This window comes from Leptonychotes weddellii, chromosome 7 (genome assembly GCF_054177405.1).
Source record: "Leptonychotes weddellii isolate Sample4059 chromosome 7, ASM5417740v2, whole genome shotgun sequence".
NCBI classification, from domain to species: Eukaryota; Metazoa; Chordata; class Mammalia; order Carnivora; family Phocidae; genus Leptonychotes; species Leptonychotes weddellii.
The window spans coordinates 31,270,969-31,330,069 of record NC_138375.1 but is presented as its reverse complement, the minus strand read 5'-3'; the positions used below and the strand labels follow the sequence as shown (position 1 = coordinate 31,330,069).

At 43.9% G+C, this 59,101-nt stretch overlaps 2 protein-coding genes and 1 long non-coding RNA gene across 9 annotated transcripts in view; 1 reads left to right on the top strand and 2 right to left on the bottom strand.

Annotated features, from left to right (window-relative positions):
- Positions 1-5,518: 5,518 nt before the first annotated feature.
- Positions 5,519-25,894, bottom strand: LOC145722575 (uncharacterized). 3 transcript variants are annotated; one of them, XR_014146918.1, is made up of 4 exons: positions 25,406-25,894; positions 16,223-16,340; positions 15,848-16,088; positions 5,519-7,081 (listed from the first exon to the last, which is right to left on the bottom strand). It is a non-coding gene; the product is annotated as an uncharacterized LOC145722575 (long non-coding RNA). The 3 variants fall into 3 exon arrangements; XR_014146920.1 differs by lacking the exon at positions 15,848-16,088 and adding an exon at positions 11,923-12,044; XR_014146919.1 differs by lacking the exon at positions 15,848-16,088 and having other exon boundaries at positions 25,406-25,874.
- Positions 25,895-25,927: 33 nt separating this feature from the next.
- On the top strand, positions 25,928-46,058 carry HMGCS1 (3-hydroxy-3-methylglutaryl-CoA synthase 1). Of its 2 annotated transcripts, XM_081826094.1 has the most exons (11): positions 25,928-26,077; positions 31,775-31,835; positions 36,924-37,381; positions 37,695-37,820; positions 38,355-38,519; positions 39,616-39,781; positions 40,587-40,757; positions 41,446-41,552; positions 42,606-42,731; positions 42,949-43,112; positions 44,272-46,058. In XM_081826094.1, exons 3-11 carry the CDS (start codon positions 36,934-36,936, stop codon positions 44,359-44,361), a joined length of 1,563 nt encoding a protein of 520 aa, XP_081682220.1. In that variant the 5' UTR covers positions 25,928-26,077; positions 31,775-31,835; positions 36,924-36,933; the 3' UTR covers positions 44,362-46,058. The 2 variants fall into 2 exon arrangements, with proteins under 2 accessions (XP_081682220.1, XP_081682221.1); XM_081826095.1 differs by lacking the exon at positions 31,775-31,835 and having other exon boundaries at positions 25,930-26,077.
- A 9,185-nt stretch (positions 46,059-55,243) lies between these two features.
- Positions 55,244-59,101, bottom strand: part of NIM1K (NIM1 serine/threonine protein kinase) — a 59,078-nt gene continuing 55,220 nt past the window's right edge. For all 4 annotated transcript variants that reach the window (XM_006729712.3, XM_081826096.1, XM_081826097.1 and 1 more), the window contains 2 exons: positions 58,260-58,528; positions 55,244-56,153 (listed from right to left, as the gene is read on the bottom strand). In XM_006729712.3, the coding sequence (XP_006729775.1) occupies positions 55,404-56,153; positions 58,260-58,528 (1,019 nt within the window). In that variant the 3' untranslated portion in view covers positions 55,244-55,403. The remainder of the gene's footprint in view (positions 56,154-58,259; positions 58,529-59,101) is intronic.

Genomic DNA, 59,101 nt, shown 5'->3' with positions numbered 1-59,101 from the left:
TTCAAGACAATTCCAGACTGTTCCTCCTTCAAGAAGCATCACACCCCAGAACAAGGAGAAGGTTTAAAACAAAAAGTCATACAAAAACAGCATACCTAATATATATTAGGTATATATATTAGGAATATATATATATTTAATTTTTAAATTAAATTAAATTTTAATTTAATTTTTCCCCAACTATTTCCAGAGTATAATTTTTGTATAGTTTTTTTAATCAATCAAGGTTCACATATTGCAATTAATTCTTATATTTCTTTAATAACTTTTACTCTAAGAAAGTCCCCCCTGCTTTTTTTCTTTTTGCTTTCTTTCCATGGCTCAAACTTTTTAAAAGAGAGTCTAGGGCAGAATCTGTTCCACATTCTGGGTTTCCCTGTTTCCTCATGACCACGTTCAGGTTTAACAGTTTCAGTAAGAATGCTTTCTGTGTGAATTTGTGTATTTCTTATTGCATTATTTAGAGTTTGTAAACATTGGAGTTCATTTTCTACATAGAAAAGTTTTAGCTGCATATCATTTTAATATCACATCTAGTTTGAGTAACTACCATTGTTGGATTGATAAACCCTGATGCTGAAAAAAAAAAAAGTCTGCTTTGCTCAGAGAGCCATCTGGCTCCCACAGTGAGTTCTTAGTGCACTAGGGAAGGATCCAGAGTTGGATGCCATGTGGGATTATCTTACACTCTCCTAACAAGGAGCCTACATCTCTTAACTCCTGGCCCATCTTTCCCACACCTTGTTGGTGGATCCTGTTGCATGGCTTGTCTTTTGGCCTCCTTGTGTGTCCACAGAAGCTTCCAGATGCAGAGTAAGACGTAGTTTTCACAAACAGCCGTCAGATGGCAGGAACACGGTGTCCATCTTGCCAGGTGTCAGGTGTCCTGTGGCCAGTTCCAAGCAGCGGTATTGCCAGGCTGACTTGGAGGTGGTCATGGGTCGCATGGAAGTGCTGAGCCCCATGTAGGTTAAAATGTCATCAAATGGGCTTTGTCCAATTCCCCTCATCGACACTAATTTAGCATGTGATTTGTTTATTCTCACCAACAATTCTGCGAGCTCTGTACTGATATTTCTACTTTATGGATGAGGAAATTTGAAGCTCATAGAGGTAAAATGACTTGTCCATGCTCCCACAGGAAGTGGCAGAGACAAGCTTTGTATCCAGATCCCCAGACCCTCCCCAGTCCAGCAGCCCCAGCAGTGGGCCCTAAAAGGTGTGCAGGCGGAGGTGGGGCAGAGGGAGACGAAATCAGATCAAAATCTGTGCACCTGGTGCTTCACAAAGGGCTAGGGGGAGCTGGCCGACAGTTCTACTGGGAAGTCTAGTACTGAAACCTGCAGCTCCGGGCATCGTGGGTGCTGAGAGTGGCAACAAGCACCTTCACAGAGTAAAAGAGCCCCAATCTGACTTTATGCAATTTCACACCCCTAGGCAGTGGAGGAAATTGCACAGTATTTGTAACCTTTGTTCTGCAAAATCTCCCTCACCACGTTTTTCTTTTCAATGGAAAGACAGATTTTGTAAAAAAAAAATAGGGCATTCTTCCACTTAAACCCATCATGCTTTTTAATATGATAATTCAGGCGAACCTAAGGAAAATGGTTCCTAAATGTCTTACCTGTTCAGGCTGCTAGAAGAACATGCCAGAGGCTGGGGAGCTAGTAAACAACAAACATTTTTTTCTCATGTTTCTGGAGGCATTGGCAGATTGGGTGTCTGGTGAAAGCCCTCTTGTGGGGTTGCAGACTTTTACTGACTTCTCCCTGTGTCCTTACAAGGTGGAAAGGACTCAGGGGGGGCTCTCTGGAACTTCTTTTATCAGACACGAATCCCATTCCTGAGGGTTCCAGCCTCACGACTTCCCAAAGGCCACACTTACTAATATCATCCACCTCGGGGGTTGAGATTTCAACACATGGGTTTTAGCGAGGCACAAACATTCAGACTAGAGCACTAAATAGTCCTTCTTAATCTTGTAGTAATATCATCCAGGGTCATCAAATGACAGGTTTCAAATGCTGGAGAAAGCAGCATTAAATAAAATAATAATAATAAAGTAATGGGAGAGTAACTTGAAAACAAATCACAAGTTTCTAAATGAATCCTAATAATCAACATTACTGAAAAGTTAAGATAAAATAAAAACATTGGTTAAGAGGTAAAATTTCCAGTTATAAAATAAAAAAGTTATGGAGTTGGAAGTACAGCATAGGAAACATAGTCAAGAAAAAATTTTTAAAAATTGGTCTCTAAGACTCTCAACTGAGAACTTAAATTATTTTAAATTTTGTCTCTTTTTCCAGGGCAGATCCATAATTCTACACAATTTGGGGGCAGCCATAATGACAGTAGGTTTCTATGCTATATTTTTAAAATGCGATTTTACTGCAGTGTAAGTGAAACTTTGTATGAGGATCTTGTGCCTGGGCAAGCAGCTTCTTAAAGAAATTCTATTTTATAGGCTGTCACATTTACTAAAACATTATTGTGTCATCAATACTGTTACTTTTCCTATACAAATAGATCATCTGGGTTAACCCCCTCAGTTTTTTTAAGGTTATATTTTTATAAAGTAACAAGTGAGTAGTAAAAAAAAAAATCAAAAGTACAGCAGAATTTATCATTTAAAAACATTTTCTCACTGTATCCTCCCTATTCCCAGACCTACTTCTTGGATACAACCTTTTAAAATCTCTTTAAAAGTTTTAGTTCTGGTGTTACAAGGGAAGAGAAGTTTTCCTTGATCCTCTTAGGGTCCCTAAATGGGTCTGAAAATTAAGCTGACAAAGGCATTAACAGAAGAAAAACATATACATTTATTTAATAAGTTTTCATCTCGTATCTGAGGGTGTTATGACCTGTTTCAAGGAGAAAGATGGGGAGAAGGTCAGAGTGACCTTCTTGCTTGTCCCGTTTTCTTGAAGTCCTTCAGCTTAAAATATTCAATATGTCAACATGCCATATTTGGGGGTAACCCATCAGTGGGTACTTCCATCATTTTAAATGAAATGCTGAAAGTATTTTTTATCAATTTTAGGCAATGTCTACTGTCTTCTTACTACTCCCAACTTCCCTTCCCTTCTCCCTCCCCATCTTGAGTTTTATTATTATTCTTTTTCTTTATCTTTGTAACTGAATAATATACCCACCATATACCATCCATTAACCTATGGATTCTAGAATTTAAGTTTCCTCTGTATGTAAGATGTAGATAATACTCCAGATCCTTTTCCTTCTGTCTTTTTTTATCTTCCGTCTGTGTCACATCTGCAGTACTTTTACATTTACGTGGCTGAGGGTGATAATGATAATTCTGTAAAGGAAGAGGAGGAGGTGTAGGGAGGGGAGTGGGAGGGGGAGGAGGAGGAGGAGGAGAATGTTCCTTCACGCTTTCTTTAAGGTGGGGTTTCTCAACCCTGACGCTACTGACATCTTGGGTTGGATATTTATTTTGGGGACTCTCTTATCCATTATAGGTGGATTAGCTGTTCTCCAGATGTTACCAAATGCTCCCTATGAGAGGAGAGCAAAATCACTACCTACCCCAGTTGAGAATCACTGGTCTAGAATCTAAGGTAGATTCAAAAATTGAAAACCAATGTAGCTGGAAAAATTCTAAAGCTGACCCCCTCCACACATGCACCACACCAATTTCCTGCCCTGGTATACACGTGCCTTCTCCCAAACACTAATCTAGGTGTTACAGGGAAGGTAATTTTCAGATGTAATTAAGGTCACAAATCTGTTGACCTTAAGATAGGGAGATTATCTGCATGGGTGTGACTTAATCACAGGAGTTCTCTAAGTCTGGGTCTAGAAGTCAAGAGACGGCGTAGTCAAGAGAAATTCAAAACATAAGGATTCAACATGCCATTGCTAACTTTGAAGATGAAAGGGGGCAAGTGAAAGGGTTCAGGACAGCCCCTCCCAGCCCCACTCCCCTTAACTATATAGAAGAATCTAAACTATATAGAAGAATCTCTACCTCTGCAATTCCCAGAATAAGTGTTATTAACAGAGATAAATTTTATCTGTGTGACCCATCTGTATGGTAGGGCAAATATCTTAATTCCCAAACCTTGCTCTTCTTATCACCCTGTGAAATGTATTCCTTTCTTCTGAAATCCCAGACACTTAACCCCTTCTCCTTGGTTCAGAATGACATATATACCCCATTTTGCCTGACTGTCTTTGGAATTTCCATGTCTATGTGGATTCCCCTTATGTACACTTATTAAATTTGATCTTCTCCTGCTAATCTGTCTCATGTCAATTTGATTCTTAGCCCAGCTAGAAGGACCTTTGAGGGGACAGGAATTCTTGCTCCCCAGTACAAGTCAGGTGAGAGCAGCCTCCAACTGGCAGTTACCAAGGAAACAAGGACCTCAGTCCTATACCCACAAGGAACTGAATTTAGCCAGGAACAAAAATGAGCTTGAAGCAGATTGTTTCATGGAGCCTCCAGAGGGAATGCAGCCCAGCTAATATCTTGATTTCAGCATTGTGAGACCCTAAGCAGAGAACCTAGTCATGCCATGTCTGGACTTCTGACTTACAGACTGTAAGCTAATAAGTAGGTGTTATTTTAGGTAGGTAGTATGTGGTACTTTGTTATGCAGCATTAGAAAATTAACACAATCAATAAACAGCATTTGAACCACCCTGACAATGTAAGTTTTGTTCTCTGCTGGGCCAAGTAGTGTGTTAGAGTGTAATACCCTTCTCTAATAATGAACTATGTATATAATTCACTATTCAGGCAACCGGAGTCTGATAAACTACAACTATTTTCTATATTATTCGTCTGGTATGGATATTTTACTTCTTTCCCAGGTATGGCCAGGCTTCCAGATTATTTATATCTGCTCATCTTGTTTTTGTCAGTCACTCACTGGAGATATCAGGGTTCCTCCTCCTAATTGCAGAGAATTCTGCATTTGTGTATTAGAAGCTGTTCAAAATTCTAAGTTTTTCAAATAATAGGATTCTTATCAATTCTTTTGCTGGAGAGAGCTATGCCCTTCAATAATGCAAAATGTCTGCACTACGTCTGTCTCCAAATACCTAAAATTTGGCAATGGCCTATCAGCATAGCCCCCAGCTTTCTCTTTCTGAGATAAAAGCCTGCCTCTGTGTTCTGGTCACCCTGAGGTGGTGGGTAAGTTTTTTATTTACCCCTTTTGATGGGAAGACTACTGTAGCTTTCAATCTAATCTAAGTTGAAAAGGATCTTCCATTTTGTAGAAACATGGACTCTGTGTAGCACCATCCAACATCCACTAAATATTCCAGTCCAAATTGGGTTGGCTAGAAGACAATTTAGGATGCTTCCACTCATCATATCAGGAAGCTTGACTAGCACATGTGGGAAGGTGGGTAAAGATGACCTGAGACTGGTATTAGTACACCTCCTTGTGAGATCTGGATTTTTATATATCACAGAACAAACAGTACTACGGCATATGTTTCACACTTTATATAATCAACTGGATGCTCTTTTGACAACCACAGCACTTTTTTAAAAGATTTTATTTTAAGTAATCTCTACACCCAACATGGGGCTCAAACTTACAACCCTGAGATCAAGAGTTGTGTGCTCTACAGACTAAGACAGCCAGGTGCCCCGATTACAGCATTTTTAAAATCACATGGTTTCCCTCTGGTAAACTTAAGAGAACTCCAAGTTCACCACAACCTATCCTAAATGCTGTGATTATACTCTTTCTCACAAATCATTGGCAGATAATTCGATTAATTGGTATATTGTAGCTTTTCCATCTTGTTGCCACTCTACCTCTGCATAAACCACTGAGCGAGTAAATATCTCCTTCCTTCATCCAGGATTTAGCACTTAGTAGGCACTCAGTAAATATTTACTGATAAAATTTATATAGGCAGGTGACCTCTCATTCGGCCAATTACAATGAAAACAAGACACCACAGAACAGTCATGCCCTCCTATAACCACCCTCCACTGAAGAGTGAGAAGGGTACTAAGGGTTAAATTCCACCAAGACCTGGCCTGAGAGAGTACATTAAATAAACCCAGTGGGACTGGGCTCCAGTGTTCTCGTTTTTTCTGTCTTTCTTTCTTTCTTAGATTTATTTATTTATTTGAGAGAGAGAGAGAGCACATGTGAGCAAGCAGGAGAGGGAAAGGGAGAGAATCTCAAGCAGACTCCCAGCTGAGTGCAGACCCTGATGCGGGGCTCGATCCACGATCCTGAGATCACGACTTGAGCCAAAACCAGGAGTTGGATGCTTAACTGACTGAGCCACCCAGGTGCCCCTCAAGTTTTCTTAATCTCAGAATTTTTATGTTCTTTAACTCTTCCTTATAGCTCTGACATCAGCCTATCCATAAAACGGACTTTATCTCCATTTTTGTTCATCTTTCTCCCAGGGCATAACGATCTATATCAGTGAGTTAAAGAACATTCTTTGTAGAGGAGGAAGGGCAGAAGAAATAGTTTCTGATGGACTGATTTGGCTAAACCCAGATCACAGTGCAGACAAATTGTACAATCTGCAAGAAAATATAGGTTTGGGAAGAAAATGGGATCATGGAGGCCTTGGGAATTATAAAGGGTGAAGAAAACAGATGAGTCCCTGTTTGATTCTCTACTTTCAGAGTTGCCCTGGACCTACCAGAATAGGTTTTTTTGTTTTGTTTTGTTTTTTTCAAGTGCTAACATTTTATTGGGAATTCAATCTCAGGAGAGCAGGAGTAAGGGGAAAAGGGAGTGAGAGAAGCAAAGAGGGAAACAAATACTAAGGGAGGGCATCATGAGTTGGCTGCTGCTATCTTGGGAGATGTCCTCAGAGAGCTGTATGAGGTGACTGGCCTCCAACCAGTCCAGAGGAGGCAGGGAGAAGAATTTGTCTTCTGGCTTCCATCTCTCATTGGTCAAAGTTCACCTGTGCAGAGTGTCAATTCTCCTGTCCTTCTAGGCTGTGCCACCTGGCCCTGGTTCGGGAAGCTGGAGGCCTCAGATCAGGGCACTGCCATGGTTGGGATTCTGGTGAGAGTTCTCTCTTCCTGGCTTGCAGATGGCCACCTTCTCACTGTGTCCTCCTGCAGCAGAGAGAGAGAGAGCCAGAATGGGTTTAATTAAAAAAATGAAAATACCAAGTGTTGACAAGGATGTGGAGCAACTAGAAATCTGTGTGCTGAAGGGGGTATAAATTAATAAAATCACTTTGGAAAACTGTCTAGAAGTATCTACTAAAATTATATACCTATGCTATGTCCCCAAATCCTACACTTAAGTAATATCTAGTTTAGTGAATATATTCACCAAAATACATGTAAAAGAATGTTCACAGGGCATCCAGGTGGCTCAGTTGGTTAAGCGACTGCCTTCGGCTCAGGTCATGATCCTGGAGTCCCAGGATCGAGTCCCGCTTTGGGTTCCCTGCTCGGCGGGGAGTCTGCTTCTTCCTTTGTCCCCCTACCCCCACTCGTGCATGCTCTCTCTCTGTCTCTTTTGCAAAAATAAATAAATAAAATCTTAAAAAAAAAAAAAGGAAAGAAAAGAACGTTTACAGCAGCCAGAAAATGGGAAAATACCTAGGTGCCCATCAACAGTAGGATGGATAGGTTTAGAATGTTACATTCATAAAATGAAATACTATCCATCAACGAGAAAGGACAATCTATAATTCATGCAACAATATGGATGTATCTCCCAAGTATATTGATGAAGGAACAGGATTCAATGCAAAGGAATCAGTATCACAAACAGTGGCGAGTAGCAAGCTGGCTGGCTTAGCTTTTTGCTTAACTTTAATTCACTTCATTGTCAGTTTGGGTTAGTGATTTGACGATCTGTATGGGAGACATCAGAAATGCCCATTTCTAGACTTCATGGGTTAGCAGACAGGCAATCAACATTTCATAAATAAAACATGCAATGGCATAAATATACAAAATACTTTGTATTTATATATAACACCTTACGTCACACACATACACACACACAGACATTTTGCTTTTGTGGAAAATTACTGTCCTCTCTTTCTCCCCTCCTCCCCCACCCAAGGCATCACTGTCCTTTCTTTCTCCCCCCTTCCCACCCATGGCTCTAATTAACAAAAGATCACATATGATCTTACTTGTATGTGGAATCTAAAAATCCCTGGACTTGTAGATTCAGAGAACAGACTGATGGTTGCCAGAGGCAGGGGGTGAGAGATGAGTGAAATGGGTGAAGGGAGCCAAAAGGTATGAAATTCCAGTTATAAAATAAATAAGTCATGGTGATATAATGTATAGCATGGTGACTATAGTTAATACTGTATTGTACACTTGAAAGTTGCTAAGAATGTAGATTTTTTTTAAAAAAAGATTTTATTTATTTATTTGACACAGAGAGAGACAGCCAGAGAGGGAACACAAGCAGGGGGAGTGGGAGAGGGAGAAGCAGGCTTCCCGCTGAGCAGGGAGCCCCACCCCAGGACCCTGGGATCATGACCTGAGCCGAAGGCAGACGCTTAACGACTGAGCCACCCAGGCGCCCCAAGAATGTAGATCTTAAAGGTTCTCGTCACAAGGAAAATAATTGTAACACTTGTTGTGGCTATTAACTAAATGTATTGTGATCGTTTTGCAGTATATACATCTATCAAATTATTATGTTGTACACATGAAACTGATGCAGTGTTATATGTCGATTATATCTCAGTTAAAAAAAACCCCAAAAAACTCAAGGTTTATTAGCAAATACAGTCTGTAAATAAGAATTCTCTGGAGCATGCAGTGCTACTATGGTTTCAATGATCTCAGCCCCTTTTTTTCTAGGCAGAAACAGGAAGTCACCTTGCAATGGTAACTCGCTGGTCTTACTTGTTCTGTGAAGGGTTTCCTGAGTGGCTTCCATTTGCCGCATGGATATAAGATCAGTGAGTGAAGGCAAAGGTCACACAGTAAGATCTCCCTCCCTCCCTTTTTGGCTTAGCAGCAGTTTCTTCCACTGATCAATGCAACATTCTGGGGAAGAAGTGTATAATGGGCCCAAGGAGGTCAGAGCATCTGGGAAAAGGGATCGACACTCTCACCTGAACTGCCAAAATGGGGGTTAGGCAAAACTGTCAGAGTAACCTGCCAAAACCCACTGGCAGGCAAGGCACCAACTGCTACTAAAAAAAAAACCCAACTCGGCTGAAGGGCAGGATTCTTCTCCGCTGATGACTCAGGGTTGATAAGGGAGGCTTAGTGTCTGGGCACGGAGGCGGATTCCTTTCTACCTCGGGGTGTGGGTGAGAGTCAAAGCTCTCAAGACCCTGCCACTCGAGTTTTAGTGTCTGAGCCTGGTTGTGACCCTGGAGAGCCATACCTGTGGAACCAAAGCATAGAGCATTTCCATAAGCTGCTCTGTGCGTCTGGGCCAGTAATCCTGGGGACTCCATGGTACTGGGACAGGCTCATGAGGACAGAAGCCAGGTTTAGGGTGTCCCCAGCTACACTCCTGGTGCTTAGCCCAGCGTCTGGCACATAGATTGTGCTCCGTGGATATCTGACCCATAAAGTTGCTAATAAAGGATTCTGGAAATGGAATACAGTAACAACACCTTATGGTAGCAAGCACATCGACTGTGCTGGGAGACTCCAACCTCTCTCTCTATCTGGCGTCTGGAAAACAGGAGTGCTCTGTTTTGCACTGAATTCTCAGACTATTCATGTGGAAGAGAGAGAGAGGTCTCGAGAAGGAAATACTCTAGTGGTGGAGAATAAAGGTAGATTAATTTGCAATCAGTTGAAAATAAAAGAAATCTAACTGTATTTACATTCCAAGACAGTGGAGCCAGTAGTAATGGTTACGTAAGAGACTATTTCAGGTATTTGACTCTTGGGGATCACAGGCAACCTTCTGATTCCCTGACAGGACATGTCTGAATAAGGCTTATTTCAACTGGGTTTGCCCTCAACACAACCACATTCATTTTTTTATGTTAGAAATAGCTCCTCACTCCAAAATGGGCTCAAGTTACATTTTAGGGATAAAAGGAGAAACTCAGCATTTCTCGTTCCCCACACCAAATCCCCAAATCAGGCCAATCTTCCCATATTTCAGGCTGAGAAACCAGAGGCCGTGAAGACACAGCAAATATACTTTCTGGAACTAATATACTCACAATAACCATTATGTAAATAATTCCAATAAAATAGGTGTTGTAATAGTCTTGCATGAGTTTTTATGGAGTTAAAAATTGCTATTTAAAACATACACACGCAACTTAGAAGCTGTATGTGACACTGTCTTCTATAAACTAAACATCCCTGAAATACTATGAAATACTTAAAAACGATGTCAGTATTCAATTTATTACCATAAGTTGAATTACATTTTAAAATGAGTATTACTTTTTTAGGAGCTAATGTTGATCTTTGATTTTGTTTTGTTTGTGCCGCATTATGTGGTAGAGAAAGCATCGGATTGTTTTGATCAGACCTTGCTTGCAGTCCTTATACAGAATGTTGGATTGTTTATCTGTAAATGGAGATAGGAAAATCTAGCTCAAAAGATGGTGCAGCCAGAGAAGGAGATGCGACCTCCTGAAGAATAAATAGTCTGTCTCTAAGAAGAATGGTGATGTGCTGTGACGGAATCCGACCCTCTCATGCTGGCTGAGGGGCTTGGGGCGGGCGGAGGGGGGCGGGTGCAGAACAGCTGAAGCCCACACACATGGCAGCCTCTGGGAGCTGGAAAAGGCAAGGAAACGGATCCCCTCCCAGAGTCTCCAGAAGAAACGCAGCCCCGGACACACCTTGATTTTAGCCCAGTGACACTCATTTCAGACCTCTGACCTCCAGAACTTTAAGGTAATCAATTTGTGTTGTCTTAAGTCATTAAAAAAAAAAAAAGATTGTTGTGAGGATTTACTACAAAACACAGTGCTTGATATGTAAGAGGTGCCCAGTAACTATTAGTTGTGTTTTAAGGAAAACTGTATTCTGGTTTGTTTAAAGTAAGAAAGACCTCTGAGGTGAAGGTATTCTCCCCAGCTCGACTCTCGCCTTCCGATTGCTAACCCCTGAGCCCCTGTGAGACAGTTACAACCTGGCCTCAGTTCTGCTGTGGAGGGTTGGCAGGGGTCTGCCTTGTGCTTCAGAAAGAATAGCCAAGGGGAGAGCAGTGTCCTCCCAAGACCCGAGTGGTGACACCGGGGCCATGACCAATAGAACAGAGGAGGTCTGTGCCCCTCAGAGCAGCAACTTCATGTGGGTCATTGGTAGCTGAGGCTGCAAAGGGCAGCAGGAATAAGGCAGAAAGTACACAAATTGCCTGTCCCTCAGCACAGTTGGGATAATACCCTTGGGCTCTGGTGGGGGCGGTGGTCACATGGAAGAAAAGTAAAACCTGACCATAAGGTTGGTGGAATTACACGATCTCTCCATTGAGCATTGAAATAACGCATCCCTATCTTTTAGGCACACGCTTTATTTGTTCCGTTGGGCTGGAAAGAAGTTTGAGGAAATGTCACTGTCTACCCTCCCTTTGTCTTTTCTTTATCAAGAACATCCAAGAAGACCTAGATGGGAAAAGTTAGAGAGACAGTGAGCACAATAGCAAAGGATAAAGTTACAAAGGATAAAGCAACATCTCTTTGAGATAAGGGAGCCTGTAATGTTTTTGCTTGTATTTGTTTTCCCTCTGCTTCCACTTTTCACCGAGCCTGCTTCCCCAAAGCCATAGCTAAAGATCAATGCCAATAACTGGTACCTGTTCTCCTGTGTTATTGGGAGTGGTGTCAGATCACTGAACTTGACATCTACTATGATCATCCGTGCTATACTGAATTAGTGGCCCCAATTCTTTGTCCTTCCCTGTACCCACATGTGACTTTGCAGTTCCTGCCACAAAAGCAGAGTGTATTACCCTTCCCCTTGACTTTGGACTTGACCCCATGACTTACTTTGGCAAGGTAGCAGAGGTGACACAATTAGGAGCTTAAAAAATGCTTGCGTGGTGAGGCTGGCCTCTTGCACTCTGTTATTGGAGAAGAATCCTCCACTCTGGGTAGCTTCTCCCTCCAGTCTGGGTCCCAGAATGAAAACACACAGAGAAAAGGTCTGAGCTGGCCAGACCCACAGCTTGAATGGAGCTTCTCTGCTGACCCCTGCCTAAACCTCTGGTTAGCCTGTGGACACGTGGACACATAAATGATTGCTGTCGTAAATCACTGAGTTTTGGGGTGATTTTATTATACAGTGGTAGCTGACTAATACACCCCATTTCTGGTGGAATGGAGGTAGAAAGGAATGCTTTTTGATAGGAATTCATCTGTCACCGGGGAAATGCCACTACATCAAAGGCTGGAGAGGAAAAAAGGTAATGGGGCTCGGGTGACAAGGAGGCTATAAGAAAAACAAGATGAATCTGGAGGATGAGAGAAAATAAAATCAGAGCAGTATCACCCCTAGGAGTGGGCTGTGCAAAGTGACTTCCTTTCAAAGAGTATAGTATGGGGAAGGGGGAGGGGGAAGAGTAACTTGGCAGTGGACTACCTCAGCCGGTGACCAAGGTCGACATTATCAGTGGTGAGTCAGGCTGATAGTGTGTAAGCCAGGTGTGATATGATGAGAATGGCGCCTTAACCTCTGGTCCTCTTCCCCAAACCCACAACCCCAGTCTAAGCATGGCAAAAACATCAAACTCCAATTGAGGGGCATTCTATAAGATAGCTGACCAGCATTTCTCAAAACTGCCAAGGTTAACAGAAACAGGGGAAGTCTGCGGGGAGGAGAATTGGATGAAGATGGTCAAAAGGTACAAACTTCCACTTATAAGATGAAGAAGTACTGGGGATGGAGTATACAGCATAGTGACTATAGTTTACCCTGCTGTGTGGTTTGCAAGTTGCTGAGAGATTAGATCCTGAAGGTTCTCCTCAAAAGGAAAAAAAAACATTTCTTTTTCTTTTCTTTTCTTTTCCTTTCCCTTTTCTTTCTTTCTTTTTTCTTTCTTTCTTTCTCTCTATACAAGATGATGGTATTAACTGAACTTATTGTGGTCATCATTTCATAGTGTATGTAAGTCAAGTCATTATGCTGTACACCTTAAACTTATACAGTGCTGTATGTCAATTATATCTCAATTAAACTGAAAGAAAAAATATTTAAAAGCAAAAACAAAACAGGAAAAGTCTGAGAAACTGTCAGAGCTTAAGGCAACATAATAATGTAATGTGGTATCATGGATGGGATGCTGAAGAGAAAAAGAAAAGCTGAGGAAATCTAAATTAGTTCATGATAATGTATCAATATTGATTTATTAGTTGTGACAAATGTACCATATGTAGGACATTAACAATAGGGGAATCTGGGTGCGGGGTACAGGAGAACTCTGTACAATATTTGCCTTTTTCTGTAAACCTAAAACTCGTCTAAATTAAAAGTATATTTTTAACAACTAGAACAGTACGATTTTCTTAACCAAATTCTCACTTTTCCCCCCAAAGACTTTTCAAATTTTTTTTGCTTTGATTTCACTCATTGATATTGCTTCCTTCTCTTTCCTTAAGGCTTGGAAATCCCAGTTCACTCACCTCCCTTTGAGATAGTGTGTTCAATTTATCTCCCTGCCCTTCATTTGCTCCCATGTCACCTGCTGTCATCCTAGCACATCTGACCAGTTTTCCTGTTCCCTGATTTGTGCGCGTCGATAGCACGCCACCCTGGCCAGGGCAAGACTGGGCAGGTCAGGGCAGCCAACCCACCATCATCTCAGCCACTCAAACTTTGTCATCTTAAAGAGCGTATCTTGTTTTCTTTGAGCAAAGATTATTTCTTTGAGGAACTCTGAAAACAACCCAGCATTCTCATTCTAGGCACCAAAAAAATCTTAGAAGTTAAGAACATCATAGCAGGAACTCTGAAAATCATCTGGCCTACACCTCTCATTTTAAAGATGAGGGCCAGAAAAAATAAAGTTAACAGGGTTAAGCTCAAAACCAGGTTTCCTAATGCAGACATGATATGTGCAGTTCCTTACACGAACTTGTTAGAGAAATAATGACCCAGATCAACTACATTCGTATCAGAAAATAGCTATTAAGTAGCTACTTTGGGCAAAGCATTGTGCTAGATGTTGGAGGCAACAGAAACATGAGCCAGAACTGTGTCTGCTCCCAGGGAGCTTCCATTCTAGGGATGGGTAGAAAATAACACCCATATGTGGAATAAATATAATAGAAGCAAGAATAATGTATGTGCCATAAGTAGTATAAGGTTGTGAGGAGGGAGGCATGACATCCAACTGAGGCTATCAAGAAAGGATTCATGGAGGGGGTTTCATTTGTGGTGGACTTGGAAGGATGGCTGATCTTGGTAGGTGGAGTTGAGGGCAGAGGTGGGGAGTGGGCGAGACGCTGGGAACAGAAGAGCATGAGCCACGTCCGAAACATGGAAAAGGATAGTCTGCATTTGAGGAAAAACAAACCATTGGGTTTGGTAAGAAGATTCTTCAATAGACTAGAATAGCATGATGTAGGGCTTTCAGTGACTGTGGCTTTGGTATTTAATTCTGTAAGGAATAAGGGATGCCCAGGGGCGCCTGGGTGGCTCAGTCGTTAAGCGTCTGCCTTCGGCTCAGGTCATGATCCCAGGGTCCTGGGATCGAGCCCCGCATCGGGCTCCCTGCTCAGCTGGGAGTCTGTTTCTCCCTCTCCCACTCCCCCTGCTTGTGTTCCCTCTCTCGCTGTGTCTCTCTCTGTCAAATAAATAAATAAAATCTTAAAAAAAAAAAAAGGAATAAGGGCTGCCCAATTTGTGCCACAGGGAATGAAGATGTGGGACTTTCCCAGGCTTGGTGTTTTTCACTACAGAGGAGCAAGGTTAGAGCCACACTTTACTTCCAGCGCGGGAACCCAGAGGACATGGGGCTTAAGTGGACCAACACAAGCATAGCCAGTTATATGATGAGGAGGGAGTTATGCAACGAGATGAGGGCGAGGCTGGGAGGGTCAGGAAACTACAAATAAGAGGCTCATTTGTCTGGAATATTCTCTTATGTTGAGCATCAGGAGGGTACTTAAGGAAATTAAATTGGTATAATAGACACAAAATTCCAAAATGAGTGCTAGAATAAGTTGCAGATTTTCAAAGGAAAGGCTCAAACACTAGTTTCATAATTCTAAAAATACCCACCCCATAATAAGGCTGTCATGGTCAATTTTATGTGTCCGTAGGGCCAGACTACAGTTCCCAGTCACTCAATCAAACAGAAATCTAGGTGTTGCTGAGAAGGTCTTTTGTAGGTGTAATTAAAATCCAAAGTCAGGGGCACCCGGGTGGCACAGTCGGTTAAGCATCTGACTCTTGGTTTTGGCTCAGGCCGTGATCTCAGGGTCGTGAGATAGAGTCCCATGTCGGGCTCAGAGTCTGCTTGAGATTCTCTCTCCCTCTCCCTCTGCCCTTCCTGCTCATGTTCTCTCTCTCTGAAATAAATAAATAAGTCTTTGAAAAAAAACCCAATCCAAAATCAGTTGACTTTAAGTGAGATTATCTAGGTAATCTGTGTGGGCCTGATTCAGTCAACTAAAGTTGAAAGCTTTAAGAGCAGAGCTGAGGTTTCTCCTTAGAAAAAGAAGTTTCACTTGTGGGGTACAGCTTTGGCTGCGGCCAGAGATTTCCAGCCTGCCCTTCTGGACGGCCTGCCCTATGGATTTGCCTCCACAGTCATGTAACTCAGTGCTTGCAATAAATTTCTTAATATGTATCCCCTGTTGGTTGTTTCTCTGGTTGAACCCTGACTGACAGAACGAGTTGAAAGAGGAGTACTCAAAAGACCAGTTAGTGAGGAGAATTCCTTTGGACAGAGGTGTGCTTTGACCATCTTACCTCAACTGAGGTGCGGCTGTGGTGGGACCCCCAAGATTTTGACATGTGTTCCCTGAAGTTGAGGGCAGCTTGGACCCATAGCAACGGTCGAGGCTGAGAGTTGGTGAGCTTTCTCCTTTAGCAGAGGGGCCACCAAAACCAGGACGGAGACTTCCAAGTAAAGATATGAATGAATCAACATTGACATTTGCTTCCTAGTGAAAACTTTCTCAAAAGCCATACATCCATAAAAATAGAAAGCCTTGAAAAAGAGACAAAAGGAACAAAATTTTGTGGGTAAGCAAATAAAGGAGTGGTAAAAATCCTAGCAGAACCTGTGGTGGACCAGGGCAGGCCTTTTTCAGAAGGGCCAGGCTGACATTGCATCGTTCCTACCTGGTGAAGAATCGCCGGGAGCACCCTCTTTCTGCAAGTCGGCAGCTCTCAACAGGAAGGGGGGAGTATATCCCTAGCGTCTTCTTCCAAAGCCTCTAGTTAGGTAAGTCACTCCTTCCTGTCAGGGGAGGGGAGAGTAAGTGGGTACGGAGAGTCCAGGAGAATTATATAGTCATACCCTCCACGTGCCATCCCCCCCCACCTCAACAAGGGCTACACCATCTTTGTGTTATCTTTCTGGGTTTCACAAGGACCAATTTTAAAAAGACACAGACATAGTTGGATTAAAACACCTATCAGTTAAAATCCCACACTCATAATCTCCCAATAACAACACAGAGAATGAAATAACTTCAGAGGTTTTTTTTTAAAACCTAAATTCAGCAAAGTACAATTAATTCAGCAAAGTACAACCATAGAAAGTCAGCCGTTGTATCCGACACCAGTTCTGGCTGGGTTTAAACAGAAAAGGGATTTACTGCAACCATAGGGTGCGTCTTAGAGACCTTCAGGGAAGGCTGAAAAGGCAGGATTGGAAAATGGACAGAAACGAAAGGAGGCTCGCCCGTCAGGAGGGGCCTGATGCGCCCACTGCACGAGTGCAGGGGCCATGGCCTGCATCACTGCTGTTGAGCACCCTTCTGGCCTTTGGCCCCCAGAAAATGGGCGGTGTGGCCACTGTCAGAATTCTCTCCTTGCCTTGCTTCTTTGCAACACTAACCTCGGATTCAAAGACCCAGGTGGATGCATCTGAGAGGCTAAGTGCTTTCTCCTCGTTAGGTGATCTGGGAAAGTAAATGTCTGCTGTTTTCATCTGATTGTAGGAGGAAAAGAATTCACGGGGAATTCCTTAAATATGGGAAAGAGGTCCACATGCGAAGAAGGGAAGAGAAAAAGCGACAAATGTGTACTACAACAATTTTTGGCAGTAGGGCAAATAACCAAATATTTTCATGTATTAAAACAGGTCATACCTAACCCCACAGTTTCATATTCTATAGTGCTTTTTATTATCACTGGAGAGATCAAACACGAAATTCAACTTATCAAGAATTAAAGCCCAGGGGCGCCTGGGTGGCTCAGTTGGTTAAGTGTCTGATTCTTGATTTCTGCTCAGGTCATGATCTCAGGGTCATGCACACACTCTCTCTAAAATAAATCTTTATATATATAAAACAATTAAAGTCCACAAAACAAAAAGTTAATACAACAATAAATCTTGGTCCCAAGTAGGAGAATCAAGTAAGAAAATAGCTAAAACAAGAAATACTGAAGTTCTCATGCTCATTATATTTTTTCTACTTTTTAAACTAGAAGCATTCAGTATGTGGGTACAAATTTAACATCCATTTCTGTGTTCAGAAACTGAGCCTCAAGCCAATATTTAAAGATTTTATTTATTTATTTGACAGAGAGACACAGCGAGAGAGGGATCACAAGCAGGGGGAGTGGGAGAGGGAGAAGCAGGCTTCCCACTGAGTAGGGAGCCCGATGCAGGGCTCGATGCAGGGCTCGATGTAGGGCTGGATCCCAGGACCCTGGGATCATGACCTGAGCCGAAGGCAGACGCTTAACAACTGAGCCACCCAGGCACCCCTCAAGCCAATACTTAAAAATGGCAACCAAACTTTCCTTTTATTTCTTCCTGACTTTTTCTTAAATATTCAGCTTTCAGTAACAATGTTGATAACCGTTCTGGGCATATTGATCCTTAATTATTCTTTAACATTTGCTACAATTTAGGACTCTCATTTTGAGAGTAAGGGTATTCTGGAATATAAACAGTTACTATTTTATTTTTTTAAGAGTTATTTATTGGAGAGAGAGAGGGCTCATGTGCCCACACAAGCAAGTGGGGAAAAGGGCAGAGGGAGAGAGAGATCTTTCATGCAGACTCCCCGCTGAACGGGAGCACAGCCTGACTCAGGGCTTGATCTCATGATCCATGAGATCGTGACCTGAGCGGAAACCAAGAATTGGACGCTTAACTGACTGAGCCACCCAGGCGCCCCAAAGTTACTATTTTAAAACAACTTTTGCATAGTAGCACTTCCTTTGCTCAGTTGGAAGCCCTGAAAGTTAGAGCTCTTTGTACTTTCCCCACATAAACACATCAATCCTGGACAGGACATGCCTGCATGCATCAAAGATATTTTCAAAAATATATCTTTAAACATGTTTGTGAATTGGCATTCCATATTCTTGATTACATATTTTATTTGCCTGCACTTTTCCAGGCAACCATCGTCGAAACTGGCATCCCGAGTGTATCATAATAAGCATCGAAAACTTGGTTGACGTTGAGTGTACTTCTGGTTAAAGTTATGGTTCCCCTACTTGCTACTATTCTCTTTGCCTAAAATAAATTATGATTATCCCCCCTCTCCATCTCCAAGTCTGGCTAACACCTATTAGTTCTTTAAACTCAGCTCAGTCACCCTGTCTTTTGTTTGTTCTTCAAACACAAGAAGTTTATGTTCGTCTCAGAAACTTTGTACTTGCTGTTCTTGCAACACCCAGCGTTTCATATGGCTGGCGACTTCTGATCATTTCTCAGCTCCACTGTCACAAAAAAATGACTGTGTTCCTCATCATTTCATGTATCACCATCCTCCTCCCAGCCAATAATATTCTCCTGCTTTATTTGCTTAATACTATTCTATCTGGAAATATTTCAGCTTATTAATTAATTTATTTATATATTTGCTTACATATTTCTCTGGCTCCTTCCCAACTTTAATATTGTGATTTATAATTAGAAATGTATTTTTGGTCTGTGTCCCATTTCTGGCACAGAGCTCCTAAAACCCTTGGAATATCCTAAGTGATGAGTGATAAAGGTGTCGTTATTCATAACAAACCTTTCAACCACACCTGAGTTTATGTTGATGAGGTAAATTTTGGAAAGCACCTAAGGATGCTGGCTGGTTGTCAGGGGAACCAACATTGTGTTTAGAGGATTGGAACTTATTTTTTTAAAGATTTTATTTATTTGACAGAGAGAGACACAGCGAGAGAGGGAACACAAGCAGGGGGAGTGGCAGAGGGAGAAGCAGACTTCCCACGGAGCAGGGAGCCTGATGTGGGGCTCGATCCCAGGACCCTGGGATCATGACCTGAGCCGAAGACAGCCGCTTAACTGACTGGGCCACCCAGGCGCCCCGGATTGTAACTTTCATTCCTCCCCCCCGCCCCGGTCCCCCCCTCCCCGACCCCCAGAGAGGGGAGAGGGGCTGGAGATTGAATTTGATCAACCATGTCTAAGAAATGAAGCCTCCATAAAACCCCAAAAGGACAGAGTTTGGAGAGCTTCTGGGTTAGTGACCCACCCAATGCTGGGAGGATGACACACTCCAAACTCCGTGGGGACAGAAGCTCTTGTACTTGAGACACTTCTGGATCTTGCCCTATGTATCTCTTCATTTGGCTATTGGTTTGTATCCTTAAAATCCTTTGTAACAAGCCAATGATCTAGTAAGTAAACTGGTTTCCTGAGTTCTGTGAGTTGCTCTAACAAATTAATGAAACCTAAGGAAGGTGCTGTGGGAATCTCTGATGTATAGGTGGTAGGTCAGAAGCACAGGTAATAACCAGGACTTGTGATTGGGATCTGAAGTGGTTTGAGAGGGGGGTAGTCTCGTGAGACTGAGCCTTGAAACTGTAAGATCGGATGCTATTTCCAGGTAGACAGTGTCAGAATTGAGTTAAATTGCAGGACAGCTAGCTGGTGTCAAAGAATTACTTAATGTGTGGGAAACCCACATGTCTGGTGTCAGAAGTGAAGTAGTGTTCGAGGACTGAGAGTAGAGGAAACACATAGGAGTGTGTTCTTCTTCAGACCACCCCACTAGAAAGAAAGCTCTATGGGAAGCAGGACTTTGCTTGTCTTGTGTCCACCTGTTAACCTTGTGGGATGGGAATCTTGAGCAAGAAAGGGTGCCTTTCTGAGAAAAATGCCAACACCAAGGAAATCACTCTTCAGCGTTGGAGAGCACTGTAATAGTAAAAGACATCAACTGACCTCTTGAATCCAATAATCCTTGAAATAAAACCAACCTCCTGATTTTTCATTATGCGAACAAATTGATTAAGCTAGTTTATGTTGGTTTCTGTTCTTTGCAACCAAAAGAGTATTAACTAATACACCAGCAAATGGCATCTCCAAATTAAATCAACCAGCAACCAATTAGGGCTTAAAGGGAGTGTCTTGCCATAAAATCCCACATCTGGTAGGAAGAGTTCTGTGATTACTCAGCCTCGATGCAGCCCCCAGACACCCATATCCACACATAGGAAGGTGACCATGGTATAGCTCCCAGCTGGGGACTCCTCCACATGGCAGACACAGTTCCTGCCTATCTTTTAGTCCTTTGATCCACATTCCTTGTAAATAGAATCCAGAAATTCTTTTTTATTTTTAAAATTGTTTGAGAGAGAGAGAGAGAGAACGTGAACAGTGGGGGGAGGGGCAGAGAAAGAGGGAGAGAGAGATTATCGCAAGCAGGCTCCACGCCTGATGCGGGGCTCAATCTCATGACACTGAGATCATGACCTGAGCTGAAATCACGAGTTGGACACTCAACCAACTGAGCCATCCAGGCGCCCCAGAATGGAGAAATTCTTTTTCGGAAGGCTGAAGCTAATACTGATGATGGCATTCTCCCATCATGATTGACTTAGGCACAGGCATGTGACGCAATTCTGCCCAATGAAATATGAGAGGAAGTCTAAGGAGGCTTCTGGAAAAGTTGTCTTTGCTCTTCCAAAGGGATTTAGGGAAGGATGCCCTTTTTCCTTCTTCCAGCCTTTGGATATTGTTAGGCGAGGACATGCTTACACCTGTTGCAACCATCTTGTGATGGGACTAAATAAGCCCGAGATAAAAGCCAACCAAAGCCACGGGGTTAGTGGAATGAAACCATGGGGAGATGGGTACCCAGCAGCCACAGAGCTCTTGCTCCTTGTGTACTACGAACGCCTTTACATGGAGCTGTGGGAACCTCCGAGGCTCTCTTTCATACTCCCTTATTGTAGTGTCAGGATAGGGTTGGTCTTCTTCCCAGGCACTTCCTCATGTGACCTCGTGCGACCGGTCCAACATGTTTTCTTTCAAAAATCTACGGACCAATAGCAGACCCTAATCTTTATATTTAATGTGCTCCTCCCCTCCCCTCCCCCCGGGATATATGTAAAATTCGTTCAAGACTTGTTCCTCCTTGCCCCGAAGTGTTCGTAAGGCAGCAGTGGAACAGGCTGAGGCTCTACAGCTCAGCAATCAGGCAGCGGGGGAGGGGAATGCCAGTCTCCTCTTCCTGTGAACAACCCCAAACTTTGATTTAACCTGGTAGTAATGGAGAGAGAACCACCCTTCCTCCAGAGGGCAAGAAGATATTGTCCTCTCCCTGGAATCCCAAACTCCTCCCTGGACTGATGTCTCTTGACCTCCCTCTCTTCCTACTCTCACCACCCCATGGTGGTGAGGGCAGGTGGTGGTTGATGGTAGAAAGGTTTTTCTTTCACCAGTTCAAAAGCCCTTTGTAGGAATGAACTGGCTTCAGTATGGCTCTTTACAGTGTGAAGTATTTAGTGTCTCTTTACTTCTCAGCTTTGGGCCTCAGTGTTCATGCCTGCCTGGTGTGCTCCAAATCTAGGGTTACTCACTTGTAACCACATTGCATTATTCAGGCTATTTGTGGGCTGGGCACTGTCTTAATACATTCCTTCCATACACTGCTGTGAGGGAGACTGAAGGCAGAGCATTCTTTCAGGATGTGGAGTCTTCTGTGAGTTGTCCTCTAAGGACCTGGAAGCAGGGTCATCTGCTGAAGAATAAGCTTTAAAAAGTTGACGCTGAAGCAGAGATAAAAAAAAAGTCACTTTAAAGAAATCAAATGTTGCTCAGGCAGTTAGGACTAGACTTTAACCTGATTGATTGTACTGACTTGTTTAGAGAACAGACAGGGGAAGTAGAGATGGTCAGCCATGGACTAATAAAAAAGGAGATAGATACAAATGCAAATGGTGTCCAATTAAGGATGGGTCACAGAAAAAAAGAGATTAGGAGTGGATTTTAAATATTCTTGAGTCAATGGCAAAGCCAGTCTTAAGGTGGCATGGGTAAAGTTCATTGGTAGTTTCATGGCCTTGGCATATCTTCACTCCTGTTGGGAAGACCATCCTCTTGAAAAATGGATACATAATGTTATCTTAACCTGATGAGAAGAAGAGCTTGAAAGAACTGTGTTTCTAATTTTCTTCCCAATTCCACATTTACCAATCAATGTTCTGAGGATGACATGACTTCCCATGTTGGTTAACCCAGAGGGTGAGTCATGTAGACTTCAAGGGTTGTGGTCCCTTTTGTACTATAAATAGTAAAGGGGCATTCTGATTTTATGCATCATAAACTTGGTGAGTGTAGTGCAACCCTCAGAGATGGACTTGTTCTTAGCAAGCTGATGAAAAAAGTCTGCGGAGCCCATGAGCCAGGCACCAAACTGTTGTATGGTAAGAGTCCCCAGACTAGTAAGTGCTGTTCTCCGAGGCCTCTCGGGAGAAGTTACTTACCTTCCTTTACTCAACATCTACCACCCACCCCAGTCTACCTTCTTTGAACACAACTGTGTTTTTGTATATAGAACATAGAAGGAACATGGGTTTTGACATCACAAGACCTGGATATGAACTCATCTTTTCTACTTTGTAACTGAGTAACTTGAAACAAGTCACCTAACCTCTCTGCACCTCAGTTTCCCCAGTGGTAAACTGGAGGGATAGTGTATACAAGACACATACTACCATCCCTGAAAAACAGCTGATACTCAGGAAGCTCTTATTACAAATGTTGACAAGTGAGAAGGAGATTAACCTCAGGATCACACTGTGGGAAGAATATTCCATTGAACTCACTCCTTTCCCTCCAAGCGGTAAGGAAAAAATATCAGATGCTGTTCTATTAACACTCCTTTTACCTCCTACTCCACCCTCTCCTACTCTTTACCTAGTGAGAAAAAGGCTGGAAACCCAGCCTTTTGCTATATTTACTTTTCTCTTCTCCATTCTTTAGACTATGAACTCTTTGAGGAAAGAGTCTTTCATTGTGTCTTCTCACTGTCTAGCACAAATGGGAGCCACAAATGGGAGTCCATATAAAATTTTACATTTCTTAGCAGCTACACTAAAACTAAAACAGATGAAATTAATTTTAGTATTATATTTTATTTAACCCCATATAGTCAAAATATTATCATTATAACATATATCAATATAAAAATAATGAAGGTGATATTTCCTGTTTTTGTACTAAGTATTTTTTTTTAAAGATTTTATTTATTTATTAGAAAGAGACACAGCGAGAGAGGGAACACAAGCAGGGGGAGTGGGAGAGGGAGAAGCAGGCTTCCTGCAGAGCAGGGAGCCTGATGCGGGGCTCGATCCCAGGACCCTGGGATCATGACCCAAGCCGAAGGCAGACGCTTAGCGACTGAGCCACCCAGGCGCCCCTGTACTAAGTCTTCAAAATGTGGTGTGTGTTTTACACTTAGATCTCATCTCACTTTGCACTAGCCACCTTTCAAGTACTCGAGAGCCACAGGTAACTAATGCTTGTCATTGGACAGCAGGGCTCTAGCACAATCCCTGCCACAGAGTGAGGAAAAAGTAAATGTTCCGTGAATGAATTTATAATACAAAATGTTATCATTACATCTTCCTGCCTCTTAATAAACTTGTTCCTTTCGAAGTAGGGCAGAACAATAAACTATATTTTGCCTTTGATGTAAAGCATCTATAGTGCATGACCAACATGACTTAGCATTAAATTTAGAAACTATAATAAAACAAAGATCTTAATATGCACATTCTAGTATGACATTGACTCCACTGTGCTTGTGTAAAATTGTGGCTCAAAAAACTTGCAGTCCCTTCGAAAATAAATATATGTATATTTTGTCCTCATTCGCATGGGCCATAGCTAATATTTCTGTAGCCTGGTATTATCTGCTATTATATTCCACAGAATCTCAGAGACTTGTTCTTAAAAATTCAATTGAGATGCTCTACATCTAATTATTAACCCATTTCATTGTTCATTGCTTAGCTTCCCAGTACCATACTCACTTTGCTTAATTGAAGATTAATTTGATCAAAAAGACAATCTGTACCTTGTGGGACTTTTTTGTTTGTTCAAGATGATCATCCTCACAGCTATCTGGCTAATCATTTCCTACTATGAACTCCTGGAGTTGGTACTATTTGCTATCCCTTTCTAAGGACAAAGCTGTATCTACTTTCTTGTGTTTGTCCTCAACGCCTTTCAGTACATTCTAATATGCCAAGAATGTTTAATTCCCCCTCACAATTGCTGATGATCACAATCAGGCAATTTTCCTCTCTCTTTATCACCCAGTTACTTTATGAGAGTCTGAAATGGGCAATAATACTACGGAGTGATAACCATTGAGTGGTCCGTTCCCACGAGTAACTTATGCCACACTTCACAGCGGTTCCACTGCCAATATATTTTGCCACTTTGCTGCTGAGAATGTCCTTACTAGGTTAGTATCTATAGTGGATAATAAATTTCCTATAACGGTAGTTGTGTGATGCACAGAATCATCAATGGCCTCTTATCAACAGCATTCCTGGGTCTCAATAAAACAGTGGGAGAGAGATATAAACAACTCTGAATCTCTCATGGTCCCCATCAAAGCTAATTTTTACGGTTTCTCAATCTGAGGAGATGAGGTAGAGTCTAATTTAAAGCCATAATTGTCCTTCTTTGGATTCTCACAGTGCTCCAGTGATTTCCTCCAACTTGCTCCTCTCTATTTTCTGGGGGAGCTAGGCAGTTTATATCCTATGGATTTGCTGTACCAACAATTATGGGGCCCCTTCCTTCTTTCAACAATTTGGCACCTACCACATATCTAGCTCAGAAGATACACTGGGGTCAGATGGAGCCCCTTCCTTCAGAGTGCATGAGCTAGTAAAACTCCTAGAATCAGGATCAATTTCCCTGCTCAGGCAAGGCCCCTTACTGTCCTCACTGGTGTGTCTAACCCCAAACTATCTTGTTTCCAGTTTACTTAGGAAGAATTGTCCCAATAGCAGTCTCTTAAAAAGTCAAGGTAGTTTTGAATAGAGGTATTAGGTATTTACAAATCGGGTGTTTAGAATACTTACACATTTACAAATTCTGAGTGACATCCTGTTCAAACTTGTCATGCAGGCGCGTTTGGCTGCTCTGGAAATTAGAAGACGTTAAGATTGAATTCAAATAAAGTATTGCAGAAATCTCACAGGTGAAGCCCAGCTCTGTTGCTAGGCAACCTGACAGACTCGCAAGTGGGGACCAACTTGCCTCCCACACTTGACCATCTCTCCCCAGTGGTGGGACGCGGAGACCTCATTGGCTCCCGTCTCCTCTCACTAAACTCCAATTGGTCGGAGAACCTCTCACTCCGTTCCCGTTGGCTCTCGCTGTCTCTCGCCGCTCTGTAATTGGCAGGCCGGCTCTCGGGCCACCCCACGTCACTCTCTCACCCCACTTCCTCGGCCCTCCAACTTTGTCCCCGCCCCTTCCCCCGCCCTTCCAGCCACGAGGGAAAACCCTAGCAAGAGCCCGCCTCTAGTTTTCTTCGGATTGGTAGAAGCCGGGCCAGGGGGCGGGCACTGCCGGCCTACTCTGCGGGCCGCGATTGGCTGCTGGAACCCCTGTCCAGCCTCCCACTGACTCCCGGCCGTGCCGGAGTCGGGTGGGTCGGCAGCTATAAAGCTGGTGGCGGAGGGGAGGCGCCGCGTATTGGCCTTTCGTGGCTCACTCACTTTCCACGGCCACCGCCCGGTCACATTTGGGTGAGTGCCCCACGAGGGGGAGAGCTGGGCTGCCGCGGCGCCGGGCTGGGTGAAGGCCGGGCGGAGGCGGTGTCCTTGACTAGGCCCGAAGGAGCTGCAGCTCCGTCCGGGTGGGGCGGACGCATGGACCCGGCCCGAGAGGATGGGGGCGCCGCGAACAGGGCCGTGCGGGGCCTCCCCTGCCAGGGGCCTGGGGCCGACTGCGGCGGGTTTGACGAGGGGCTGGGGAGTCGCGGCGGGGAGAAGGCGAAAGGGCGTTGAGGGCTAGGGTTCAAATGACATAGTCAGCCAGGGGCTGGAGGTGCCAGGGACGTGGCTGTGATCTCTTTGAGGGGATTGGGGCTGGGGAGGCGCATCAGGAGGGGATGAGGAAGGAGCTGGGCTGCCTGGGCGTTCCCAGAACTTTGGGTTAAGGGTGGACGCCGAGGGATGGGGAAGATCACGCCTAAATAGATGGAGGCTTGTAGGTTGGCAGGGGGTGTGTCCCTTTGCAGCCACATCTAGAGAGTTGCTGGGAGGAAGGGAAGTGGGCAAGCATAACTTTTCTTCCCCAGCTCAGGTACAAGAAAGCATCAAAACCGTGATTTAAACTGGCTGAATACTTGGGCTGTTGAATGCTTCAGTCGGCTTGCTTCATATCTCACAAATTCCTGCCTCCCACCTTCCCGCCTCCATATATTTTATGCCCATATTAAGGAAAAAATGGGTTTCCTTGGTGTTCTGAAATCCCGTACCCCTCCCTCCTGCTAAGAGCTTCAGGGCCAGCCTGACCTGATATGATGTAATGGGCAGGCACCCAGAGGGCCTTCACACAGTGGGGTTTGGGGTTAAGCCAAGTATAAGGTGTCTTTGAAAAACGTGTGTCCTTCTTTGACCAGTGGTAGAGAAAAGGATTACTCTGATCTACTCTGAAGGAGGGATTTGGACAACAGGTAATGAGGTTGTCTCTGCTTGTCATGTTTGCCCTGTGGCCTTGGCCTTAGGCCATCCCAGGCTTCTTTGACTGCGCACCTCTGCCGCAGCTCCTTTCAGCTGCTGATGTTCTTGTCAGCCTGCTGCAGTAGGATGATGTCCTCTGGCTGCTGCTGAGTACCATTTGCTCCATCACACTGATGAACTGTGAAAAACAATGGCAAGATAAAGGACGAAATTAAGACAAATGGAAGTGTTCATATAGTTAACAGGTTTTTCCTTCCGGGATGGAGTTTGGACTTCCATTGTGCAGATTCTGTTAGAGAGCAGACTGAAAGTCCTTAACATGGATCTGTCCAAATGGTTCTTTGTATCTTGAGACCTCTAAGCAGTTTGTGTTCTTTATTTGAGCAAAACTTTGTTTTTTAAAATTTCAGTTATATTTGTAAGGGTAAGGAGGGCAGGGATAGCGTATTTTATGGGAGAAGAGAAAGACTTTATTTTCTTGGTGTTTAACCTTTGTAGGTCTCTTTCTCCTAAATTTGTAGGTTTGCCCTTTATTCAGTTCTAGTTTAATCAGTAACCCCAGTTCTTAGGAAGAGGTTTCCAATGGGGAGAAATTATGGGATATTTTGTTTGGGACCATAGAAGGCCATGTCATCTGCTGGCTATTTCTGAGCCTTGCTTTTGATTTTGTTTTCTTCTTACAGATTCCTCCAGAGTGCTTTTACGTCTTTCTCTTAACTGCGCGATGGACTTTAAGATATATTTTTTAAGATTTTATTTATTTCAGAGAGAGAGAGAGAGAGAGCACAAGTGGGGTGAGGGGCAGAGGGAGAAGCAGGCTCTCTGCTGAGCAGGGAGCCCGATGCCGGGCTCGATCCAGGGACTCTGGGGTCATGACCTGAGCCGGAGGCAGACGCTCAACCGACTGAGCCACCCAGGCGCCCCAGACTTTAAGATTTGTTGATTGAGATTTCAGATAGCTATTTCCTCAGTGCCCTAGAATTATTTAAAACCATAAAGCAGTGGAACTGAATGAGGGGAGATACAGTTGAGGTTCTGGTTTGAGGAATTTGATGGGCTATGTATCAGAATCTATAGTTTCATGTGGAAAAGAACAGAGGCTTATAATTTTATGTTGGGTTACTAACAAACCAAATATCATAGAAGGGTGTGATTTTTATTTTTAAGATTTATTTATTTATTTTAGAGAGAGAGTGGGGGGTGGGCAGAAGGAGAGGGAGCGAGAATCTCAAGCAGACTCCTCTGCCGAGCATGGGGCCCTCAGTGGGGCTTGATCTCACAACGCTGAGATCATGACCTGAGCAGAAACCAAGAGTCAGACACTTAACCAGCTGAGCCACCCAGGCATCCTGTGTGATATTTTATGTCTCTCAAGATGGTGGTACAGATTCAGAAGGTTAAAAAACATGTTACCCAACCTAATGAGAGGATAGTAGGACTCAACTCAAATCTGTTCTTTCTGAGACTTCTTGATATGTGGTGATGCTCACTTGCTGTCTGTCAGCTGAGTGTAGTTAGAGCAGTAGAGGAGAAGCTAATTTTTCAGTCTTCATCTTTGCAAGTCTTGTGATTGGGGATGTGTGCCTATGGGAATGATGGTAAGAACAGCAAATGTTGTCTTACTCCATTTGGATCCCTTACATTTTTCGGTAGAAAGCCAATTTGCTTAAACACTTTCTGGGCACTGTTCGGTGCAGCAGCTTATTTAAAAAGTGATAGCAAAAAGAACTTACTAATGAGGGCTGCTACAAGTACTCGAATCTAAAAGATTTGTCTTCTGTGATAACTCCAAATTCGGCCCCTCAAAAAAAATGGCAGTTGAATGCCCGTTACTCCAAGATCTCAAAGGGTTCAAAAGAATCAAAATACAGCCCCTCTCCCAGCAGGAGTCTAGGAATCAAGTGTGGCTAGGAAGACTGCCCATAACTAGTTTTCGTCGAGAGTAGACTATGAGGACTTTGTGTGAATGTCTTATACCTGCTGTAGAAGTGCGGGGCCCTGATTAGAAACTTGAGGAAACCTTCTTGGAAGAGGTAGCTTAGAACAGGCCCTTGAAGTAGGAGTCGAATTTATAAGCAGCCCGGGAACTCTGGGGAGAGCCAGGAATGTCTGTTTTTTACTGAGAGAAATAGACCGGAGTGTACGGGCATGGGCAAAGCCTTACCAGTAGTTGTGCTTGCTTGTTCCTAAGGAGGAAAGGTTGCCAGCTTTTTCTCATTAAAAAGGATGTCCCGGATTTCTCTCTTGTTAGAGTGAAAAAGATCAGCGGGCAACTGCTTCTGGTTTACCATGTACCTAAAGGTGTGCTGGATGCACTTCTCGGACTACTTGTTTGAATCAAGGCTGAGGAGGGATCCAGAAGAAGGAATTCAGAACTCTGGGTCAACCCCAGGAGAAAGCATCATTGCCTGAACCTGGCTGGTTGGGCCCAGCAGTCTCCGCATTCTTCAGTGTTTATCTTTGCCAAACCAGGAATCCCATACTGTGGCTCCGGAGGCTCCAGAGGCTCTGGAGGCTCCGGACATGCTTTGTAGTTACCTGCCCAGCCGCTTGCGCTTCCTTACCTGCTTCCTGCCCTGGCCCGCTGCCCTGCATCCGGTGCTCTGAAAAGACCTTCTGTTAGAAAGAAGCAGATGCCCTGGGGGAGACTGTGACAGTGCTGTTTCAGTCAGGGTAGAGAACCCTCCCAGCAGTTGCAGAAGAGGAGGGAAAGCCTCACTGCTTTCTAATGGACTGTTTCCGAGAGTGGCATTTACCGCCTCCATTTCCATCCCTGGTCTCCAGGCCTCTCTTTCTCCTGAGAGCTTAAGTATGCAGCAGTCTTCTGTGAATCTTCTTTTCTTCGGTTTCTTTCTTCTTTGCTCTAATGTCCTCCTCTCTCTCTCTCCTCCTCTTGCCCCTCCTCTCTTCCCCATCCTATCTATACCCTCCTCCCCTTGTTCCCCCTCCCCTCCTCTTCTCTTGGCCCGGCTCTCTCCACCTAAACTCTCCCCAGTTGAAATGATCAAAATTGAAAGAGGGAATATTGGCAGTTTGGGAGAAATTTCCTTGATGAAAATAGCGTCAAACGCATATGCATACATGGTTTCAAGAAGAAATATTACTAAGTTATTTAGTCTCACCATGGAGGGGGAATCCTGTTTTCCCCTCACCAGTGAGAGCCAGTCTCTGTGGTCTACTTAATTTGCAAGTTACAAAAGCGTAATTCGAGATAATAAAGAACAAAATAAAGGTTATTTTCTCAAAATATATGTATAATTCTGTAATCCAAGAGGTTTCTTGGAAGGTAGAAGTCTTTATCTTTTCCTACAAAACTCAGGGTTTATTTATTTGGGGGGCAGGGTAAACTTAATGAAGTAAAAGGAACTAAATCTGTAAAGAGCTCTTAAATGATCTAATCTTGTAAAAGAAAGCTTACTAAATTATTTACTAAAAGTAATTCAGAGTACTGAATGTAGTCTCTGGTTAATCAGGCAAGGGCAGAAGCTAAATTTGCCAGCAGTTAAGTAGAGAGCAAAGGTAATTGTGTTTTCATAAAGCATAGAAACTGTTGTCTCAAGTAACAATCCTTCAGAACAGATGGACTGAAGAAAATGCTCCAATGTCACCTTCCCTTTTTATTTCCACATAATTTAAATGATGCGAAAGCTTAATGCTCTTTTTTTTTTTTTTAAAGATTTTATTAATTTGACAGAGACACAGCGAGAGAGGGAACACAAGCAGGGGGAGTGGGAGAGGGAGAAGCAGGCTTCCTGCCAAGCAGGGAGCCCAATGCGGGGCTCGATGCCAGGACTCTGGGATCATGACCTGAGCCGAAGGCAGACGCTTAACGACTGAGCCACCCAAGAGCCCCGCTTAATGCTCTTTTATCTTGATATCACATGCTTATCTTTTTAATACAAGCACTGTAGGGAAAATCACTTTTAAAAGGTTGGGGAGGGTGGAGGTGGACATGTTGAAAAGTAGGAGCATAAGATTTAAATAAATGAAGGTAATTAGGTCTTGCTACAGAGATATGTGTTTTGTTGAAAAATACTAAGAACTAGGATAATGATGTATTGGTACTTTATATTACAAAGTGTAATTCACATATTTTGTCTTCTCAACCATTTGGGAGGGCAGTTTAACTCCATTTTATAGATGAGAAAACTGAAGCTCATAGCGGCACACATTGCTAAAGCCACAAACTCCTAAGGGTAGAGCAAACTTTTTTTTTTTTTTAAGATTTTATTTATTTGAGAGAAAGAGAGCATGAGTGGGGGCAAGGGGGCAGAGGGAGAAGCAGACTCCCCGCTGAGGACCCCGGGGATCATGGCCTGAGCTGAAGGAAGGCAGACACTTCACGGACTGAGCCACCCAGGCGCCGCTAGAGCAAACTCTTGAATGTGGGAGTCTCATTACTCCAGAGCTTGCTATTTATTTATATTCCTTTCCTTTAATTCTTAATAATTCAAATTTAGTAAAGACAACTAATAACTCCCCTGGCATCACCGTTGGTTTCAAGCCTGAATCAGTGATATGAACCTTGCATGTCAGTTCATTACCAGGACTGAACCTATCACTCTAAACACTCATGAACTAGGGGGGAAAAGTTTTATAAGCTTTAAGTACCATTTTTCTAAGCAAAATAAAATTCTGTTCTATGCAATGTAATGGGAAAAAGAAATGTTTATTTTAACTTATTTTGAATTGGAGTCATTATTTGAATTTGTGCGGTGATTTATGACTTTAAAAGAAGTTCTTATTTGAAATTCCTAGTGCCTGAAGGAGGAAACAGAGTGACAGACCTGGAGACTGCAGTTCTTTATTCCTCACACAGGTATGGCATCCTGTCATGCTGCTAAAGAAAGCCTTCCTCTCTAATGGAAGAGGGAAATTTAATTTTATCCCAGGGCAAATAACCACTTGTGTGCCCTACACATTCTTAAAACCCATTACAGAGTTATGTTTCTTTAAATATTAGTTAATGCCTTGGTGCTTTGGGAAACTGTCCAGTGTTGTGATTATTAGACTCATGTTTGAAATCTAGAAACTAATTTTTTAACCTTTTTAAATATAAAATTTTAAAAGAAGATTTACACATTTTATTATAAATACAGAGTCCCCATTATCCTTAGATTTTTTTTTTTTATTGTGGATACAATGCTCTGAAAAATAGTGAAGTACCTTTTTAATCAGCAAAAAGTTACACAGGTAATTTTTTAAACTGTCAGATTTTTAAACTATATTCTATTTAGAAATTTTTTGTGATATTTAGTGAATTGACTAGAATACCCCATTGTGTATGGAGTTAACACCATAATGTGAACATCTCAGATCTTCAGCTGGCCTTTTTCTTACTGAATCTGGTCTACTTCAGAGAGCATTTGAGAGGACAGCATAAGAGCATACACTTAATAGGATGGTTAAAAGTAGAGATTACAGATCACAAACTATATCAAACTTTTTGTTGTTTGAAATGCCATGGAAACAATTACTTCCCTGTATTAATTTTCCATTCTTTTCCTACTTAATCTTACTCCTCCTTAATTTCAGCCAAAAGCTGACTATTTCAAATTGGACAGCTTTTTATCAGGAATATAATGAGAACATCTTGGGCATCAAAACCCCTCCGAGAATGAGCAATATTGACTGAATTAGATAATGTAAAAATTTTTTCCACACTAAGATCAGAGTCATGATTCATTTTCAGCTTGATGTACGTGGGTTAGTTAAGCTACGTTTTTTCCCCCAAATGAAATAAGGCACTTATTTAACCTCTCCGAGGTTTAAGCGTAACAGAGTTATGCCTTATTTCTTAAGTACAATAATATAAGAACTGATCAGAGCTAGTCAGATTATGGTAAATATGGATTAATTCTGGAATCAAAGCCTTGCATTGCGGCTTTTAATAAACTGGTTTATATGTTCAGGAAGATTGTATATACTTGTCCATTTTATTTCCAAAAGCATTGCAAGCTGCTGGGCAAGGCAGAGAAAATCACACTGTCCTCAGTGTGTTTAGAGCAGTTTGAAGAATGGAAAGAGTCCAAAGTGATAACCTTGTGGGAAAGGCTGGGAAGGTGCCTAATCCTCCTGCTTCTGGTTTGGCGACTTAGAGGGTAGCGCATAGGAGGGGTTCCTCTTATAAGGACATGGACTGGTCTTTGGTTTTGAACACTAGTTGTAGAGCTCTTTTCTATGGATTATGCAGAGGACTTAATCTTGTTTTACTATAAAATTAGAATCTGCCTGGTGACATTTTAGTTCCTTTGTCTTTATTTCAACCCCGGTGTAGCACAGTTTAGATTATCATAAGCAGATAGGTTTTTGTGGAAGACGGGAAAGGGTAGAACAGAGTGAAGAGGTGGTCCTCCGTTCGCTTAGCTGTTATGACAGCGAGGCTGTGAAGTCATTAAACGGCTGAGGCTAAAAATCTTCCTCCTTCTCCTGGCTTCTAATCAATCACAATTTCTGCCAGTTTTTTGCTTGCATAGTTTTTGAAGCTGTTCCTTCTTCACCCCTCATGTAGTAATTGCTCTAGGACATGACCTGTCTTATCTGGATTGCGCTCTCTGCCCCCTCACCCAAATCCGTTCTCCATGCAGCACCGGTGGCTTTGCAGAACGGTGACTCTCAAGCTTTTTTGGCTCTGACCCTCAGTAAGAAATATACTTTATATTGCAGCCTAGGATATGCCTGAATAATCGAAACCTTTTTCATGGAAGAATTCTTAAAGTTACTGTGTGCCGTGCAATTTGATGTTTTCTGTTCTTTTCTACTACGTTTTAAAAGGTGTTGTTCGCCATCCACTAAATTGATTCCGGAGTTGGAAAAACATTGACCCGCACACGAATAGGACCCTGTTACTCTTGTCTGAAACCCTTGATGGCTTCTTTTTGTCTTCATGATGACTTGGAAGCCCCCTGACAGCAGCATACCAGAGCCGTTATAACCCGACTCGGGTCTAGTTCTCTTGACCTACTGCTTGCCTGCTGTACTCACTGGGCCTCACATTTCACTTCAGGAAGTCAGTAAAACTTTTCATGGCTCTTTGTACTCTGCCTTTTTGTACGTTGTCCACCCTGTTGACAATCTCCTACTGCTGTTCGCTTCTGCAGAGCTTTACTGATAACTCCTTACTCATTCTGAAGACTCAAGGCAGCACCAAGAAGCCTCTCTTCCCACTCCTCCCCTTTACTCCAGGCTGGGTTAGGCGGTTCTCATAACATAATGTGACTGTCTCTGTTGTTTCGCTTGTTTATTATTAGGTGTTTGTATCCTACACATGGAGATGGTGACTATTTGAAAAGGGAAGGGTTATCTCCTGTGAAGCTTATCCCAAATGTTTGGCATGTAACATGTTGTCATTGTTTGAATAAATGAAAAAACATATAAATTCTTATATTTAGTAGGAAGATTCAGTGGTATCCCTTGGGACCTTTAACTTAGATTTTGTGATTATATTTCTAGGTGCTTATTTTTTTTTTTTTTTTTTTTAAAGATTTTATTTATTTATTCATGAGAGACAGAGAGAGAGAGAGAGGCAGAGGGAGAAGCAGGCTCCCAAGGAGCAGGGAGCCCGATGTGGGACTCGATCCCAGGACCCTGGGATCATGACCTGAGCCGAAGGCAGACGCTTAACCATCTGAGCCACCCAGGCGCCCTCTAGGTGCTTATTTTTTAGGTTTTAATATACCTACAACTTTTTAAAAAATATTTTATTTATTTGTCAGACAGAGAGGGCGAGAGCACAAGCAGGGGGAGTGGCAGGCAGAGGGAGAAGCAGGCTCCCCGCTGAGCAGAGAGCCCGATACGGGACTCGATCCCAGGACCCTGGGATCATGACCTGAGCTGAAGGTAGACGCCTAACCGACTGAGCCACCCAGGCATCCCAATACACTTATAACTTGATGACCTATGGGCTAAGGGTAGATTACATGATTTAAGAATAACCTCTGTGCTTTAGATGTTCTCTCAAGATTTCAATAATTAACAACTCACCAAGGCAGTAGTCTGTAATTTCAATATACCTAATACTATCCCAGAGTTTGCACAAATGACATAAATATAGGATTTGAGTTTTCATTTTTAGGAGTCAAAGTAGTAGTTGGTAAATGCTAAAGAACGTTGGTGAACCAGTAGGACCCAGGTAACTCTCATAAGCCAAGACCTTTAGGTGAATTGAAGACGTGAAATTTTGTCATGGAGGGTGCACCTTCCAATTAATGTGATGCCTAAAAAGGAAATTGAGTTGTAGAAGTTTAAATGGGGAAACAGATTCTTTCTCTAAAACTAATAGGCTGTGCCATTCTTCAAAACCTGACACCTAGGTATTTCGGACTCCTATGCTAGCTGGGTTCTGGGTAGACTGCCCATGGAAGTACTCAAGGGAGAGAGAAGATGGGAAGACGAGGCCGGCTTGTTTTTGTCAGTGGCGACAGCGGGAAGGGAAGGGGGAGGCGGGTCGAGGCTCGAGCTCCACAGCAGAGGTGCTCATCCTAGTAGCTCTGGCAGGTTCAATAGGAGTGTGAGCTCTTGGGATCTAAATAACCACCTTCCTCCTTGACTCCTCTGGCCCTGCCAACAAGTTTGTAACCAGTTCCCTGTATTAAATCCTCCCCTGTTTGAAATATCTAGAATGACTTCTCTTTTCCTGATGAATACAGTCTCTAAAGAAATTGAGGAGGCTCTGATAGGTTATGTGACTTGCCCATACGCACACAGCAATGCTCTTGAGTGGCACATTTATTTTACTGTTAGTAAATAAATCTAGATACTACTGAAAGTATTTACAGTGTGGCAGTAGTCTTTTTAAAAAAGAGAGGGGTGGTTTTAAGAAATGTTACCTAGATGCCACACAAATAATATGTGGATTACCAGTTTTCAAATGTGAATCAGAGTTTGGTTTTTTTCCCTGATTTAGAAGCTAAGTGATACCTTGTGGTTCTACGATCATTTATTGCCTATAGACTAGCTGTAGAAAGTATAGGATATTGGCATATGACCCTGTGATGAGTCCTAGAACTTACTTCTTAAAATTTTCATCATTTGGGTTGTGGGGGGCTTCTTTATAATAACAGGGGCTTGTAGAGATTTACTTGGTAGACTTCTGTAGTGTGGCTTTTCTACTTGCTGAAATTGTTTAGATCATTGAAGAATGCAATATATTTCTGATGAATAACTGACTGGCCAATTTGAACTTCCTTGGGTGGCCAGGAATAGATCAGGTACTTGAATTCTGATTTGTGGACCATATTACTAAATTGTCATTGTATTTTATCTTGTAGTTTTTTATAATAGAAGAATCTTATTTGAGTTTTCTTTACCTTTAATAATCCTGTCTTAAATCTAAAGAGACCTAGGTGGGGTTTTGTTTGTTTGTTTGTTTTAAAAGATTTTATTTTTAAGTACTCTCTCCACCCAATGTGGGCTTGAACTCAAAACCCTGAGATCGAGGGTCACATGTTCCACTGACTGAGCCAGTCAGGCGCCCCTGAAGAGGTCTAGTTTTTAAAAAGTGCAAATCTTTTTAACAGACAGTAATTTTAAATAGTAGTATTCCATTCATACTGTAATTGCTGCTTTCACATATTAAAATTGCCCCTAATATAGTCAGTGGTATTGTGATAGCATTATATGGTGACAGATGGTAGCTACACTTAAACCGTGAGCATAGCATAATGCATGGAGTTGTCAAATAAAATATGTTGTACACCTTTTGAAACTAATGTAACATTGTGTGTCAACTGTACTTCGATTAAGAAAAATAGTAATAAAATAAAATCACCCTAAATAAAATATACTAAACTTAGAAACTAAATTAACGTTTCAGGCTGTAGTTGAACTTTTAATGTTGATTTCTCAAGTTTGACAATCTGGAATTTATAACCTAAAACGGTGTTTTCTTCTGTTTTTCTTTCTAAAGCTCTTTCACCATGCCTGGGTCACTTCCTTTGAATGCAGAAGCCTGCTGGCCAAAAGATGTGGGAATTGTTGCCCTTGAGATCTATTTTCCTTCTCAATATGTTGATCAAGCAGAGTTGGAAAAATACGATGGTGTAGACGCTGGAAAGTATACTATTGGCTTGGGCCAGGCCAAGATGGGCTTCTGCACAGATAGAGAAGATATCAACTCTCTTTGCCTGACTGTGGTTCAGAATCTGATGGAGAGACATAGCCTTTCGTATGATTGCATTGGGCGTTTAGAAGTTGGAACAGAGACAATCATCGACAAATCAAAGTCCGTGAAGACTAATTTGATGCAGCTCTTTGAGGAGTCTGGGAACACAGACATAGAAGGCATAGACACAACGAATGCATGCTATGGAGGCACAGCGGCTGTCTTCAATGCTGTTAATTGGATTGAGTCCAGTTCTTGGGATGGTATGTTACATGTTACTCCAAGGAAACTCTCCAGGATACATACATAGGCCCAAATGACCTTTCAGTGAATGCCCCATGCAGACTTACCAGTTAGGCTTGTTTGAGTATGGTCAGAAATGTAGCTCTTTCAACTTAACCTGAATTATAAACTGGTTATCTTTATCACATAGGACAAAATTATAAAAATTTAGAATTTTTTTTGCTTTGCCAAAGATGGGAAAGCATATTCTAGGAAAATAGAAGACTTCAGTGTATATGTATGATACTTCTAGTGGTGATCGCCTTCTTGTGTATTAACAAAAATCTTTTTCAGGACGGTATGCGCTGGTAGTTGCGGGAGATATTGCTGTATATGCCACAGGAAATGCTAGACCTACCGGTGGAGTGGGAGCCGTTGCTCTGCTGATTGGGCCAAATGCTCCTTTAATTTTTGACCGAGGTGAGTGTCTGGGAGAGCATTTCTTTTTTTTACTAGCAACGTATGCTGAGAAAGTTGAAAATACAAACAGAAGCTAGTACTTACTGAGTGTTCATTAAATGCAGGCACTACCTGCTCAGTGGTTTGTATGTGCTCTAGCGTGTTTGGTCTTTATAGCAATTTTATGAGGTAAGTCATGTCATTCTCATCTTACAGAGCAGTAAAATGGGTTTGAGTAATAAAGAGTAACTTGCCCACAGTCACTCATCAGCGACAAGTTTAATTTGTTTTCAGTTCAGTAGAGTAATTGTGATCTCCCAGTTAGAGATAGGAAACTTGCATAAAATGTTGTGTATCAAAGGAGTCTTAGGCCTGTCCTGGATACTGTTAGGTTTCATTTCAATTACATGTCGGTTTCACCTTGTGATTTCCATGCTGCAAGTGGCAAGAGTTGACCAGAGAGTTTAGGAAAGTCCCTAGATAATGCAATCAGCTGACTAACATACAGTCATCAAGGAGCAGAAATAATGTCATCTTCCTTTTTCGTTCTAATAGGACTTCGTGGGACACATATGCAACACGCCTATGACTTCTACAAGCCTGATATGCTTTCGGAGTACCCTATAGTAGATGGGAAACTCTCCATACAGTGCTACCTCAGTGCGCTAGACCGCTGCTATTCCGTCTACCGCAAGAAGATCCGTGCCCAGTGGCAGAAGGGTGGGTTTCATCCACGTGCCTTGGTTTGGGTATCTGTTGAGGGGGCAGTGTGGTGTGCTGAGTGTCTTTAGTGAGATGATGCTTTGTGGGCATCCTTCATTAGTGTCCTTGAACTATTTCTTCCTCACCCACCAGATTGCATTTCCCCACAGATTCGGGGAATGTGTAATTTAGGGGTACAAGGAAGCTTTGGAAATGAGGTATATCTATGCAAAAACGCTTATTTAGACTTACCCCAGTTAAAAAAAAAAATCAAAACTAGGGTAAAAGAAAGTAACTTGAATCATTTTCATCTTCGAGGGAGGTACTTTTACAAGGCTTTAGTTTGCAGCTGTGATAAATAAATTACTGAAGTGACCCCTTTCGTCCCACAGGTTGTTTGCATTTGACCTGTGAATTCATACTTGCTTTTCCAGTATCCTCATTAATCTCTGTCTTTAACCCTGAAAAAGTTCTTAAGATACTCAAAAGGACAGCATTTGAATTAGTGCCATTAAAACACACAGTATCATACAAATTAGGCTTTTTCCGTAGACCAACTTTGCTTTATAGAGGTTGTAAGAGAGGGTTAAAAAAAGTAGTGAATAACGTAATAAGATTCACAGTGGCCCTGGAGAAGAAGCATTCTTGCAGTGTGTAAAATGTCATACTGTTTGCCAGTATTGAACAGGACAGTGATTTTCTAACGTTATTAGGCCCCACAATGAGAAGGACACTCTACCTTGTCTGTGCGTGCTCAACTCACTCAAAAATATCATGAAATCACTTAGCATGCCACAACTTAATGCAGTTTGCTATCTTCTACCCTATTCTATTTCATTTAAAAGAATATCCTAAGGTTAAAAAAAAAAAAAAAACTGGCCCCAACCCACTAACTGAATTACAGACTCTTAAGACTCTGAAGTTTGAAAACAGTGATATTCTATCCCTGGACGTCTTTTTGATACGCATTTTAAGCCCTAGAGATATTTCATTATACAGTATATTTTTGGTTGCTGTTTAAAGATAGAAGAACATCCTAGCTTTGTTCTAAAATCAGACTTCAAAAGTTAGTGTTTTAAATGAATTTCATAATTTCTTTGGTTTTCTCTTTCAGAGGGAAATGATAAAGATTTTACCTTGAATGATTTTGGTTTCATGATCTTCCACTCGCCCTACTGTAAGCTGGTTCAGAAATCTCTAGCTCGGATGTTGCTGAATGACTTCCTTAACGACCAGAACAGAGATAAAAATAGTATCTATAGTGGCCTGGAAGCCTTTGGGTAAGAGAAGTTTATTAGGATTTTTTTTTCTTCTGTGTGTGAATATTTTATCCATCTGTTAAACTGTTCTTTTTATAGATATGAATACTTTAAAAGAATCTTAAACGTCTTCAAGTCTAAGCCATTTATGTCATCAGTGAAGAAACAGTCCCAGAGAGGTGGAAGCATATCTCCATGAATTCTTTAGTCATTTCTACTCATATTTTCGGATTTCGTCCTTTTCGATTTGTTCCCGTTGTCACCATGATAGTAGAGCCCCATGAGTGCCTGGCTGTATTTCCTACGACAGCCTCTGAAATCTCTCCTGCCTCTCTAGCCCCTGTGCCCCATCCCTTCCTGCAGCCGCCAAACTGAAGTCGGCTTTCCTGCTTCTTCCGCATTTCCCCACTTGTAAGGCTCCCTAACGCGCCATGCCTGTTAGACTCATTCTGTCCCTTCTACATCTAGTAAAATTCTACTCAACTTTTTAAGACTCGGCTCCTGCAATATCCTGACTTTTGTAACGAAATAGACATTATGATGGATTTGAAATAGTAGTGTATTCTGTTTGCTGACAACAGAGCTTTTGTGAGTTTATTGACCCATGAGAATGCAGTTGTCTTAACTTGATAAAAAGCTTTGACAAAAAGGACCATGTGTGTGCAACTGTTACATCTTCCCTGATAATCGGCATATTGCTACTTGGCTTTTAATAAATAGGCAAACCGAATCGTACACGCAGATTAGAATATTAGTTACATCGGCTAGTATAATAAAAATGTAGTCTTTGAACATTGTAAGATGGCCTTTTTTCTAAATCTTTCAGGGATGTTAAATTGGAAGATACCTACTTTGATAGAGATGTGGAAAAAGCATTTATGAAGGCTAGTTCTGAACTCTTTAATCAGAAAACAAAGGCATCTTTGCTTGTGTCAAATCAGAATGGAAATATGTACACATCGTCTGTGTACGGCTCCCTCGCTTCTGTTCTAGCACAGTAAGTACCTAGTTCCTCTGCCTCCTCTCATCGGGGGCTGTTAGGTTTTGAACGCCAAAGCTGGTGGCAGGCATGTTGGTGGCAGGTCACGGGGTGACATTTTATTTCCAGGTTCTCTAGCCTGCTGTCCATTGACTTAAAGGATGAGTGGGACGAGGCTACAGTTACCCCTGAGTACTTGAGTTCATGCTGGCTTTCCTGGCTGCTCTTTTCATGGTCGTCTTCTTCTTGACCTGCAGTTGAGCTGTAAATCCCTAGTTGACAAAGTAACTTATTTTATGGCGTAGTAACTTTCATAAGCCCCATCATTCCCAAAGAGACAGAAACTCTTGTTTTCAATCTCCTTATTGTAAAGCTTCAGGTCAGCTTCCTAAGGCTACAGGTTGAATTTTTACTCCCAACTTCTGTCTTCCCACACATTATAGTTTTGGATCAGTGAGACTTTTTATTGTTCTTTATTTTTATTTACTTATTTGTACAGATTTTATTTATTTATCTGAGAGAGAGAGCGTGCGTGCGTGCACACAAGCTGGGGGAGGGGCAGGCTCCCCGTGGAGCAGGGAGCCCCATGCGGGGCCCGATCCCGCGACCCCGGGACCATGACCTGAGCCGAAGGCAGACGCCTAACGACTGAGCTCCCAGGCACCCGTCGGTGAGACTGTTTCGTAGCTCTTCTTCCCCTACACAGGCACTCGCCTCTGCAGCTGGCAGGAAAGAGGATTGGCGTGTTCTCTTATGGTTCTGGTTTGGCTGCCACCCTGTACTCCCTTAAAGTCACGCAAGACGCCACACCAGGTAAATGCCGACTCTTCCAGCCGGAACGTGTTGGAAACACTCCATGCTGAGTGCTAAGGCTGACTCAGCGGCCTTCTCAGGGGAGCACTGGATTCCGTCCCGTAGAGCGTTACATCTGTGTCTTCATCACTTCTTTCAACACAGCCAGATTTTTACTCTGTACTCTAAGCATCTGCCTTAACCGGGTAAATGGCAGGATTTTGTCCGAGTCAGAATCTCTTCTTTCCTTTTTTCCAAGTCAGAAAAATATATATAATGAGCTTAAAAAATCTTTTGATGGCATTATGTTTGACTTTCCCTTCTTCAGCAAGTAACTTTAATTTTTACCTTTTATCTCATTCGTAAAGCATTTATAACCAGGGGGATGATGCAGGCAGGGAAAGGGAATGTGTCTGTCTAATGCAGGCAGCTGTGGAGTCTGATCATATGAGTGAGTAATACCAAATCTTTCCTTGTTGGTTTGGTTTTATACAAGATATCTAATTTTTATAGATTTACGGTCCTGACTTATATTCCTGAGCAGGAAGGAGCAAAAACATGGAGAAAAACTGATGGAACACTTGGCATTACATGAAAACTGTGTCATGGATTGACCGTAGACAAGTTATTTATAGTTTCAAATCCCATCTATTTCCTAATTAGTCTACTGGCTGACACTGAACAAATAAATGTCTAGTCAGAGATCATAGGAAGCTGTGCCAAACAGATACCATTTTTTCTTTCGACTAAATAGTATCTGGTAGTTCTATAAGAAATTACAAGTTGTCCTTCCATTTGGCAGCATCCGGTTCAGGTTTTGGGGTATGCTACTTTTGTCTTTTTCTCTTTTTTTCTTTTAGAGAGAGTGTGAGGGGGTGTGGGGAGGGGGACAGAGAGAGAGGGGGAGAGAGAATCCTAAGCAGGATCCACACCCAGTGCAGAGCCCGATGTGGGGCTCAGTCTCACGAACCCTGAGATCATGACCTGAGCCTGAGTCAAGAGTCAGACACTTAACTGACTGAGCCACCTGGTGCCCCTACTTTTGTCTTTTAATATTGGGATTTACCCTTTTAGGGTCTGCTCTTGATAAAATAACAGCAAGTTTATGTGATCTTAAATCAAGACTTGACTCAAGAACTTGTGTGGCACCAGCTGTCTTTGCTGAAAACATGAAGCTCAGAGAGGACACTCATCACTTGGGTAAAAATATTAAATTTTGTTTAAATATATAGGTATACACCCAAAGCCTATTGGAGGGTGCTAATAACCTGAAACATGTTATATATATAAGATAAGGGTATCTAGGCTTTATTCAGTACTAATCTGATGTCAGTGAAAATTGTGGGGAAATAGGTAACTTCTTACGGGTGACTTGTATATCATAACTGATTTTTCATGTTCTCTGCCTTTCCTTTAGTCAACTATATTCCCCAGAGTTCAGTTGATTCGCTCTTCGAAGGAACATGGTACCTAGTCAGAGTGGATGAGAAGCACAGGAGGACCTATGCCCGGCGCCCCTCTCCCAGTGACGGCACTCTGGGGGAAGGAGTAGGACTTGTCCATTCAAGTACAGCCACTGAGGTAGGTAAAGCGCGTCGTGTTTGCTCTTGGCCTCTGACAGGGTAAGAAATTTCCATCCCCAGATCTCAGGGCTTAGGGGACCTGAGACTGAGCCACTTAAAGGAATGTCTATAAAGCAGAGTCCTTCAGAGCAAGGGATCTGGCACTGGATTCCCGCTGTGCCATTTTCTTAGTCTAATTTCTTAAATTACTAGCATTTTTAAAACTTTTTTAAAAAAATTTTTTATTTATTTAATTGCCAGAGAGAGACACAGCGAGAGAGGGAACACAGGCAGGGGGAGTGGGAGAGGGAAAAGCAAGCTTCCCGCCGAGCAGGGAGCCCGATGCGGGGCTCGATCCCAGGACCCCAGGATCACAACCCGAGCCGAAGGCAGACGCTTAACGACTGAGCCACCCAGGCGCCCCAGATGACTAGCATTTTTAAAATGTGCAGTAAATACTAGGTTCTGTTAATATTACCAACATTTAAAGGAAGACTGGTGTAGAGAGAAGGCCCGTCATGCCTGGGTGAGGGCAGAATTTGGAGGCTCTCATCTCTTCTCAGGCCATTGTCAAATCTGTCTACAGATTGTCAAGAAGTAACACTAATAGCAATAATTTGAATTCCTGTTATATGCTAGGAACTTTATTTACATTTTCTAATTTAATCCTTACAAAATCCATCTTGAGGTAAATGATACTATCCCCATTTTAGAGACAAAGCTGCAAGGAATTAAATGGCTTGCCAAGGATCATGGCCACAATTCAACCTGAAAACTTTATAACCCCGAAGTTGTTTATTTTATCTGCTCAGCACAGATTTGATGAATGCATAGTCTTGCTTCTTGCTATTACACCAATTAGTCAGCTAGGCAGGCCACCAGAGTCAGAGCTGGGGATGCGAGAGTAACAAGGAGAATACCGCGTACGGTGGCTCTCTGTGGCCTTCTCTCCCTTGCTCTGTATTTGTATAATAACTTCATTAGAAAGTAAAGAGTAGCTACTTAGTTCCTTTCACAAAAAGCTCTAGAGAATATACATTTAGCATAAACCTCTCCAAAATTGTCCTTTCTCAGTTTTTTGACTAGAACTTGGCGCCATGACTCTTTAAAAAGAAACAAAAAACCAACCAACAAAAAAAACTTCCAAGAGTCAACAACTTTGTTTCCTTTGATTTTAGCATATTCCAAGTCCTGCCAAGAAAGTGCCAAGACTCCCTGCCACGGCAGCAGAACCCGAAGCGGCTGTCATTAGTAATGGGGAGCATTGAGATACTTCCGTGCGGTGGAAGACTTCAGTGCGGGTTGGGTTGGGGGGTGTACGGGAACAGTTCTGGGAATGTGGGATGTCTGGGGACAGTTGTAAAGGATTACATGTTGCGTGACTTTTTATGTGACTGACACGGAGCCTGGAAAACTATCGTGTTCTTGGGAAAGTCTCTTTGCTCAATTTGCTAACGTGCTTCCTCTTGTGGTCTAGCCAATGCTTAATGTACGGGAATGTTTAAGGGCTCTGTAAACTTCATACCTCTCTGGCCATTTGTATGCATGAAGCTTAGTTTTTCAATGTGCTTTGATGAATCGTGTGCTTCAGGCGAAGAAAGCAGAGATACTAGTCTCCAATTTTAATTTTTTTAAACACGAAAGAATTTTGTACTTTGAACAAACAAGCTTACTGAACGTACCTGTGGTTTTTGAAAAAAAGTTTCTAGTTTAGGGAGCGTAGTCTTAAAATGTGATATGCACAAACCCTGTTTAAAAATGGCAAGACAAACATGCTCTTTTTCTATAATTTATAAATTCTGAAGAGGGAGAGAGTTGGGATGGTAGCACTGGTTCTGGAAGCTGGAATGTTGTTCCAACTCCAGGCCGGCAGTGGCGAGTTATTGCCGTGAGTTCTGTGAACGGAGAGATGCTAGCATTGAGCAGGCGTCTGGTACAGACAACGGGGCACGTCGGGAAGCTACGGACGTAGCTCTGGTTCACTCCGGAATCATTGGTTCAAGGTGGAGAGGTCAGTGGAGCGGTGTATGAGGAAGTTGGTGCAAGCCTTCTTTGCACCTTAGTTTGAAGAATAAATAAAACACTTTCCTGGCTGCCTTTTAAAATTTTAAAGCAAAGTGGAAGGATGGGGCGCAGGGCATTGTTAGGTTACCTCTGATGCTCCAGTGTTAGAAATTCAACTTAAAGACTGACAGCCTAAATTCATGGTGTAAGTATTCTTTTTCCTTTCTTTTCCCTTTTTTTCGGGGTATCTTTTCAATGAACATTAAAAAGTACAACCCAAGTTTTATATAGTATGACCAGCCAAAAAAAGTATTCCATTTCAAGGTCTGGAAGTAGGATTTATAAAGCATTTTTTTTTTTTTTCAGACTGTCACCTTAAAAAAAACAACAAAAACTATCACATGGGATGAATAAGCCGACTGGTTAGACAGTTTTGTAGATTTTCTTGGTGCTGATCTATGACATGAGCCTTATAGATTGTAAAATAGAGATAGTTGGAACTAATGTACAGAACTAAATTTTTTAAACTTTATTTGCTGTTAAATTCTGTGAAGTTTCAGTTATCTAAAACTTACACAAATATGAACTGTAATGTTTCAGACTGCAAGGTAATATGTAATGTAGTGTTTGTAAAATACTCTTGTCTGATATTAACTAGTGGTATTGTGATTTGTACAGTCGTAATTTGTTAAAATGACTTCATTTTAACATCCACTGATGTAGATTAATAATGTAAGTTCACATTTAAAGATTAATGGGTAAATGGTGCATGTAATACTTTCACAAGTATTGGGAGTTTGGTATGTTTTGAAAAGGGTAATTTAACTTTTGGGTGTCAGGAAATGGGTTTTCTCAAAGTCCATTGCCGGCAATGGGCAAGCCTGGTAATATTGGCACAGCATTAACTGTACACCTTATTAACAGTGAGGTGAATAACTTTGAATAAAGTTTTAGAGAAATATTTCAGATATTTGCATATTCTTTTCCCCTCCTGAACTAACAGTTTAGGCAAGAAATCAGCTAATATGCTATTTTTAAATGTGGGTGTTTGTTTCATTTCTATTCATTCACTCACTAATTTATTCATTCACCTTTTGGGTAAGATTTTATTTATTTATTTGACAGAGAGAGCACAAGCAGGGGGAGCAGCAGGCAGAGGGAGAGGGAGAACCAGACTCCCTGCTGAGCAGGGAGCCTGACGTGGGGCTCGATCCCAGGACCCTGGGATCATGACCTGAGCTAAAGGCAGATGCTTAACCGACTGAGCCACCCAGATGCCTCTATTTATCATTTAACAGACATTTGAAAACCTGATATGAGCAAGATACTCTGAATTAAAGAGTTAAAAGATATATGGTCTTGGCTTCAAGGAGCTATTCATCTAGTATAGAAGAATTTGTACTGATAACTTATTATTCTTACACTTCAAACAAAGACATTAACTCCCAAATTGGGTAGTAAACATGTGTAAACTTTGCTGTAAGTATTTATGAAGATAATTACTATGTTTTCCTAAAAACCACCTAAGATTTAGGGTTGCCAAGTAAAGATTAAAAGCAAATTTAACAGCCCATATAGAATGGCCTACTATCAGCAAGAGCCTCTGACCTAAGAGCCACATGTTTTGTTTTAAGATTTATTTAGAGAGAGCATGAGCAGGGGAGAGGCAGAGGGAGAGGGAGACTCTCAAGCAGAATCCCCACTGAGCATGGAGCCTGACGTGGGGGCTTGATCCCATGACCCTGAGATCATGACCTGAGCCGAGATCAAGAGTTGGACACTCACCCAGCTGAACCATGCAGGCGCGCCTAAGAGCCACACGTTGCTGGTGCTTGCAGGGGTTTTATAGCGAGTTTTTGCAGTGGCAGTAACACTGGACTAGGTCACCTCTAAGAGCCTATCCACTCTCAGGATTGTATGAATTAGGAATTAACCCAGACTATTTTCTAGCCCTGTTCAGCTCATATCATCATGTCATGTGTAGACTCAACACTTAGTGATAATTTCTTTTATTTTCTGGGCCAGTCTATCCCTCTGGGTCATTTAGAAAATGGGCTAGTGTTCTTTCTCTAAGGTCACTTTTGCAACTTCTTCCATCCTAATTAATGTGCTTTAGGAGTTCTATCCTTCCCTCTGCTTGTTGGAATTTTGTGCTTTCTCTATTGGGCACTTAACTTTTGTTTTTAACCTTCTGGGTTTTTGTTTTTATGAGCACTAATGAGTAAGTTTAAGGTTAACAGGAGATAAAACTCAAACAGATGCAAACAGCTACTTTTGATCTTCCTGTGACTCAGTTGAAACACTTCCTTTTTTTTTTTTTAGATTTTTAAAAAATTTATTTATTTGACAGAGAGATAGCGAGAGCAGGAACATGAGCAGGGGGAGTGGGAGAGGGAGAAGCAGGCTTCCCAGCGAGCAGCAAGCCCAATGCGGGGCTCCATCCCAGGACCCTGGGACCATGACCTGAGCCGAAGGCAGACACTTAACGACTGAGCCACCCAGGCCTCCTAGTTGAAACACCTCATGACTGCTATTTGAAATGTCCTGAAAAAAACACTGAAGAGGTCAGTAGAGCAGGGAACGTAACAGGATCTTTAAATAATTTAGAGCTAGGTAATCTGGACATAAAAATGAACACTTTAAAATTTCTAGCAACTACCTTTTTTATTATGTTCAATTAGCCAACATACAGTACATCATCAACTGAATGGGAAGAAATCTAGCAACTACTTTTAATTAAACCTTGGGTTCCTCATTTTTTCCCTAATTGGTGGTCATAGTAAATAGTTGACCTGTGATTCCTCCCCACTGCCACAAAAAATTATTATAAAGGTAGTAATTTGGTGCTGAAGATTATGAATACCAATCCTCAGGAAGTTTATAGATCAGCAGGGCTCCAGCTTATAATAATAAAAAATACATTTTCATTTTAAATGTTTAGAAGTAAAAAGGAATTCATCTTTGTCCTATTTCATCATTGTGCAGGCATCTATAGTTAAAAAGGAATAGAAGTTTTGTTAGATGGGACACCTGGGTGACTCAGTCATTAAGCGTCTGCTTTCGGCTCAGGTCATGATCCCGGGGTCCTGGGATCGAGCCCCGCATTGGGCTCCCTGCTCAGCGGGAAGCCTGCTTCTCCCTCTCCCACTCCCTCTGCTTGTGTTCCTGTTCTCGCTGTCTCTCTCTGTCAAATAAATAAAATCTTTAAAAAAAAAAAAAGTTTTGTTAGACGAATTTTGCAAAAGCGTCCCTGTGCCTCCACGTCTTTCAGATCCTGTTAAACTAGCACCTCCAGCCCATCTTAGCAAAACTTTGTAGATCTTTGGGGCCTCATCTCAAGAGTTGCTTCCTCCTTGAAGGCTGACTGGACTGCCTTACTCTGCAGTATGCACATTTCATCCAATGTATCGAATTTCTTATTCAGGCTTGCAAACTCCTAGGGGATCTGTTCTCTGCCTACTTCAAGTCAGTACCACACTCACCGAGGCTCACAATGTTTTCATCTACCCTGTCTCCTCCATTCCTCAGATGTGCCAAGTTTATTTTTCCAGTCTTAGAGCCTTTGGTCTATATAGCCAAACCCTCGGGCCCTGAATCAGATGCTCTCTGCCCTGCCTTCAACTCCAGCCACAGGTGTGGTAACTGTTCCCATTCAGTCTTTGACCAGGATCTCAGAGAAGACCTAGCACCTTCCTTTGGATTCCTGCTACGTACCTTTCACTTTAGCCTCACTGTAATGTGGGATTCTCACAGAACTCACTTGGTACAATTTCATAGCTTGGAAGTACAGAGAAGTTCCCATGGAGCAACCCTTGACCCGTGGTGGACATCTGGCTGGTGGATAAATGTTTCCTCCTTTCATCCCTTGGGTAGACAGTTCTGAGCAGCATTCCAGAAGTTTCCTCTGAAGATCCTGTAGAATCAGCTACCAGTTGCCCATGGCCAGTTTGGCAGTGTATCCTTACGTTGGCTTTCCTCTTTTCTGTTTTTACTCCTGTGCATCTTCTGCATCCTGGGATCATTTCCCAAATAAGAGAGTTGCATGTAAGCTTTTGTCTCAGGCTTTTTTTTTTTTTTTTTGAGAATCCAGGCTAAGACAGTCAGTACCCAGACCAGCTCTATAATGCAGACCCTCGGGATAGGAGGTTGGAGCTGGTTTACTCACCCATCGTGGCAGTCACCCCCACTGCCATTTGTGGTAGGCAGAATGTAGTAGCCATAGGACTCCTCCCACCCCCACCCCCGAAGATGACTATCTCTGGAACTTGTGAATATGTTACCTTGTTTGGCAAAAGCAAATGTGATTAAGGTTAAGGATCTTGAGATGGGGAAATTATGCTAGATTGTCTGGATAGGCCCACCCTAATCATGTAGGTCCTTAAACGCTGAGACTTTTCTGGGCTGTGATCAGAGGGAGATGTGAGTATAGACAGACGGCCAGAGAGATGGAACATCGCCAGCTTTGCAGATGGGAGGGGGGACCACGAGCTGAGGAATGTGGGCAGCTTCTAGAAGCAGGACAAAGCAAGGAAATGGATTCTGCTCTATAGCCTCCAGAAAGGAACTCAGCCCTGATGCCACCTTGATGTTAGCCTGGCGAGACCTGTGACGGACTTCTTTCTACCTCAGAACTGTCAGATAGTAATCTGTGTTTAAGCAGCGACATTTGTAGTAATCTGTTAACAACAACAGAATACTGAGGGGCTGTTGGTAAGCAGATACTGACCGGCCCTGATGTGTGGGAGCAGCATGATTACCCCCCAGGCTCATGTCTTGGTGCGGGTGGATGAGTACTGACCAGATCTTACAGTACCTACGGCACTTGAACAGTAGGAGGCCCATGAGAAAGACTGTGCATTTGGCTAGTTTTTATTAATAGCTTGGGAAGCCTGGGGGAAAAAAATGCAGGCATAAGTCAGCCAACTCTCAACCTGAGGGCCACTGTGGAAGCTCGGGGGCCTCTGCGGCAGGGATTAAGGAGAGCCTGATCTCCCGCAGCAGAGGGAAAAGTACCTCAAAGAGGCCTGGGGTCTAATGGTAAGGTTGGCTGAGCTGCAGATGGGATAAAATGCTGTCTTGACAATTCTTTATCAAAGTCAGAGCCTTGTTAGGAAGAGATTGGGACACTGGGGCCTAAGTTAGTAACCCAAACATGTTGAAAACAGGTTCCCCTAACATGGGGCTGGCTGGAGTGGCTGTCCTTCCTCACCTGAGGACCTGCTGAGACCTCTGGTGAGGTGGATGCCTGCAAGATGGTGAATGACCTCCTTGAGATCCTCCTCCAGTGGTAAACCCAGAATCAGGTCAGGTCTCAACATGGTTTCAACACAGCCTGCGCAGAGAAATACACCGCTGTGTGGGAGGAAATAGCTTGATTGCGGAAGGAGTTGCAGAATCGGGGTAATATGTACTCTCGGGAACCAGGGCAAAATGTGTTCAAGTGGATCTGGAGGGTGTTGGGCCAGGGGTGGAGGTGGAGGGAAAACTATTAGGCTGGCTAGGGAGAGTTCATCATCACAGGAGCATTTAGCCATGGCTTGGACTGAAGGACACCCGCAGCTGGTCCCCATGTGCAGCTGGGTTGGCTACAGAGCTTTGGACCTGAGGAAGGCACACAGTGAGTGAGTCGGAGATAGCAGTGTTAAGGAAAACGTCGACTGAAGAAGCACCTACCTACATCGTCCAGGAGGACACTGCCTTCACTGAGGCAATAAAGAATGTTCTGGGGAGGGGTGTCCCAGCACCTGTGAAAAGGTCAGTGGTGGCTGCCCATTGCCAGCAGGCCTTGACAGTAGGAAATGGAACCGGGCATGCTACCCTCAGCAGGGGTGATGAGATTCTAGAGCGGCAGAGGCTGTGTATTCCTACTTCAGCGTCAGAGGCAAGATGGACATGATAGAATGGACAGTCAGGCTGCAGTGGCAATCAAGGTACCTTGGTCTGCCGGGCTTTGTGACAAGGGCTAATAGGTCACAGAGTTCTGAGTGACAGCTAGCTAGAGTGTTGCTTGACTCGTATAACCAAAAAAAAAAAAGAATGAAAAGAGGCAAGCTGGTGAGCAGAGACTGATATAGCCTGTCACGACGGGAAAATCATGGGCCCAGATTTCAGTTAATTTACAGACCCAGGGCACAGGCATAGGGAAGGCCAGGTCTTCTTGAGGAAGAGCCCTGGGGCACGAGTATATGCAATATACGTACCCAGAATTTTTAAGGACTGTTGGATAAAAAGTCTCCACTGAAACGGATACAGGGAATCCTAAACACTATTATGGCCTTATGTGGGGATGCGGGTCTTTGGAAACCAGGTGAGGGGTGGAGTTCACACCAAAGTCTGTCTCACAGTGGGTCCCACCTTGGGGTTCTTTCGCCAATCTCCAAGCATATATTTGGGATAAATATATTTAGACCACTGACCTGTGGAGGAAGAGGCATTATGGGAGGAAAGAACCACATGGAAACCTCTGGAACTCTACCCTCTCCCAGGTCATGTTAGTAAATCATGAGCAATCACATGAGGAAATGCAGCCATCAGTATTACCATTCAAAATCAGTATGATCATCAAAAATGTTTAAGGACACAGAGGTGACGGGCTCCATCATAACCTCCTTCAACTTCCCCATCAGGCTTCTAAAGAGAGCAACGGAGAGCAGAGGACGACCGCGGGTAGTAGGCTGTAGCTGCCACGCCGGCTGAGGTACCCTTCCTGGAAGCCTCCGGTATCCATCTGCAGCTGTTACTTTGGAAAATGCATTCTTCTCAATTTCCCTCAGAGAGGAGGGCCCAAGCACTTCATATCCCCCAGGGATGGGCAGCTACTGTCCTCACGCTAAGCAGTTGTAAACCTCCCGCTCTGTGTCACAGGAGAGTCCGAAGGACCTTAATTATCTTGCCGTCTGCCGAAAGTCATGCTAGTCCACTGGGCTGTGACAACGTGCTGGGTGGATTTAGCCTCAGAAAGTGGCAAGAACTCAGAACCCTAGTAGGACTTGTTTGTGCCAGAGTGGGGGTGATAAACTGCAGGAAGAATCAGGGGCCTGCCACACTGAGGAAGAAGTCAGAGGAGCAGTGAGCTGGGGGCACGGCTCCACATTCCTTCCACAGTAAAGGACCATTTGTTGCCTCTTCTACCCCTTAGCGCTGAGACAGAGGCACAGGGTTTGGTGGCCTGTCTGGGTTTGGGAAGTGCATGCATTGTACTTAGTATAGTCTTCCAACCCCTGGGTCATGGCTGCCAGTTTCAAGTGGATCCCGCGCGCGTGCGCACACACACACACACACGCAGAGCCCGGTTTGGGCTTTGCTGCAATCTGCATCGCCACCCAGGCTGTATACAGGGCAAGGCAGTGAAGAACACCGTGGGGTCTCAGGCCAGCCCCGTAGGAGGTTACAGCACAGCGCTCTGGGGGCCTGGAGTGAGGCCGCGCTTTCCACGGCAGAGACCTGCTCCCGCTCCTGGGGGGCTCCTGGGCCCTGGTAGAGCCGGGGCCCCTGGTGATGGGACACTAAGACACAGAGCCCACGTTGCTGTCTCCTCAGGAGCTGGGCGTTATCAGAGCCATGGAGTCATCAATTCAGATGGGCGCCGCAGAGACTCACCTTACTGGAACTGACCTCTACTGAGGAAGGGGTTTGCCTGTCCTGACTGCAGTGTATCCTCTAATACAATCAGGCTCCGACCCAGAGAACATCTGCTCCGTTTTCATGGTCTCTCGTAACATTGCCTCAAAGACTCTTTTGGTAAAGGCCACGGACACTTGACCATGGGACCTACTCACCCCCCTGTATACCTCAGCACAAGTAGCAGCCGGCATTCACGGGACAGGGGTGAGCCTGCTAAGCCTCCAGCGCTGTAGGGCAGTGGCCCGCAGCCCGACAGTCTCCGTGCCTGATCGATGGTGTGCACTGTTGCTAAAATACACAGGCCGGGGGCCACCTGGCTGGCTCAGTCGGTGGAGCATGCAACGCTTGATCTCAGGGTTGTAAGTTCGAGTCCCACGCTGGGTGTAGAGATTACTTAAAAATAAAATCTTAGGGGTGCCTGGGTGGCTCAGTTGGTTAAGCGACTGCCTTCGGCTCAGGTCATGATCCTGGAGTCCCGGGATCGAGTCCCGCATCGGGCTCCCTGCTCAGCGGGCAGTCTGCTTCTCCCTCTGATGCTCCCCCCTCTCATGCTCTCTCTCTCTCTCAAATAAATAAATAAAATCTTAAAAAATAAAATAAAATCTTAAACAAAGCTACCCAGGCCTGGGCACCAACGGGTAGAAGTGGGATAGCCTTCTCTCGCCATCACAGTCGAATTGGTACTTCTCTTTCCTACATCCCAGGGTCAGTTAGATCGGAGGTTATGGTTTCTGGGGGCCGGGGGATGCTTTCCCCAGGGGACCCGGTAAGGGTCCAGTGAACTGGAATCCGTGGCTATCGCATGGTCACGTTGAGGTCTCTGTGTGAGTTGACAATCAGGCAAAGAAAGGAGCTATTATACTGGTGGAGATTATTGACCCTGATGATCATAAGGAGATAAAGAGGAGTATGTCCGGGACCCAAGAGATTCCCTGGAGCTAACTTTGGGGCCTCAGGATACCAGTGAACAGAGATTGTAGCAAACACGGCCTGACAAGGGCAAGGCAACTAAAGGCTCAAATCTTTTGTTTTTTAAGGATTTTTTAAAAAGTCATCTTTACACCAAACATGGGGCTTGAATTCACAACCCCGAGATCAAGAGTCCCATGCTCCACCAACTGAGCCAGCCAGGCACCCTTGTAGACTCAAGTCTTTGATGATAAAGGTGTGCATGATACTACCCAATTAGACCAGCTAAAATGCTGGCCACAGGTAAGGCAAATTTAGAATGAGTGAAGGAAGGAGGGAGGGACGAGTTTGCAGCCTCAGGACCGGCTACAGCACGCGGACTGTGGCTCTGTAGTCTTCGAAGCCTGGTCTGTCCCTAGAAGCAGCATCCTAGGAACTTGTTAGAAATGCACATTCTTGGGCCCCGCTCCAGAATCAGAACTCTGGGGGTGGGTCCTCACGGTCTGTTTCCACCAGCCCTCTAGGAGATTCTGATGCGCTGGAACTGAGAGCCACCCCTGTAAGCTGTCCGACTCACCCCACTGCGTGGAGTCCTTCCAGGCCCCAGCGCCTTGAAGGAGCTGCCTGCAGTGGTTTGGACGCAACAGAGGACTGCTTGGAGCGGGGCCTGGGCTGGGCTGTGTCAGCTGCTAGGCACCATTCAGGTCCTTTCAGCTGCACTTTCCCCTCTAGCCCCGGAGGCCGTGACCGTTTCCACTCGAGTTTGGACAGCGTCATGCAGGTCCTACTTGACCGCATCTTGTCTCGGGCCAATGCTCTGGACTCTTCCGTCCCTCGGGCTTTCCTGACACTAAGGCGTGGGAAGCTCCGGGAGCCCATCTGACACTCGCACAGCCTCATCTGCAGATGTTCTTCCAAAACAGGGCTCCAGTGGTGCCTTGGGGTGGGGTAGTACTTAAACACAATCTGGAACTGCAGGGCAGGTGACCGCCTGGGACCGCTCCTGACCAGCGGTGAACAAGAGCTGGTGCGACAGTGCTTTCCCCTTTTGCACCCTGGGTGTCAGACACCCAAGATGTCTTTCCTGAGGCCCATCAGAGCATCCTGCAGGACTGAGCACCAACCACCCGGAGCACTGGCTGATTTGTGTGGACTTTTCCTGTTTCCCTCCCAGCCCCTCCCTCCTCTCCAGGCTTGTTTCCCCAAAAGCTACTAGGCTCTATTTGGGAGGAACCCAGTCCAGAACCCCTAGCTGCCCAGAATGCTCCTGGCCGGCTTTCCGCGCGTCACCCCTGCTTCCTACTCGGATCTCAGACTGTCCTCTACTCAGCGTGGCCTTTCACAATGGTCCCATCCCAGGGAGTGAGCCTCTGATATCAGATGACCCGGTTTGCATTCTCTGGATAGCATCTGTCACTATCTCGTGTTTTTCTTACAGCATTTTTTTTTTCGTCAATGCCTTTGTCCAGCCCTAGAATATACTGCATGGGAGAGCAAGGGCCCGGCCCAGCTCATTCTTTGCTCTTTCCTCAGTACCTTGAACAGTGCTGGCCCATGGGAGGCACTGGATAAGTATTTCTTGATTAAATAAATGAATGAATGCTAGAGTTTGAGAACAAGAGAGCAAATCTAGACTTTTTTTGGGGGGGGGGAATGCATATCTTAAGTTTAAATTTATTTAAAAATTACAAAAATGTCCCCACCCAAGTTGTCCATGAAAAAATTTAAAAGCAGCAACAATGCTCTTGGTTAATGTCCAGCAGTTTAACGCAATTTATAAAATTGAACAAAATTTAGATGTGTGTCTGATGCCTCTATAGACACGGGACCCTTTCTTTAGGTCCCTTTCTTTAGGGTCTGGTAGTATCATTATCGGGACACTTTCCAAAGCCTTTTTCCTTTGGACTCTGTGTAAAATGATCCGATAGACTCCCGTGATGGAGCTCCGGGCTCCTCTCCCGTGGCTGTTCCGGATGTGCTCTTCTGTAATACCCAAATATTCCAAAGTGCTTTTGACCTCGTTTTCTTCTTCTTTAAGGGTGCTGGTTTCGGACAAATGTTTGGGATCCAGTTGGAAAGGCTCCAGAGGGGTGGGGTAGGGCACCCCTTGCATCCACTCATTGTTCATGATGGAGTCGATCCCGTGCCTGTCGGTGGGTACGGGCTGGAGGACGCCGCGGATGAGGCGGAGGCAGGGCTCGGACACGTGTGGAGGCACGCTGTATGCACCCTCCAGGATGCTCTTCTTCAGCTTGGCCACGGTCTCTGCCCGAAAGGGCATGGTGCCCGTCACCATGAAGTACAGGAGCACCCCCAGGGCCCAGATGTCCACATAAATGCCGACATAATGCTCGTCTCGGAAAAGCTCGGGCGCAGCGTACGGAGGCGACCCGCAGAAAGTGTTGAGCATTTCGCCTTTTTTACTTACTGTGCTGAATCCAAAATCACCCACCTTCACACAAGTATTATTGGTATAAAATACGTTTTCTGCCTTCAGGTCTCTATGAATAATTTGGTTCTCATGCTGTGGTAGAAAACATAGGGAAAAGTCATCATTTCCAAGGTATAATACCAACATAAAAACAAAAATAAATGCATCAGTTGCTTGAAACAGTGAGGTGATGATGGGGTAATAACAGGAGTTCAATGGATGTCACCTTAACTCAGATCTGCAAACCTCCAGAGCTGCCCTGTCCTAACCCTGAGCAAACATCACACCCACACAGCCCCCAAACAGACCGAAGATTCTGTTCTTCGGTGGGGCAAAGGTTGGAGTCTGTCCCACACATGTGACTCAGGAATTAGTGCCAGAAATGAGGTCTGGATCTTTTGAAACTGCGTATTCTGAAACACAGTGAAAATAATCTTTCATATTTGAGGCCATAACTGTTCTTTTCTGGCTGAGCAGTCTCTTGACTAGGGCTAACACCAAAGGTTTAGAACCCTCCCCCAATTTTTCAACCATGCTCTTTTGTGGGGGTTGGGGGGGTCGGGGTCTCCTTTATCTTTATAGAGTTCAGTAGAAAGAAAGAGGCTATATTCGGCAAGGTTCTAGCAGCAGGTCCCACTGAGGGTGGCAAGCGCATGCCCCACCCCCACTCTCACGTTCTGGATCCAGACAGACAACCTTGGGACCCCTGACTTCCTTAGTCCCAAGGGCTCTTGGGAGATGGTTTAATGTTACTTTGCTGGGCTTTCTGGGTAAGAATCCAGGCTTTGGAGCATGATGGTTTGGTTAATTCTAGGTTCAACAATAGCAGCTGTGTGATGTGTTTTCTTTCTTTGTAAGATGACATACCGACGGCCACCTCCCAAGATCGCTGTGAGGAGGGCGGGTGGTGCTGTATCTGCAAGTGCTCAGCAAGGGCCTGGCACGGAGTCCACACTCCGTGGACCCTGGATCTACAGCCATGATTCTCTCTTCCTCTCCTCAGAGACCAGGTAGCTGGGAGAAACGTCAGGGCACAAGCTGCAGAGGACTCAGCCTGATTCTCTTCTGCTCTCCCGCCCAATTTCTTTTCTACGGAGGATGTGGAAGACTCTTCCCATCTGTTCTATTGCTCGATGTGGGTCCTGCCTGCTCCCTGGCCCTGGGAAAGTTCACGGCAGCACAGGACCACTTGAATGCCAACCCGTGGCACCTCAGGTCTGAAACACCCACCGCCATTACAGTCGGGCTCTTCTCTCTTGCTCAGTTTTTTTCCTCCCCTTCTCTCTCCTGATGCATATCTTGGGTCCCTAGGTCACTAACTTCCCTCTAGTAGTTTGTCCACAAAGTCATTGATCCCAGCCTCACCCCACAGCATCCAGTCAGAGGAACGAACTAGAAACAGCCTCTCAGCTCACACAGACCCCAGACAAGTGTGTCTTTTCTGCCAACTGGGTAGAGGACAGCCCAGACTTCTGGACTAATGGAGCCACAGAGGTGGCGGTCAGGCCCGCATGCCAAGCTCCTCTGTGTGCGTGACAATATGTCCAATGGCGGAGGGGGCACAGGAGAACCAGCTCTTGGAGGAACTAGGGCGTGTGCTTTAGGAGTCCAGACTTACCTAAAGAAATAATCGGAGAACTAAAGTAAGAATGACATCACCAAGTGTTAATCTGCTGAGCACGGAGGCGGCCAGAGCTGGAGGGAGTCACCAAAGGCAAGAAGGGTCTGTGTGAGCTGACATGAGATTGAAGAAAATTCCAGACAGAGACAGCTGAGCAGGGACATGAAGGGTGGATAGGATTTGGAATGTGAGACACGGTAAGAGGGGAGAGAGCATCCTACACACACAGGCAGGTAGACAGGGCCAAGCAGCAGTGAGGAGCCAGCTCTCTGGTAATGGAGGATGGGTGTGGAGGAATGGCTGTGGCCAGGGCCTGGTGAGGGTCATCCCACTACTCGGAGCGACTCCTGCCAACTGCCTCAGAAGCCAGGAGGCTGCCGTGTAACTGGAGATACCTGGACGTTGCTTCAGAGGCTGAGAGTGTGATCTCATCCAAGCTTTGGACTCTCACAGAAGGGACTCCTGTCAGCCCTCACAGGACTAAAGCTTTCCAGGATGCTTGGATGCAGGTGAACCAAAGCCCATGCTCCCACTGTGCGGAGTGTGGGAGCAAGACTCCACTCCTCACCCCCACTCACCATGTGCTTCACGGCAGACACAATCTGGGAGAAGATGAGCTTGCTTTCCGGCTCCGAGAGCTTCCCTTCTGTGCTAATTTTTCCAAAGAGCTCCCCACCTCCTGCATACTCCATCACCAAGTGGAGCTTGGATAGGGTCTCCACAACTTCGTACAGACGGATGATGTTGGGATGGTGCAGTTTTTCCATGCTGGAAATTTCACGGGATAGTAGCCGTTGGGTTTTCTGGTCTAACTTGGTCTTGTCCAGGATCTTAATGGCCACCTTTTCTGGGAGGAAAAAAAAAAAAAAAGTCAGGGGCAGTGCCAGTGTTCCTGGGTGCATAGAGAGATTTAGAACTGGAGGGGACCTAGATTGGCCCCTTGATTTCACTAGACACAGAAGGTAAATGGCTGTTCCCAAGCTCACAGAGCTTGTCAGCGGTGATGACAGCAATTCTTGAGTTGAGATCAGGGCTCATCCCTTGGATCAGCGTGAGTCTTCCACGCACAGATTTTGATGCCAACTCCTGCCTGCCAAGGAAGTTTCAGTTTGATCTTTATCCACTTTTCTGGATAAAGTTAAAGCTTCTTTTCTTAGCCCAGGTCAGACCCAACCCACGCCCTCTGCCTCCTCAGGCATCACCCCTGTTCACAGTTTCCACCACCGCGCACACAGCTCCATTCCAACTGTTACACAACTGTTTGTCCCTCCTAAAAAGGGACTGAACATCCCTGCCTGGGGCCTTTCCCCTATCTGGATCATTTCCTCTGCCTGGCTCACCACTGCTTCCCTGTTCTTTATGCAGGTAACTCCTGATGAACCTTGCGGACTAGCCTCGGAACATTCAGATTCTGTGTATT

Coding starts and splice junctions, on each gene's coding strand:
- HMGCS1 (XM_081826094.1), top strand. CDS start 36,934: ATGCCTGGGTCACTTCCTTTGAATGCAGAAGCCTGCTGGCCAAAAGAT. Junction 39,782..40,586: donor AGTGGCCTGGAAGCCTTTGG/GTAAGAGAAGTT, acceptor TAAATCTTTCAG/GGATGTTAAATTGGAAGATA. Junction 41,553..42,605: donor CACGCAAGACGCCACACCAG/GTAAATGCCGAC, acceptor TTACCCTTTTAG/GGTCTGCTCTTGATAAAATA.